This window comes from Phalacrocorax carbo, chromosome 1 (assembly GCF_963921805.1).
Source record: "Phalacrocorax carbo chromosome 1, bPhaCar2.1, whole genome shotgun sequence".
In the NCBI taxonomy this organism is placed as follows: domain Eukaryota; kingdom Metazoa; phylum Chordata; class Aves; order Suliformes; family Phalacrocoracidae; genus Phalacrocorax; species Phalacrocorax carbo.
The window spans coordinates 215,549,149-215,613,996 of NC_087513.1; the positions used below are offsets into that span (position 1 = coordinate 215,549,149).

A 64,848-nucleotide genomic window follows, 5' to 3' on the forward strand; every position below is an offset into this window, starting at 1 on the left:
TTGATTTCTATATGAGGAACCACCTACTGCAGCATTTGCTGGTTTGCTCAGCCACCTCGAGAAAGCAGCACCTGCAAGTGTGTTTTCCTTCCCTTCTCTTCATTACTTTACTCCACAAGCACCACAATAACTGGCTAAAACACAAACCAAGCTACTGGCCTCTAAACAAGCCAGGAGGCGTGTTTACATATTTCCTTTTCTGTTTAGGGATCAGCCTGTTATTAGAAGGGATGCGATGCTGCTAAGCAGCTATTGTATTGAATGGGTTCAACCCTTGCTGTTGCTGACGAGGCGTGACTCTGCTAGTGGCGATACCTTAGCAAACGCTCACACAGAGTTAAATGAAAGTCTGGTGGAGAAGAGCCTTTTCTCTAGATACGGGCAGGCACTAGAGTTTTGGTAGTTTCCACAAAGCAGGTTTCACTAATGCATCCTTTAAATATGCAAAGCATTTCTGCAATCTCTGCTACCCATTGCCCTTGCTGATAGTCTAGGCAATAGGATTAAGGCACAGTAGCTGCACCTGAAGAACTGTTTACTAGTTTCGCAGCTTCTTTGCTGCCGCTCTTAAATGCCACTTAATGTTAAGCCTGCACATGGGCCCTAGGATTGACAGCTACGTGCCTTGCTGAGCATTTCTGCTAGTAAAGGACAACAGCCAAGAGCCACGCCAGACCCTGCCACCTAAACCTAGAGCCCACTCACCCAGCCTAGGCCCTTGGCTCTGCTTGGTCTATGTTGAATGAACAATCCTTGAACTGGCTGGTCTTTAACTACTCCAAGCAAACCAAGTTTTGGTCAAGGATAGATCATGTCACTGCAACTGCCAGTAAACCGAAACCTACAGCACTAACCCAGGCTGAGGCAGCAGGTCAAGCTGAAGACAAGTCTTTGCGAGGTAACGTGGTACTTGCCGTATTCACTCTTAATACTGTCAGTGTCTCTCCAGTTTCTGAGGTGAAACAGGGCAACTTGCTGATGAGTTAAACCACCACTGATTTGCAACGCTAGAGTGCCTGTGCAGGAAGACTCAGAAATCCTGTGCTGCAGCTCTTCACATTTGACAGTAAATACCCAGATGTAGGGTGATAAACTCTACGCCGTTTTTTAAAGACTCTGAGTCACCTGCCCAAGGGTAAGGGAAATCTGCTGTTCCTGCTGAGGGACCGCAGCCTGGGGGCAGCCTCCACTGCAGCTCTAGCAACTTGCTGTCCCAAAAACCTGGTTTACAAAATTGCACGTGGACAGACCTCACATGGCCTGAGGACTGCTAGACACTAGTTGAAGGAAGCTTTTAGCAATACTGGTGTCACTGGCCATATCTCTATGCCCTCAAAATAAGCCAAAAGTCTTAAGAGTTTATTTGTGATCCACAATAAAAGCCCAGCCCCATGTAATTTATCCTTCCAGCACCTGTAGTTACGCTACCAAAACGTCTTTGGATTGATGAACCCAACACTCCAGCCTTGGATCAGCCAAATTCCTACCCTCTCCACCAAAGAACAACTGTTTATCCCTCTAGATGAGAATTTGTTCTTCAGCATTTTCTAGATGCTTTAACAAATTGTAGGCATTGCTAGCCCTGTAAATAGAGCAGTATTGGATAGCATAAGTCAACCTGTCAATTTGCTTCCTGAACTGCATTAAGCTTTTTGTAGCAACGTTCAACTATTGCAGACAGAGGGAAGGCACAGGTTTGGCAGACAGCTCCGAGCACCTGCCCTTGGACAAGTGGTGTCCTGGGTCAGTTATTTGCTGAAAGCAAGAACATCCTTCACAGATCAAGATTCCCAACACCAGAAGAGCCAGTAGTTACCATGGGCTGAATAATATTAACATTTCATTCCCAGTTAAGGACATAAAAGTAGTCCAGTGGCAATGGGAAGGGCTGTGGGAATGGGCGGAGGTGTCACCTGGCAAACACAGCTGCCTGTGCATGGCCTACCTTTGCACCAACCACCTGCATGCTCCAGATAGCACTAAAATCTGATTGCTGAGCCTGCAGTTGATGCACTGGGTCTGAGACAGCCATTTCCAGCCAGTCCTGAGCTTGCTGTTCAACATGTCAGGCTTAACTGTTTGTGTATTCAACCCTCCATGCAAGCCTTGCCTCCGTTCTCCTTCAGCAGCAGAGCTTCAGCAGCCAGGAGGCATTTTAGGGAAGACCCTCTATGCTCTGGAGGGCAAGGCTGGTTACTGGTGACAGAGCAGAAGGAGCTTTGACAAGTCAACAGATGTGTGTTTTTCTAGGACACAGCCACAGCAGAATAACCGGACACTGATACCTGGGTTCTGTTCTTTAAAGAAAACCCTGCCTTTTAAGGGATCACCTGTGGGCCCACACCAAGCACTGTTCACATATTAAAGATCCCAAAGGAGAATTAAGCATAGGAAAGGCAATTTCTAACTTTCAGGGAATACATTAACCTAATAACCAAGTTTAATAAGGCCCATTCGACATACCTATGATTAACTTTGAGGCAAAAGATGCTGTATAACCCAAGCCTTTGGTATCCATTTGTATAAGTCTTTTCTCAAGGGAACATTTTAAATCCCGGAGAAACACAGACCTCCAACTTCTCCTGCAGAAGACAGTTGCTTGTCATGTGCTGGGTGGCCAGCACAGCCCCTGGAGTGTTTTCTAGTTGCTCTGTTTTCCAGGGTACCTTTTCCAGAACTGGACAGCCTGGCTGTTTGGAGTCACAGCCTTAGCAACCCATGTCTACACAGCAGAGATCTTAGCAGCAGCTTTCCCGGGCTCAGATGAGATCCTGAGCCCCTCAACTCACACTGCAGCTCGTGCCCCGTCGTACTGATGTGATACTGCCCGCACTAAGCCAGGCACAGCTCTCAAGGATGCAACTTGCCAAAATAAAGAACCACAGAATGCCCTGGGCTGGGAGGGACCCACAAGGACCATCGAGCCCAACTCCTGTCCCGGCACAGGACACCCCAAATTCACACCGTGTCTCTGAGGGCCTTGGCCAAGCGCTTCTGGAACATCGCCAGGCTGGTGCCGTGATGCCTCCCTGGGGAGCCTGTGCCAGGGCTCCACCACCCTCTGGGGGAAGGACCTTCTCCTAATGCCCAGCCTCACCCTCCCCTGGCACATCTCCCTGCCGTTCCCTCGGGCCCTGACGTTGGCCATGAGAGAGAGGGACTTCTCCAGGAGACCTCACTGCTGCTCGGTGACAGCAACCATCTGAGCCTTCCAAGGAAGCTCAGTGACATTAGTGAGTTGTCCCCCAACTGCTGATGGGCTTAGTACACTCATTTAATTCCAGCAGCCATGAGAGTCAAGCACAAGAGATGCTACCAAGGAAATCCTGGAGTCAACGAGGGGTTTTTGACCAAGCTTCTGACTCACACCTGCAACAGAGACTCAGCTAGGGACAGCGCCCGGTGTGCTTCCAGCACAGCTTATTTCAGATAAAGTAGTCAAACACCATGATTTACCTACACAGGGAGGCAGACCCAAAGGTCCCAGGAGAGGAAGTAAACAGGACTTTACATCTAGACACCAGAAAACCCAGTCCACAGCACTTAATTAAAAAGCAGTCAAATAAATCAACCGAGAGGAAGTACAAGTGTTACAGATAGTTAAAAATACACTGAAAGCTTGTTAAAGCCAAGCTTCACCTGCCACCTTTTCAAGACAATTAGCATATTAATGTTTAACCAGGAATTCTACTGCATCACACATCTTGTTTAGACGAAAAACCAAAAGAGGTGTAGTATAGGTGAGCCCTTCCAAAGGGTAAGGTGCAAGGGGACATTTCAAGGTACACATTCGGCAAAGCAGCTGATATTGGAGGCGTAACAAAACTAGACTAAACAGACTGATACTGGGATACCTGTGGGGACCCAGCCTCCCACCCTAGGCATGAGCCTAGCCAGCAAGCTGCTACATTAAACGTAGCGTCTGCAAAGCCCCTCGAGCAACGCAAGTTTTTCTGTGTCTAGTTTGACTCAGTTGCCCCAGCTGCAGTGCACAAGCTCTCTCCACTTCCAGCTTTGTTGTTAGTGGTACTAGATAGTGAATAATTTGTTAGAGAATAACAAATTACCAGCATGGGGTGTAGCTATCCTGCCCTGTACACAGCTGTATAGCAGTTTGCTTATGCCCCAGGAGGCTACTTAATAATCCCATATGAGCTGCAGTTAAGAATGCCTACTACTGGAGGTCAACAACATAGTTAACAGGGACATATGACAACATTTATTTCAGGCCCATTAGAAAGGAGCTGGGATTCTGCATAGCAAACAAATTTATTATGATATTTATCTCATGGTAGATCTGCATTTACTTGCAGCACTGAATTTGGCCTTCTGTCCTGACAGTCACAGCTGTATGCGGGTTGAAGTGAGGTAACCACGAGGGTAGTCCGTGCCGCCCTAGACCAGTCAACAATTTTGGATTTAAGTCAGCAGGACTTAATAGCTCTGGACAAGAGAAAGGGAACCATCCTACTACATCTCAGTGTGCCCAGAGGAGGGGTGTAGGAGCTTTAGAAGGGCTCAGTCTTAAGCAAGTCCAGGCCTATACCTCCCAGGCAGTCCTGTCAAGAGGAGACACAGCTAGCAACGATGCTGTGCTCCCAGCACAGGACCCCCCGGGTCCTTCCCAAAGCACAAATGGGGTCTGTCAAACCTCAGGTGCAGCACAATATTAGCTCCAAGGTAAAGCTGAGTGAAATCATCTTCCTCACCCCAAACTAGTCCACAATTTTGTTCCACATTGCAGAAGTTCAATACTGCCTAAAGCTTTTAGCCACAGTCCAGCCAAAACAAAGCAGAAAAGGAGCTTCTGTAAGATTAAATGAGATAAGATACTTCAGCAAATGACAGCCCTTAAATGCTCTGGCCACACTAGCATCCTTCCTCAGGAGAGTGGGGCACCTTCTTGCTGCTCTACCAAACACGAGGAGAGTGCCTGGACAGCCTGTGGCCAAAGTGAGACAGGTCAAGATGAGGAGATGACAACCCCTCCCACCCAACATGTCTCAAAGCATCATCCAACACTAGGCACTGGTCCAAGTTCTGCTCTGATCTTTGCAATACTGGGTTGGTGCCCAAGGAAGCTCCCCTGCATACACACAGGGATGGATAGAGAGGTAGATGTCCACACCTGTTTTTTTGGCTTGTTTTTAAATAGGATCAGACTTTCAGCCAAATTCACAAGCACTGGGACAAAGCCAGATGCCAGGGAAACAAGACAACTGGAGACTGAAGGACAGTCTGAGCCATTCAGACTCTCACCCCACAAGAGTCAGCCCATTGCACAGACAAGATACTTCGAAAAGACGCTCAGGAAGGTAGAAAAAAGTCTAGAGCGTTTGCTTTAAATCCCCTCTGTAGCTGGGGAAGTTATCTAACATGATCAAGCAGCACATGAGGTCCTGTGCATGAACCACTGCACCACGTCGCCTCCTCTGATCTTTGATCTGCAGGGTCCCACGTCATCGTCCCCACAGCCCAGCCTGAATCTGAGCTCCTCTGGCAGGCACCTGGCTTTTGCTTTGAACAGGCAGGCTTTGAAGCTGGTCCTGCATTTTGTTGCCCATGGCAGGCTACAGAACTGGCAAGGGGTTGCGTTGGTGGATGCTGCAGTCGCCAAGGCAACATCTCCTGTCTTCCCAGGGAGAAGCACATAAAGAAATGAGTAAGGAAACACAAATATCACTGCAGGACCCCCACGAGGTGCCTCAGAGGGAAAACTGACCTGAGGAGAGTTAAGACAGCTTTCCATCACTAAGCAGGATTATCTAGAGATGAGGCCAATCACTGTCCCTAAACCACACTCCATTTTGAATTATGCACGTGTCCTAGATTCGTCACTAACTTGCCAGCGCCAACAAGGTGGCCACTGAGGTCTTGGGTCAGCTCTACATATTTTATAGGTCTCCTGAATGATTTATTCTCTGTACTTGGTTTGCAGTTAACTCTCGATGTAACAGTTCACATGCTGTTAAGTCAAATGACCAATCTCAACTCAAAACATCACTTGGCACCTTGCTAGTTGTATAAGCAAGCTAAGTTACATTAAGGACCAGAGCTGAGCATGGGAAATGCATGCAGACCTTCCCCCCATCTGGCTCACAACTGGTCCTACAGACCCATCTGATATCAGTGGGTGCCACATCTCCGATGTAGATGAGCACCAGCAGCTCTACATGCAGGTCTGGGCAGGCCACGGTGCAAAAGCAAGAGCTTAGGGGTTAATGCACAAGGTTCAGGTCTCTCTTAGCTCTGCTAAAAATTTACTTAATCAACAAGCCATTTCACAGGTCTCTTCATCCCAGGAGGAATTATCAGTTTGCTTTTTCAGGGCAGAAGCCTTTTGCAACCCAGAGCAATCACTTAAGGGACCTTCACAAAGGGTAAATTGCTGTCCAAGCGCATTTTCCTGCAAAACCCCTGCTATTTGCAAGTCCTGACACTTCTCTAGATGAGCCCCCCTTGCAGGAAGGGTACAAGGCTCTACCAAGCAAATATTTATACTTGTTGAATGTATTCCTCTGAGATCCCTAGAGCTGCTTTAGAAGCACGCAAGGGAGCTCACAGTTCAGGATTCCCCGTATTGTCTTTCCAACATCTTTAGCCTACGTGTTTCAGCCTGCAGCAGGAAGCGTTCTGTGTCTGTAGCAGCTCTGCCCATGATGGGAGTCAGCCACTGACACCCAACCTGCTCCTCTCACCGAGGAAGTGACTGAGCAGCACGGAAGGTTGCAAAAGCAAACTCTCCACTGTACTTCCTAACATAAAGCCTTGCTTTCATATTGAGTCTTCGACACCCCGTTACAAAGCGACGATAAATAGCAATGCTTTCCCCCCACCCCTGTTGATGTAGGTGTGGGGAACACAGTATTACAACACAGGGCTGCAAACAGGGAATCGTACCAGCCATGCAGCGTTGATGAAACTACTACGCTTTCCTTCCTACTATCGCAAGGGGAAAATAAAACGTCGCAAGTGGCTCATTTTTAAGCAAAAGCCACACGCCCACATTTTGCCAGGGGGCAAACTTGCTTAGATAAACCACAGCCCTTTGCAACAGCTTCAGGAAAGCAGCTCGACCCTCTCAGCTCGCTAAAAAGCAAAAGCCTTGCACAGAGAGCTGTAATCCTCACCCCTAAGAGAAGCTGCAGCCAGCCTCCCCGCCATTGCATACTGCTTCCCCCCGGTCCTCCCCCCTCTTAATCAACCACTCCTGCAAGCAGGAAGAAGAAAGGCAATATAATAAATAAAGCTGAGCGTTTCGGTGCGGCTTCCACCCCGCTCTGCACCTTGTACCGCCGGGATGCTGCTCCCCCAGCGGAGCATCCTCCCGCTGCCGGGACCCGCCTCCACCCACCCCCCGGTACCTCGCAGCACCCCGGAGTAGGCAGCGATGATGGTCTTCATTGCGGAGGGGCTGTCAGGTCCCAGCCAGGGCCATGGGATGGAGAAGGGACCCCGGCTCCGCAGCCCCAGTGCAGCTGGCGAGTGGGAGAGTCACCCGGCGAGCATCCCTATATAGCCCCGGGAGGAGGAGGAGGAGGAGGAGGAGGAGGGCGGGGAGGGGCGGGCCCCGGCAGGACGCCTGGGTCCCTCAGCCCCGGGTGGAGGGGAAGCTCTTAGCGCCGGTGATGCCGCTTGCTGCACGGGATGGGGATTTGGGGAGGGGGGACGAGGCAGGGGGGCACCCACACACCCTCTGCAAGGTGTTTCCCTCCCTGTTTTCCTTCCCTCCGTCACAGGGTGGGCGCGAATCCCCCCAAGCCCCCACCACTGATGGGCGTTTTAAGGCATGGTGGTCCCCTTGCTCTGATGCTTTCCCATCCCACCCTTGGCTGATTTTAGCTTCCCATGGGGTACTTGGGAGATCTGGGTTCCTAAAAGCATCATGAAAAGATGACAAAAGGTAGAAAAGAGAAAACTTTAGAAATTTTATTAACAGAAGGTTTAATGGCTTCATTAAGTTTCACTTTCATTAAGATAAGCCTGCAGGTATGCCCAAAGCACCGACCAAGCCTCATTTTCCTCTAACAAGCTCTTTAAGGGTCTACTAGTGAGTTTCATAAGAAATGAGGTGTTATTTAGGTTTTTATCAAGGTTTTAACGTAGCTGCGCTGGCCAAGAGATTTCTATAAAGTTTTACCAATCGGGACAGCTGGGTCTGTCCCAGCTCCCCTGACATTAGACCAGATCCTTTATAATGGGGTGGTGTCTGGCCCTGTGGTTAAAGGGGGGGATTTTGCTACATCCCTGAGCAAAGGATGAGGCCTCCACGCCTTTCCTAATCTCAGTTTCATCTTCTGTAATTTGGAAAAAAAATTAAAAAGAACCCGCATTTGAAAAGCACTTTGAGATCCCTCAAGGAAAACCCCACTGAAAGCAATAAGCGCGCAGAGGCCCCCATACGCGGAGGAGAGGTTGCAATCACCACCAAAACACCCCCAAAATCCCTTCAACTTTTGCCTGGCTTTGAGGGTGGGAGCGGGATCGTGCCTTGCTGAGCCAGCAGTTTGTTCCTGTTGCTCCTGGGGATGCTGCCGCAACATCCACTTTTTGGCCCAGAGAGACGTGTCTACAAGTGTTTCGCAAAAGAAGAAGTCATATTTTCAGCCGCGGAGAGTTTGAATCAGAGATTCAGAGGTGAAGGAGTGATTTTATTTTTTTTATATGTCCCCTGAGGCATTCTCATACCCATCTTTTTGAGTCAAACCGGCACCAGGACTCGTCCGCTCCCCATTTTGGCCAAATGGCTGTCTTCCAACAGTTGTAGAGTCCTGTTGAAATATGTATAAAAATGGAAAATTGCGAGAGCCTGTCTGAAGAAAGGATCTTGCCCAACACCTTTTGGATAAGACCTCCAAAAGGGATCCCAGAACAAAAATAAATCACCACTAAAATACTGCTGAGTGAAAGGGGAATGGTCTCCTGCCTGTCTGTGTCCTCTGTTGACTTAAAGAGAGTAACCTGCAAGCAAAGTAAGGACTGAGGTAGCTCTTCTTATCATAATCGGAATAAAAACCTACAAAAAATTATACCGCCAGGTTGTGACAGCATGAGATAGGTGGATAGAAAAATGTTGGCGTGCTGGGACCATCCTCCATCCAGATCCACCATCTTTTTATTCACCTACACCCACTTTTTCATACATTTTGGGTGCAAATTCTGAATCCTGATCATCTTCTCGCTCCTTTTGCTGCAGTGGTGTTCCAGCCTGGAAGGATTCATTAATAAAATAAATTTTAAAAATTAATAACAAAAAACCCCTCGTTGCTTAATGGAGTGTTACAGCTTGCAGGAGTAAAACCACTACCGCTGTAGCCCGAGGGTGAGCAGCAGCTTGAACGCGTGACTCGCAGGTGCAAATTGCGACACCACATTTCTTGGGAGGAAGGAAAAGTGGAGCCCAGATCCGTGACGACGCGGCTGAGCCCTGGGCAGCCGCTGCCTTCACGCGACGGGAGCGGCGGCAGGGAGCTGGCGGCCACCCAGCTCCCGTCTCACTTGTTTTACCAGTACTTGTCCTGCGACTTTTTTATTTCCTCTCCTGTTCAGCTCATCGAAAATCTGAAAAAAGTCCCAAATAATAGATTTGGGGTAATAAACTATCCCCGCAAGGGTATTTTTTCCCACTGAAAAGCCACACACCGCGGTGCTAGTTCGATAGAAATGCCTAGGGTTTGTTTTGCTCCGTGCTTACGCTGGCGCAGGAGATATATGACCCTGTCTATTATTAACCCACGTGTCTGGCACCATTATTCTTGAACAATAACATCCTTTCACATACCCTACTATTACTTCACCTGAGCCTGAAAAACATGGGTTATGAACAGAATAACACAGGCAGGAGCCACTCTTCCAGCTCTCTGCAGCCAAGAACGATTCACAACAGTTTTAGGCTCCTTTACTTCTTGTTTTTTAGCAGCAACTGAATCTCACAGCAAAGCAGCAACGCACCCTTACAGTCACATTTTCTTTTTTAATGCATGTACTGAATTTTTAAGGTGATGCCTATCGAATAAAGCTTTTGAGGACACATTTATTTTTCTCTTCCCGCTTCTATTCAGGGACTTGAGAACCGTTTGTAAGGCGTGGGGTGGGTTTGCAGTATCTTGAGTCAGCCTTTGGTGTAACTTTGCTTCTATAAGGTTATTTAGCAACAGAAAATGCTCTATTTTCAAAGCACCAGTGCTCCCGGGAGCCAGGTGTTTGAATGCGTGTATGAAACTGTCTGTATTTGGCATGTGGGCATGCATGTTTGGCACGCACTCAAGCTGGGCTTATCTGTCTTTCTAATTCTCCTTCTCTCACTTAAAAACATAGAGTCATTTCCCTGCCTGTGGTTAACCCTTTGTTTACGGATTGTTAAGTTTTCTCTTTCCGGGGGTATTATTTTTAGTAGATTTTTGTTTCCAGGAGTGATACAAGCCTTAAACACAGAGGGTTTACAGCTGCCACAGTTGTCCATTATTCCAGCCATCTCTTTGTGCACAGGCTGCAACCACAGCATCTGAAAAGAGCCTTTTTTTCCCCAGTTTCTCCTCCTGAGCCCACTAAGAATCATTGTGTTCAGTTTTGGGCCCCTCGGGACAAGAAGGGCCTGGAGGGGCTGGAGCGTGTCCAGAGAAGGGCAGCGGGGCTGGGGCAGGGTCTGGAGCACAAGTGTGCTGGGGGGCGGCTGAGGGGGCTGGGGGGGTTTAGCCTGGAGAAGAGGGGGCTGAGGGGAGCCCTTCTTGCTCTCTGCAGCTGCCTGAGAGGGGCTGGAGTGAGGGGGGGGCTGGTCTCTGCTCCCAGGTCACCAGTGACAGGGCGAGAGGGAACGGCCTCAGGCTGCGTCAGGGGAGATTTAGGTTGGATGTGAGGGAAAATGCCTTCCCTGCCAGAGGGGTCAGGCCCTGGCACAGGCTGCCCAGAGAGGTGGGGGAGTCCCCGTCCCTGGGGGGGTTCAACCACTGTGTAGCCGTGGGACTTGGGGCCATGGTTTAGGAGGCCTGGGGGTGTTGGGCTGATGGTTGGACTTGATCTTACAGGCCTTCTCCAACCTTAATGAATCTGTGATTCTATTCTAAGAACATGATGGGACCAACTCTGTGGCAGGGACCATATTTTGGGTACCACAACCAGGTACAGCTCACTGTGTAGTTCTTTTGATGCCTGCAGCATCATGAATTCTGGTTGGAAATAAGGTCTGCTCACATTGGAGGCCACCTGTGGTGCGTGAGGAGCAGCCTCAAGGAACGTGAAAGCCTTGCGTTGAGCAGGAGGGTTTTGCAAGCACACAAAGTTTGTGCTGCCAAATTGTGCCCCACTGAAGACCTCTCTCCAGAAAACTGGGACCTCCAGATCCCTTCTGCTTTCCTCCCTGTGTCTTCCTCTGAGCCGTAACCATCCCCTCACCGGGAGCGATGGAAGTCTTATCATCAGTGATGTAAATGACAAACCAGATGATAAGAGCTGGGATTTAAGGAGGAGTTTGAACCCAAGTCAGCCAGCCAGCAAGATTTGCTTTGTCAAATTGCCAAGCAGGAAAAACAGCAACAAGACCCTTTCTCACACCTTGCAGCGGTTATTTTCCTACCTGCCCTCAGTGTGACTTTGGCCAAGCTTACTTTGCGTGTGTATTGCCTACAGTGCTCACTTCTGGGGCTCCCCACTCCCCCTCCAAGGCCTTGTGTTCTCTTCCTTTGCCAGTTAATTCAGCCGTGGGAACCCAGGAACTGCTCACATGAGCCCAAAATGTAACCTGAGGCTCAAGGTGCCACTTGAGAGGCATTCACAAGCCGCGATGCTGGCGAAACATTGCTCGGTCATCTGCACCCGCCTTGACGAAGGCCCATCCATCACTTCCCCGAGGGTAATTTTAGCACTTTGTACAGAGGTAGCGGAAAGTCACGGGAGGCTTCGCCTGTCTCTCCAACCTTTTTCCTGCCTCAATGGGAACAGTTCGCAGTCTGGGTAGTATTTGTGGAAGTGTGCTGTTGGCTCGTACATCGCCTGAATGATGGGCCTGAATTTTAAGCTAACGGAGAAGAGTTCCCACATCTAAGGTTCCCACATCCCCACACATCACCTGCTTCCCTACAGAGCTTCAAATAAACCCCAAAGCGGTGTAAGCCCTGGATATGGAGAGGGAAGCTGAGGCTTGCTGGGGAACTGAGCTGCTGTATCCTTCTGGAGAAGCATTGTAAATTTAGGTGGGTGTAGGAATTTCACACTTGGCCCTTCATCTCTTTCCTTAGTCCTGAGTTCATCGGCTTCAAAGCTCCCCTTGGTCTCCCCTGCTTCCTGGCTGTGGCTTCTGGTGGGATTCCGCAGGTCCCGTTCATTAATGTGGGGAGGGAAAGGTTTTGTCACCCCCGGTGCACAGCAGTGCCTGGACTCTATTTTCTGTCCAGGCTTTTGAATCAGGTGTTACGTTTTTAGGAGCCCAGACTGGTCCTTTCCAATGCTCCATCCCCACAGAAGTCTTTTCTGTATGGGCAGGAACCAGCCTCATTTCAGACATGCGGAATAATTATCGACTGGGGTATCTCTGAACCCATCAACAAACTCTTCATGGCCCGTCCCTCATTGCACAGAAAACAACCACGGATCATACGCTCCCTAACTGAGGCGTAACAGGACAATGTGTTACAGATGCATAAAGTCACTCTGGGCAAGGCCATCTGCACGGTCCAGTGATGCCAGCTTGTATTTTGCCAGGGTGCAAAGGCACCCACCACCACGTCCGGAGCCAGAAAGAGCTGAGTGAGCAGGGAGTGAGCCTCCCTCCCCTGCAGAGCTCGGCAGAGCCCGTACTGAGATACCTGCAGACATCTGAGCACCGCCATGGTCACTGCACTGCTTGGCCCTTACCCCTGGAGCTGGATCCACCTCATGTGGCCAAAGACTTGTCCAAGCCCCCACCCCACAGCTTGAATTTCAACCAAGTCATGCTTTACCCCGAGCCGTAATTTCGCAGGTATTTATCAGGTTTGTCCTTCAGTGAATTTGCTTAAGGGGGATGTTTGCAAGGGAGAGCCTTGCAAAGCCTTAACTCCAGAGGGATTTCTGCATGTAGCATGGGCACCTCGGGCAGGCATCAACACATCCCTGGGAGTTTTTCATCTGGACATCCCCGGAAAAAAAACAACAAACAAAGAAAGAACAAGCATTCAGCCAGCGTGGCAAAGCTCACATTCATCCAGACCGTGTTAAAAGCAAATTTGACTGAAGAGCATGCCATCGGTGCGGGGAAGGGGAGAGCAGAGGGTCAAACCCCAATACACGTCCCACAGTTCACCTATAGGACGCTGGTCCTTTATCCTTTCCGATGGCTCACCGTATATTGGGTGCAGTCTGGGGTAGGAGCATCAACGCTGCAAAACCCCATCTCATGTTCAGTGTAGACACAGCCACTATTTTTGGTAGTATTGGGGCAAAGAGTATGTCCTTTGCAACTCATTGGTTAATGGTACAACCACTTTGGAGGCCAAAGCTGGAATCAGCTATTTTCATAGCACTTGCTTTTTTGTTCATGGAGTTAAAAGTTATTTGACATTACAGAGGTTTTGAAATGTAGCCATTTCTTGTCCTTTTGAGCTGCACTTACACCTCTTCTTTCACAAGTGGAAGTAAAGTTCAGGCCAAAACTGCAAAAGAGACTTCATAGCGGGCTTTGTGCTGGAGGGCATTAAAACCAAAATAAAACACGTAAATAAATTTTTTTTAAAAAAGCCCCACCCTCACTTTTCCCCACCAGACAGATAGGAAGATTTATGCAAGTCATCGAGCAAAGCCAGATTTTGGCTGTTGGCAGCAAGTCAGGGTAGAGCTGCCTAGCTACAGTCTAAAATTAGAGCACCTAAAAATTAACTGTACGGCTAAAGAACTTTGGTCCCTGTGCTGAATGAGCACTGGAGAATTAGTAATAGACAGTTAACGGGCTCCAGTTTTTATCCAATTGCAAGGTTTTGGCAAAACAAGAATTGGCAGCAAAAAAAAAAAGGTGACTTTAGTGTTTTTCTCAATTATGTTTGCTTCCTTCGTTAAGAAGAGTGTGGGGGAATGAGGCTTGGGAAACTGGTTAGATAGAGTAGGGAAAAAATAGTTTCCTTTTGTTGAAAGGTGGGAGGCTTCCATGTTCATTTAGGAAGCATAACATTAATATTATACTTCTCAAAAATGAGCATTTTCAGCTGTTCCCTGTGAAGAAGACTGCGTTTTCCTAAAGGCTTCCCTGTGAACCCCTCAAACCTCTGTGTTTGCAACCAGGCAGCCCTGGGACAGCACCAGCCTCCAACCACAGGTGGGGAAACCGAGGCACAAGCCCTGGAGGGGTGACCATTAAAATCCAGACCATGCATTTCTGATGACGCCAAGGCAAGTGCTCCTCCTTGCCTCCCTGCCTCGAACCCAGCTCTCACGCCAGGTGAATCCCTGTGGAAAGCCTCTTACACCCTCCGTCCCCTGGGCTCGTCCAGGGCCAGCGAGAAAGGCTGTAATGCTATTAGCTGAGGCCGTCTGTCCGTCCCTGACCTTCCAGCCAGCCTGACCTCTTGAGGGCTCTCCACCAGCCTGGGCAGGACAGCTCCAGCCCCAAAACCTGTGCAGGATGCATCAGTCCCAAAGCGATAAGGAAAAATGGATTAAAAAAGGAGAAATTGTCCCTACAAACCACCTTCAATTTGCATGGAGATAACCAAGAGTTGCCCCATGGGAGTTGCCCTTTTCTGGTTCTTTCCATCTTCAAAGGATTTTACCAACTGTAGCAAACCTTCCAGAGCCCTCTGGGCACATTTGGGCAGCAACACCCATGTGCTTCATGCAGAGAAAAGCAGAGGCTGGAGAAATCCTCCCTTTGCTCCAGACTCCTGCAAGCTCCCTTAGGGTTTCAGCCCCGCACAGAGCAAGGGGTGACTTCTACTAGGGGGGCAGGGAAGAAGGAAAGATGGGCCCCGTCCTTGCAGAGTAGCCTGGTGAGAAGGGACCACCTCTCTACAGGGCAGAGAGGTGAGCTAACCACTGCTGCATGGGTATTTCATTTCTCAAGGCTTATCCATAATATACTCTGGGTACTTCTGCTCTACAAGAAGAGGTTTTGGGTTGTTTCCTTAGAGACAGTTTCCCTCCAACTGATGGGTCTCTGCTCCGTATTATCTGCTGCTTGTCTCTTCTCTTGGCTGGAGAAAAACTGGTGTTCCTTAGAAACTGGGAGGATACTTGTGACCTTTCTAAAACGTAAAAAGGGCTCATTAGGGTTGCAAACTGGGACATGTCAGTTTGGACACAACAGGCGTTGCCTTGGTGTTAAGACCGTGTACGTATCTACGTCCAGAGATTTGTCTCAGCGGGAGGAGGGGAGATGAAGACCACACATGGAATGCCCTAAGCATGTGGCTCTCAAATCAGAAGAGCAAGTGGGTGGACACGAGAACACAGGGATCCCAGCCCTGAAACATCGCAACAGGGGTTTTCTCGGGCTCCAGCTGCCCATCCTCAGTCTGCAGAGGTGGAGCTCGTGCGAGCTGCTGTGCAATGGGGAAAGGTGCAAGAGGAGAAGGACATGGCATGTGCTGCACCACTCTCCCCATTGCATGAGGTATGGGTCTGCCCACAGGCTTAGGGACACGCTGTCAATCACTTACCTGTGCTTTATGCGTAGCTCAGAGGCCCACGTTACTCCGTCGGAGCTGCCCCCTGAGGTCTTGAACCAAATGGTTCCTGCTGATGAGGGTTTGGGCACCAACCAAAGGCACTCAGGAGGGTCTCAGAGCAAGCGAGTCTCCTTTGCAGGGATGCTTTTGCGCACAGCACCGGCATGTTGGAGGTCTGCCTGGATGTGAGCATCATCATGTGAACATCAGGGTGCTGGTCTCCTTTGCTATGGCAAATTCCACCATTTCTACTAGAGATTTTACCTTTTTTTCTGCATTTTCACAGGTTTTGTCTTGGCTAAGTCTGGCTGCAACTTCTATCACCAGCTACAAGGCAGGATTGCGATACTGACTGAAGACTCGTTGCGATACTCCTTGGACCATGGCTGAGAAGCTCCTGCAATACAAGTCAGTAATAATCAACTTAAATTTACCAGGACATCCAAAAGAGGCCACAGAACTGCCGCAGATACTAACTTAGAAGCACTCACCTCTGAGAAAAGCCACAGTCAGACCCATGCTTGCTAATTATGCCTTGTAAACATAGTTTTACCTCCTTTTGCCCTGTCCCAGAGCTCTCCCCGTGAGTGCAGGAGAGCATTACTGTTGGCAGTCTGGGAGGAGGCACAAATGCTCATGCCCTAAGTGCCTCTGTCTATGAAAAGCTGAAGTTTTTGCTTCTCTGTGCTACAGAAATAACTAAAGGGAAATTTTAGGGTTATTTTGCAGAGTTTCAATTTGCTGTGTTAGAGCAAGCGTGCTCACGAGGCACCAGCTTTATGTGAGTTCACAGTAAACACCAATTCAAACAGGGTTATTTTAGCAAGGACAAGGGTTGAGTACTTGAGTACAAAATTGGAAACAGATGCAAAGAGAAAAGCATAAAACCACTAGAGCAAAGACCTGGGAGCTACCTGACATTTCTCCTCATGCTCTTCCTGCTACTGGCGTTTCTTCTTTGGCACTTGCTACTGAGAAAGCAGGAGACCCTGCTTGGCAGGGCTCCGCTACTCAAATACATTCGTCTCTGGGACTTTGGCTCTCATGCATGCTTGGATATTTTATATTTGCTCTTGAATTTTCAAAGCACATCTCCGGAATCCATGCAGGGTTGAAAATGCCTCCCCCTGATGCATGAAGAAGGATCTTGGAATAGAAATTCATCTCTTTCCCTCGGGAAGTCAGTTAACAAACCGTCCCCACAGCACTCTGCACGTTGTACAGCAGAAAGGGGCTGCGGACATCCTGCAAGAGGTTTTCTTTTGGTTACTCCCGGCTCAGCTAATCTGAGCAATAACCTGAGCCTTCCCACGGTGTTAGAACAGCTTGCAATTCATCTGCTATGAAAAGCACACCATTTCTGCAATATTTTTTACAGTCCTGCAATTGCAGGGCTGTAAGCAGAGCTCATGTGTGATGGATCAATGAACCAGAGGTGCCTCAGTCCCCCTTGGTGTTAGATTTAGGGGGTTGCATCAGAGCCAAATATAAAACAACTCAGAGTTAACAAAGCCTGCAGGGAAAAGGTACCAGCCTCGTTTCACAACTCCTGCAGGTCCCAGCAGAGTCGTTCCATAGATGCGTGTGGGCAACAGGCACCAGACAGACCCAGTCTTGCAACCCTTTACTCACCCAGGGCGTCACGTTGACTGCAGCAAGACTGTGTGTGCAAATGCTCTCTGTGCACCCCGCAGCTGCAGGATCGGGCCAGGAAATGCATCGTAAGGGTGTTACTCATTGGTAGCATCTATAAGCTGAAGGACAAAACCTGATCTGGTCACGTTAGATTGTTTTTACTGTCTACAGAGGCTCTAAATGGCTCTTCATCTCATCCCACGATGCTGGAGTGTTTAAGATGGGTTCCTATGAATACTTATAGATATAGAGAGAGAGATTGAAAGAGGGAGGAGGAATAATATCAATCTAAGGATCTAGGCCAAACAAGTTGAAATTACAATTACTTTAAAGCAAGCAAGTTGAAATTACTGATTATTTTAAAGCAAGCGAGCAGAATTGCTAAATTCTTACTTAAAAATGAGAAGTAAAGAGGTGATGACCAGATTTGACAGATATTTATTATGAAGCTTGTTCCCTTCCTCAGAAAGTGCAAATAACACAGATAAAACAAGAGTCCTCTCCACATTAGCCCTGTGACTCAGCAGTCCCAGCAGCCTCATCTCCTCTTTCGGTGGCCATCTCTGTTAGTCTTGATTTCCCTTCTCGTTCCTTCTTAACCTGCCAGTCTAGTTGGCATCAGCTCCCCTGCAAACCCTTGCAATCCTGTTGTATCAGACCTCCTTGTGTCCGGGATGTCCACATCCTTTGGCCGAGGACTGAGACAGGATGGATTTCACGTCTAGCTGAGAATAAGTGTGCAGCACAGAGGTCACTGCTGCCCGGGTACACGACACTAATGATGCCAGGAGGTGCTGCTGGTTCTCCCTTGTCAAACTTTAGGGCTGGACACAGCTGGAGCAGCAGCGGGAGAGGTGGCACAGCAGTAAAACAGGGAAGAGTGTGGCCAGCTGTATTTCTCAGCCCAGACCTTGTCCCTCCTGGGGTCAGTAAAAAGGACTTTGCTGAAAATGTTGTCTTCTCCACTACCAGATCCTTTTCACCCTGACCATGGCTTCCTTCTCCCTCACAATCAGAAAATGCTCTCCAGTTGCTCCAGCTCCTGCAGGGAATAGCTGTCTCCTGGGATTCCCAAACCTTTCTGGAAGGTCTTCAGGGACAAATACACTTTTCAAGTTTAAATACAGGGGCAACTGAATGAAATGTAAAGGCCTGTGAGATGTGGACGATCACAAAGCCTGTGGTTTTCATGATATTTCCCAGATGATTTCTTTCCCCTTTGCTCTGCTATGGGGATTTAAAATTTTACTTGGCTACTTCTCTTCCACTTCTCATTATTTGGGTAGGATTTCAGGCTACCCATTTGAGGTCATGTATATATGAAGAAGCTGTTTGCCATTACATGGATAAAATAGACGAGAGATGACTAGAAACTGAGAATTTAAATTGATACAGTTGTACAGTATTGGCATGCACCTGAACATGCATGCTTTTGGCCTCTCCAGGTTCTGCCACCAGCGTGCTCTGGAAAAAGGGAAAACAAAGCAAAACTTCTTTTGGTTTCCTCCAGAACTGTCTGCCCAAAGATTTCTGTTGATGTTCCCCATTTCCTGAGCTCCAGGAAACAATTGGTTCACCACCTTCTGCTCTCCATTCGGAGTTTCACAGACTGCTGCTGCCACCCCCTTCCATCATCTCTTTCCCAAGTTGAGGACTTTTACTGTGTGCCTCTGTCTGTGGAAGAGGTTTGTAGCTCTGATTATCCATTTTTGTCCTCCTCAGATCTAAGCTTCACTCATTGCTTGAATATTAACTCTCATCACAAGTTTATTCAGCTGTACAGAGATGCTTTCTTTTTCGTTCTTTATTCCTTTCCTAATAATTCTTATCACCCTATTTAATTTTTTAGCCAGTGCTAAGAAAGAGCCAACCTTTTCAGAGGACTACCCACAAGAACTCCAAGATGTCTTTCCCATGTTGTTGCAAATACAGATGTGTGGTTACGGCCAACTGCACCAAATTGTCACAAATACAACCTTGTGTATCCCGCCGACTACACCAAATTGTCAGGAATATGCTCTGTTACACAGCTTTGGTTAGCAGTTTAAGATTTATTAATATTTTGAGAGACATCACAGTATCGGGTTGAATAATTCTTAACAGCGTGTGCCAATTTAAACCAGCAACTTGATGGAATTTTTTACAGTCAATATAGTGACTTAGTTAAAGATTCGAGAATGGTGAGGATGACTCTGTTACTTACACAGAAGAAGTGCACAAAGAAAAATTGAGATATACTTGAGTGAGAATGATTCAGAGGGATTGTGGATGCAGGGGATAAGGAGGACCCTCCTGTTGAGTCACGCGGTTCAGAATAGACCCCCTTGTGTTCTAAACTTTGTTCAGAGAGAAGTCTAGATGCGGCTAGGTCCAATCTCAGTCTCAGACTTGGTCAACGGTTTATGTGAATAGGGATAATATATATATGTATATGTAGTCAAATTACAAACACACACACACACACACGAACGCACCAAGGTTAATCCGTGAATAAAATTTCCCTTTTCGCAAGTTTCATAAATTACTCACTTTCATGTGTCGACATTCATCAGCGCACGGCCAGCGAACCTCAATAAACCAGGCCTTGACCCCTCATGAAATCATCAGCAGATGATCCTTCAATCCTCGCAAAGCCTTCCCTGAGAGGCATCCCAGCCCAGGGGCAGATACAGGGTCACACAGTCCGCTGCGGTCCCAAGAGCTCCAAGCGTCTCCTCTTGGGTCGCTGGTTATAGGATCGAGATGATCGGCTTTGGTCAGTATTTTACATTCTGGCCACAGTTCTGGCACCCAAATCAGGGAGCAGATGGCCGGGGGGGACAGAGATTGCCTGGCCCCCAAGTCGTTATGACCAAGACAACACAATAGGGCTTATGCTGGGATTCAGAGTGGCCTGGGGGGCTGCACCACCACATATGTGGTGAAACAAATTTAAAGTCCAGATATGTAAAAGTTTCTAACTTTGGAAATAATATGAAGATGAAAGGACTGGGAAAAAACCTTCTAAGGGAACTGGGCAAAGATATTAATGTGATTTAGTGTTAAATACAAAGATATCCCATGGTCAGGAAAACCCAGACTGCAAACTGCTGGGAGCTGGGAAAGCGTTATGAAGAACCACTGCATTGTGCTCGTCCCGTTCTTCCCAGGCATCTGCTGTTGGTCGCCAATGGAGGAATGCTACTGAAGTAGCTGGACCTTTGCTCTGAACCAATAAAACTATTCTATCTTCTTAATCTGAGGTTGGGAGGAGATTTGTGAGGACAGAGCTGAAGATGGAAACGCGCTGCATGTGCTGGAAAAGTAGCATTTGAGTCCATGGCCGACCTGTAGCTCATCCGTGTGGGGAGAAAAGAGATATGAACTCCAAACACTTTCTCTGTGGTCTTTGGAGAGCTGGAGCCCAGGACACAACTTTGAAAGCCCTAAGAGAGAGCCAAATCCTTGGGCCAAGAGCTGGAGAAATGAAGACAGCTGTAAGTCCTTGAAGCCCACTGCCTTCACCTCCCACACTGAGGGCCTGGATTCTGGACCTCAGTCCAGAAACTATCTTTTAATTGTCACTGAAAGCTTTATTTTGGTAAGGAGCCCTCCTACCACCTCACTTTCTTTTCTATTGACTGGAACAGAGCAGTAGAAGCAATGAAACCCAGTAACGGGCAAAAACATTGGACACTACTGTCAGTAAGAAGGAAGAGAATCGATCACTTCCTAGCAGGTCACACTAAAGCTGGCCTCACGAAAGATCTGCTGAAGCCTGTGAGCTAAGGCACATCCTGGGGGAAATCCTCTTAGAGCAGTGGAGGTGAGAATGCAGATGATATTTCTGTTCCCAGCACTGCAATCATAGAGAAATAGGGCTGGGAAGGGATATTAAGAGGTTGGTGGGGCCGTGTCCTTTATCTCACTGGAAGATCCAGTCCATCCATGTCACCAGGCAGGCACGGTGTTAACGCGCTTTTAAAGACCCTCCGTGATAAAGATGCCATAACATTTCCAGCCAATCTGGTCCTAACCCAAATCTCCCTGACTATAATTAGGCCCATTGCTCTTTTTTCCATACACTGTGGACACGAAGACAAGATTACTCCCTTCTTTGTAGCTGTTTCTATTACGCCTTTTCTCAGTCCACACCTCTGCAGACAATATGATATTAATTTGTTGATTTGGATCCAGAAAAACCTCCATAATCACCTATACTAGTATCAGTGCTGTCTAGATACATATAAATGTGTGTGCATGTACCTATATTTTGATGATCTTCCCAGTTTCTGGAGTTGGAGAACATGGGGTAATCAGGACTGACATGATTCTTAAAGTGAGTCCAACAGAAAAGAGCTATTGGGAGTTCTCTTGTGAGAGGAGCATTTCCCTCTTCCCATTTATACCCCAAAGCTGTTGGTCTGTTCTTGGCCATCCCCTAAACACCGGTCCATTTTTGGACAAGAAATTTCTCATGTGGCAGATCACTGAAAAGACCTGCACTGTGAAAATGCAGATGGCAGATTTGGGAAGTGATCAGGAAAGGATCATCAGGGCGCACAAGGTTCTTTTCTCCTTCTTTCCTCCATATGTGTTTGGGAGCCAAACCCATCTCCATCCTCACTGGGAGCAGCCCTGAGGTTGCCCTGATTTCTATTCCATTCTCCCAAGGTCTCCTTCAGGGCTGGGGACTCAGGGAGCGGCTGAAGCACAGGCTGCTCCAGCTGTGAGCATTTTTCATCTTGAGAGACAACCGACTAAAAGTAGAAGAGCCTCATTATTCAGAAAATTACCACTGCTGTTAGTGTTTTCAGAATTCTAAAGAATTTAGAAAGAATTCTTAGAAATTCTTAAATCTTTTTAGAAAGAACATTCTTTTCCAGATAGTTAGGCATTACATCCAACCTGGCTACCTTGGAATGACTGCGACTCACATTTAGTCAACAATATATAATGTGCAGCCCCTTGGTTTTCTAGTGGACAGCCTCTGTCTTTGGAGGATTTGTGGTGCAACAGCTGATTGCCTCAAGGATGCCAGGAGCATCCTCTGGACTTGTCTGTAGATGCGAGGTGATGAGTAACACAAACTTTCCAGGGCTGAACAAGCCCTGCATGCAGACACTACTTTATTGTGCTTTTATGGAAGAAGCTCGTTTTACTCTGGAGGAGTGATTTCTTAACATCTTGGGGCTGGATGATCATCTGGATCCATGGTTAGAGCCCTATAGCCAAGACATGAAGCAAGGCTCAAGCGGAGACTGGAAATGGGAATCTAAACCAGGAACAAACCAACATCAGTGACAAAATGAGGCAGAAAAAAGAGCCAGGAGAAGACACCAAGCCCTGAAGCACCAAAGTCAACCAGGGAGAACATCAGACCATACTTGTTCCCCACCAGGCTGCGATGAAGCACCCTACAGGTTCCCTGCCTCCAACCCTGCCTCTGCGGGCATGTCCTCGGAGCGGTCAAGTGCGGCTTGGCCAGAATAGCTGTCCGGATGTGAGGAGCAAAGACGTCCTCAGAGAACAGCGCTGCTCCCATGGGAGAAGGGGGTTTGCTGATCCTGCTCTAACCAGCTTTACACCCAGGAACTTGCCTTTTTATAGGACTGACATAAACGCCTCTAGGATACATTCTCCACAGGATTATTTGGTAAAGAATCTTCTCTCCACGCAAAATAATTATACAAAACACAATTTCAAGATACGGTCTAGATTTCCATCCCACCATTAACCACAATGCGTGACCTGTAGAGCCACAGGATGTGTCATAATGACTTAAGAAGACCCAAGGCATTTTCTGGGTTCGCGTATAAAATAATCCATGTTTGCCTGTGTTGATACAGAGGCCCCTTCTTGCTAATACAGCGACGATGATTTGAAGATCGAGTGTGCTGTGCACTTCAATCCTAAAGGCAAGTACAGATGATGGGATGATGGCTCCTCTGATTCGATCCGCTCGTGCTGTCATTAGGGGTTGCTCATCACTTCTACAGACAAACACCCAGGATGTCCCTGGCACTGGCCATGGGTAATTAATAGCTGGAGGAGCTGGTGGTGCTGGTGTGACAGGTGCTGGGACACACCGCCGTTTGCTTGAGTGCTTGGAAGAGAAAACCTTTCTCCATCTCCTTCAGGGCTCCTTCCTGTAAGGAGGTAAGATCCAGAGACTCAGAGGACCTGGAAAAGTGTTCATCCCACCTCTCTGATTTATTTGTCAGGGCTTTGCAGTTTGGATACACCTGAATCCTGGAAACCCTTTGGCGATGATGGCAGCCAGTCCGGCTGCTGCCAGGATGAGACCTTAAAAAGGCAGTTGGACAGGAGCAGCATCAAGCAGAGGACATTTAAAAGGATGCATTGGTGGTTGAAATGGGTCAGATACCTGCCCCCAATCTTGCCTTCAGGGCTTAATTATAAGAGGGCAGGCAGTGCCACGGTTAAGACCCCGGGGTGCGGGACGGGGGATTCAGGCCTCAGCTTTGCTGCAGGCTTCCTGCGGCCTGGAGCAGATCAGTTGGGTCTAGATGTACCAGGGATTTGGGCCACAGGGTCATGCTTATTCTTGCTCTCTGGCCCTGTGCTGCTCATGGGCTCAGGTTGACAGGAGCCCAGCATCAACTGAGGGGTTAAAGGAGCTCCCGCTCCACCTCTCCGGGGATTATGGATTGTATTTACTTGTAAAGTGCTTGGCAGTTCTTGGAAGCAAGGCACACCCTGGGATTTGTAGGTAATGTCATGGGACTGATATAAAATACAGCAAGGAAAAACCCGGCTCACTCCCTCACCTGAGGGACACACTGTGACGCCAGGGAGTGAGCACGTAGTGATACGGAGTCTCTCGAGTCAAGATTTTGGGTTGCTGATGGGTAGAATGAGGTGCTTAGTCTTGCTAGGAGACCCCACCATGCAGCAGCTTAAAGGATCGCCTCTAAGCTAAGCACTTGGTAAACACTTCTGAAAATCCTGACCTTACGGTATCCCCTCGGTGGAAGAATCTTACAGCGGTGTTTACGTGCTCTTGGCAATGCAACATTGTTCTCCCAGTTCAAAGTACTCTGTGATAGGGAGGTGAATTCCTCCAGCATCCGCACCTACCCTTGGCCGTGAGTCATTTATTTGCAATAAACAAAGTACTTGCTTGCTTGCATTTGTTCCCCTTGAATTTTAGGTGATCAGAACAGATCGGTAACCCAGAAAACCGTCTTCCCCAAGCATTAGGCATGCATTTGTCCTGTGCTTTCTTTTTTTTGTTCTGTGCATATGTATTTTTCTGCGCATGCATGATTTTCTGTGCATGCATAATTTTCTGCACATGCATTTTCTACAAACATTTAATAAATCCAGGTGATTTCAAATTATTTCCATAGTGTTTTCCGTATGTAATTTTCAGTGCATCTTGAGTTGCTCATTGAAAACCTATTTGGGCTGCTTTTTGTTGGCCTCATATGATCTAATAAAACATGAATCCATTCAGCTCACAGGCATTATTTTGTACCCTGACATCCAAAATGCTGGCTCACGACTACCTGATTTTACAGAAGTTTTCCCTCCCAATAAGTGCGTGCTGCATTTTCAAAGAATGTCCTGAGTTGGAAGGGACCCACAAGGATCACCAAGTCCAAAACATTTTGAAGGTCTTACGCTGCCTGAAGCATGTGAGACCCCCTGTGCCCCAGAGATGTGCTGGCTTAGCAGGTTGCTAGCACAGAGTTAATGGCTTAGCACCTCTGAGCGGGCTGGCGACGGGCCACGGGCAGGAGTAAGAGAAGGCACAAGCTTAAAAACTGGATCAACCATAGTCAGTATTTCCTTAAATCCCTCCTGCCTCGTGCAGCACATTGGTCATTGTTGGTTATTTCTCCACTGGTGGGTTGTTATATCCTGAACAAGGCGGTCTGCCCAAATCCTGTATCAGACGGTTCCTCGCAGAAAAGCTGTGTCAAGAGGTGAGTTCAGGTGATGGGAGATGCAGAAAAGCCGCTCATTGGGTTCAAATCAGACAGAACTAAAAGATGACCCCGAAAAAGTGTTCATATTCCTAGGGAGACACATGTTTTTTAAATGTTTTAAATAGTTTTGAAAGCAAAGTGATGGGTTTCAGATGCAATCACAATTTTATTTCCTTTCTTGAAAAGGAAAAGGCTCTGCAGCATGAGGGAGGGATGTTTAACATACCACATTTTGGGGTTTTATTGAATTAAAACCAACAAATCTTTCCCTGAGCAGAAAACCACACATTTTTCTAGTCGTTTGATGCAACAGCAAGCAACCTTTTAACCCCATTCCCAGGGCAGTAAAATAATTTTGTGGAACTAGAGCTACAAAAGGGCAAAAAAAGCATTTTACTTGGCTTCCCTCTTCTTGGGGAATTAGTCCATATTTTGTATTCATCAGTCATCAGAGGTTTTCTTCTGAGCCTCATGATCTGAACTCACTAAGTAAGGCAAATCCAGATTAGAGCCTCTTGCAACAGGAATACTGGAGAGATCATGAGGGAAGCAATCAGGGGACGCGGCAGGTAGGAGGGGGATACTGGATCACTACACTTTTTGATTTTTTACCATATTTTCCAATTTGGAATTTCCATAGAAGTCCCCAAAAGGCTGAAATTTTGAAATTTCTGCAAGACAAGCAAGGAATTTATCACTTCTCTTTGGGCTTGTTTCTCAAATCAAAGCCAGTCGCAGAAGTAGGGAGTGGACATGCCATAAGGAAGCACACCGTGTTGTTTTAGCTTTTAATGGTCCTTATTTTGAGGCGACAGCTTGGAAATCCCCCAGTCCTAGCGTCTGTGTGTCCAGCTGAGCCAGTTCCAAGATGCAGAGTTCAAACCCAAACGTAGTTTGGTTTGGCTGATCCCTGCACTCCTCTTTTCTTAAGGTTTCTCCCACCTTGTGTCGTATCGGAGGAGTTTTAATCCTCCAGACAGCTCTGTGTGAGCTGAAATAGCACAAAAGCTTCTCATCTTACAGTGTTTTGCTTGGAGACAGCTCTGGCATCTCTAGAGGATGAGACCTCTCATCACACTGAGCCCCCTGAATAGACCCAGCTGCAAGGACGCCTATGAATTATTATTCTTAATGTTATATTTAACACAGGCCCAGGCACTGACCTCTCCTGGGTTATATAGGTCCCTGAGGGATCGAGGACACGTTCCAGCCTGTGGGATAAAACTGACCTCGTAGGAAGCCAATTATATATAGTCAACGCCCTCCTCTGACCTCTCTTCTCCAGCACTGAGGTCTTCCTTTGCCTTCGGGTCTTGCATGCCCCTGACCACCCCATCAGCCCTCAGACAGCTCCAGCATCCTCCTTCCCATTCCGCCCTGGGAGATTTTCCTGACCACCCATTTTCTGCCTTTTCTGTCCTCCAGGATGGCATCACCAGTCAGGATGTTGATGGACCATCCGACCTCCCAAGTAGGTGTGTTTCTGGCATCGGAGGCATCACCACACCAGGTCCCCAAAGGGGAAGACTGAAGCCTCCATGGGCAACTGGGGACAACACCTTCTAATACAGCTGCTCTATCAGGTTGGGGCAGAGTCATGTGAGGTGGGTGTCGGTCTCTGCTCCCAAGTCACCAGTGACAGGGCGAGAGGGAACGGCCTCAAGCTGCGTCAGGGGAGGTTTAGGTTGGAGATGAGGGAAAATGCCTTCCCTGCCAGAGGGGTCAGGCCCTGGCACAGGCTGCCCAGAGAGGTGGGGGAGTCACCGTCCCTGGGGGGGTTCAACCACCATGTAGCCGTGGGACTTGGGGCCATGGTTTAGGAGGCCTGGGGGTGTTGGGTTGGGGGTTGGACTTGATGATCCGAGAGGTCTTTTCCAACCTTAATAATTCTATGAGTCTATGTCACTCCTACAGACCCAAACCCTCTTGTCTGGACCAACACTTGCCCTCCTTGTCCATGTCTTGCATCCTGCTCCCTCCCTATTTCCTACATCACCACATCCAATCACCCATCCAATGTCTCTCCAAATCCTCTCCCATGTGCATTACTGATTTCCACCCCAACAGCAGCACCTTTGCTCCTTTTTCCGTTGCATCAATATCTCATGTCCTTGTCCTCACCTCTGGAGACCTCCCCCATCCCCACAGCACCTCGTGCTGTGGCCGGGGGACATCTCCGCCAGCACTGATTCCCATCAGGATGTTTGCAGAAGGCTGTGGTGACATTCCTGGGATCTGCAGGTGGCCTGGCCAGTAGCAGGGAAGGCAGAGGAAAGGCCAGAAATAAACAACTGGAGTTAGGGTAAAGATTGGATGGTGATGAACACCAAAAGAAAAGAGAGGGAAAGAATTATTTTTATTTTCCTGGTGCGTAAAGCTTCCTCCTGCTTAGGCACCTCTGTTCTTAATTAAGGACAAAAGAAAAAAGGTTTATTAATAGCAAGCAAGCAAGAAATCATAGCAGGTGACCTACTTTATTTGACTGGATTATGTATGGGATTACAGGAGCGTTTAGAAATGTCGATAAGGGCTCCATCAAATTCTTCCCTGTTGCTGCTTGTTTTCTGGGAATATGAGGGATTTGCAGTGGGGTCATTTGGATTAAGAATCCAGTGGAGTAATTTGATCAGGGCAAAAGGAAAGGGAAAAGAAAGCAAAACACAGTGATGGCTCTGGTGTCGTCAGGTTAGAAACAGTTCTGCGTGTTTTCCTTGTTAAAGGCAATTCTTGCAGCTGCAGTGACAAAAATCCCGGGTGCAATGAAGTGCATGTGCTCTGCAGGATTTCTGGTGGCTCCGTGCAGGCGGGGAATGGGATGTGGGGAAGAGAAAGAGAAATGTAGATGATGGTATTAGGGCTCTATAGGGGCAATGTAAAGCTGATCTGAGCAGATGGCGTCCTGCCACCTTAAACTTCCAAGTTGTGAAATCCCATTAAGTGCAGAGTTTAATAAAGTTCTGGATATCTAGAAGAAGCAGCTATTTAAAGCCTTGATCACCTGCCAAACATGGCTTTATGAGCCATATTTCCTGTCCCAAATCACTTCTCTCTTCTCCCACCTCCTGGGTGTGCCTCTTCTCTGGCCTTGTTTGTAAAATGAAACGCACAGTGACAGTGCTGCCATAGCTGGTGACTAATCCAAGGTGTTCCCATGCAGGGGTGTCCAGGGTTAAATTAATAAAATTATAAGCAGGACTCCTGGAGCCCAGGTAGGGAGGACCCTCTGGATGAGCCCTTGCCCTCTATAAAGGCTTTATTTCTTTTGCCCCAGTGGTGTACGGCATCGTATTGTTACCGAGGGTACCCAGCATCATGCTGGGAGTATGAGCTTTCTGATAAACTGTGTTTCAGGTGGGGAGAAAAGAGCCCAGATAAATTAGATATGAAAAGTACCAAGCAAACAATGATCATTTGTTGATCTAGACAAATTATATTTTAAAAAACATATGCGTTTAGCAGAAATTATGGCTTATCATCCCATTTCTCAATGAAAATAATGCAACGGAAACTTTCAATAATTCATCTTTGCCTGGAAATGTCTTGAAAAACCAGCCTCCAAATCTAACTGGATGTACGAGTTTTCTGTTGGGGAGTTTCAACAGTGTTGGGTTGGTCAGATAGGGTCTTTTTTCATTCTTCTTTATATCTTTTATGTGTTCTTCAGGGAGAAAAATTTAAAACTCTGGCCCTAAACCCATGCAAAAGCTGGGAAAATCAAGTCCTTCTCCCTATACCGTACAGCCCATATGTTAACTGTGACTAAGGTGAGGTCGTGAAATAGTTCCAATGATGGGGAAAACACGAAGCTTGGTCTCCATGGTTTCACCTTGCTTGAGGAGCTCTATATAAATTCCAGGTGTCTGTCTTCTGGGATGTTATATTTAGCCTTGTGCTCCTCAAAGAGCTTGCACAATTCATTTAGGTATTTCTGATGGACTTGATCAACCTCTTCCTCGGAGGGTCTGTGCTTCCTCTGCACTGGAATTGGCTTCCCAACTGGAAGACAAGAGCAGGTGTTAGGAGGAGCCAGTGTCAGGTCCCTCTGGACACTTTGCACATCTTAGCCCAGAGCTGGGATCCACCTCTCCAAGAATGCGGTGAATGGATTGATATGACGAGTCATGTCCCAAAGTTTGGGAGGTAGCACAGCTAAGGAGGTAGGGAGATGGAGGCTCAGATCCTGGCCTCCTAGGTCACATCTCTCCTTGCCTCATTTTCCTCATCTGCAAACCTAATTAATACCAAAGACCCTCTGAATGCACCTCAGTGAAGTAAATGTACTGCATCCCAATGCAGGACCTACAGCTGCTCCTAATGTCTCAGCTGTGCTGCAGAGAAAGACAACATCAACAACATCATCCTAATATTTGGGTTCGGCTTTCCAAGCTATTCCCACATGGCCCTGGGAATCTGCATGCAAGTGGGGATACTAAGGCAGACACTAGAGACTGGTGTGCTTCCACTTTGCTCAGGTTAAAGCCTCAGTGAAACATCTGATTTTTATTAGGAATCAAGTACACACTTATCTTTAGAACATCATGGTTTTTTCAAAGGCAAATCTAAATAATTTGATTCACAGCAATTGAAGAGGTCCCTTCCTGTCCCCCAGGCCCACCAGCAGCAGTAGCAGGTGACAGGGGAGTCCATGGGACACTTCTCTTTCTCTGGTCTCTTACTCAAATTGTGTTTGTCAAGTGACGGAGGGTTTCATCGTTGTGTAATGCTGCTCCTCATTGGACTAATGAAGAGCCCTTGTGATACTGCACAGCTCATAAAACCATTGAGACAATCCAAATAGGTTGTAAAACAATTAGAAGTAATTGCTGGCTGTCAAACCTAATCAGTGGGGTGAGCTCTGACCTTTCCAAACAGCCTCTTTAATTAGACTAATTCACAGAGCATCAGTCACGCCAGTGGGCCAAGCATGGAGTGGTTGAAACCACGACAAAATTCTTCAAAACCAAAGACTTCCTTGAAATTTAGTCTCCTGTGGGCATGGTCTCAAGTTGAAACGGCATGACTCGTTCACGTGCAAATAGGTTGATTTTTGTGGCTGTCTGCATGGGACACTGAGCAAACCTGCAAACCGTGTAGGTGTTGTCCTACTTGTGTTTGTGAAACTGGCTTTAACCCAACGCTGCTGCAGTGGTTCGTAGCAGTGGGTTGCACTGGGGCTGGGGTTGGCTACATCCCACAGGGGTGATGGGGTGGCTATGTTTGCTCTGGGGCTCTCTCAGCACAGCCCAGATGACCTGGGCTCTGCCATAATCCCAAGGCAGAGTCCCAAACCAGCACGACACGTGAGCAGCTGGGGATGCTCCTTTGCCAGCATGTTTCTAACCCACTGCAGCTCGTGCTCCCTGGCATGATGCTCTAGGCCAGCAGGAGGATAACACAACACAGGGGCTGCCCCTGGTCCCCCCTTTGCCAGGCATCATGCCAGCAAAGTGCCAACCAAGGACTTACCCACGGTGAAGATGGGCCGCCGGTAGGGTACCAGCCCAAAGCTGTACTGGAAGATGCCTCGTGCATGGAAGAGGGGAAGGGAGATGCCCATGATCTGCTGGAGCCGGTGCTGGAGCCACCGCAGCCAGGAGCCCTTGGGGTTTCTCACCTGCTCGAAGAGGTCGTTCTCCCCAAAGGAAAAGATGGGGACCAGCGGGGTGCTGCGAGGAGCCGAACCAAATGTAGGGACACAAATAGCAAAGTCCACCCCAAAACACTTTCCCCGCCTCTCCAAAATCATCAGGAACACCCTGTTAACCAGCCACAGACCGGAGCATCCCTCCCCAAGTGCCCCTTGGCCCCATCCCCTGCATCACCCATGCTGGATGGCCAGACGGACAAATCCCTTCCTATTCTTCAGCAGCAAGGTGCAGGATCCCGGCCGGGCGTCCAGCGCCTCCTGCGCCCCACCGACGATGATGGCCAGCATGTTCCCACCCTCTGGCTTCTGCAGCACGTAGGATGCGCTCTCCTTGTCTGAGGAGACAAGGCCTGGGGGGCAGAGAGGAAGAAAAAATTATAATCTGTGAAACCCACACAACTGTAGTTTGCTCTGTGCTTGCTTTCCCCGTTATCCAGCTCCAGAGCAGTGTTAGGCACTTTATTTTCAGAGTTTTCCTACACTTTGGAAATCTCAGCCCAGCTCCCCTGAAAGGCGCTGGATTCCTGCATGGCTCTGCTGTGTAAATATACAATTCCCCCTTTGCTGTCTGGCCCAGAAGTGAGAAATGACTAAAAATTCAGGAAAAATTAAACTGAGAACTAGCTGCACTTAAGCCCCAGAGAAAATGGTTCAGTTTTTGTCAAATGAAACCGTGTCCAACCCTGAATCATTCCAGAGGCAGTGAAATATTTGCTTTAGGTCAAAATGCACCAAATTTCAGTGGATGCTGGTAATTTAAAGTGGAGTTTAATGCAGAATTTGGTCCCTTGTTGTAATTTACTTTGAAAAGCTAGAAACCTTTAATTCAGAAATGACAAAGCAACATTGTTTTGATTTTTTAAAAATACTCTTGTTTCAGGGGCTGAAATAATTTGCAAATCAAAACCTTTTTGTCAAATGGATTCAATTGACCTGAAAATGAGCTGTGCCCCAAACTCCCACATTACAGTGATTAAACCTTTTTTCGCCTGGGTCATAACTCTCTCATATCTCACTGTTATGATTCCTCACTCTCCGTGTAAATATTTTTTCAGCAGCAGGAGCCAGGGTTTACATGGAAAACAGGGTGATGAATTCCCTGGGCTATCTCAGACAGAGCCGGATGCCTGTGTTTTGTCTCCTGAATCTTGCCTACAACATGAGCCCATTCAGGTGGAGAAGCGGCCATTCCCCAATGGTGAGAGGTTGTCATCTGCAGGTCTCCAAAAATCTCTCCAAACTCCCTTTTCCCTCTCTCCATTTAATTTTTACCTATTCCTTTTCATCTTCCTCTGCTGCCACGTGGTTTTGCAACAGCATGAGCTGCTATTTGCATCCCCTCTCCCTGGCTGCCTCCCTGCAAGAGGCAGCAGCTTCAGAAAATTGCCTTCTTTCAGTGGCAACCACAATTTCAAGCCTGAATGTTATTTGCATGGAAAAAAAGAAATACGGGATATCCCTATCCTGCTGGTCTCTACAGGCTCCACATTTCTGGTCACGATCTGCTCAGCAGTGCTCTGTGAAGTCAAACATCATAGATAAGAGCTAGGAGGGCAATTTTTAACTTCAGCGAGTTTTAGGGTGACATCTCCAGGAGCTGTGTCCATGCATGGGATCAGACTGGCCACAGGTGGGGACAAACACACCCTTGACCCCTCCTCCCAAGCCTCACTGGTGTTTTCACTCACTGCTCCCCTGAAAAGTATCCGACTCACCCACCCATCCCACCTCTTACCCATGCTGCTGCCCTGCTTACCTCCGCTCATCAGGTAGTCCCTGAGGAAGGGGATGCGAAACCACAGGGAGAGCATCATCAGGTGCGGGGTGATGCCTGGAAAGAGCTTGGAAAAGCCTGATGCCTCTGTGCAGAAATTGAGAAAGGCTCCTGCTGCCAGGATCCCGTGGGGATGAAATCCCATTAGGTAGTTCTGCCTAGGGTCCAGGTCCGCTGTCTTCACCAGCTGGGCACAGGAATGGAAGCAAAAATGGACCATGAGTTAGTGCTGTCACCCTGGGAGGATGGAGCATTGGCTATAGAGAGCAGATAGGGGATTTCTGGAGTGGGGTCCCTAGCATCCACTGTGCCTTCTGTTGGAAAAGGTCAACTGGAGCAACTCAATTGGTTCAGGTTTGGGCCCCTCGGGACAAGAAGGGCCTGGAGGGGCTGGAGCGTGTCCAGAGAAGGGCAGCGGGGCTGGGGCAGGGTCTGGAGCACAAGTGTGCTGGGGGGCGGCTGGGGGAGCTGGGGGGGTTTAGCCTGGAGAAGAGGGGGCTGAGGGGAGCCCTTCTCGCTCTCTGCAGCTACCTGAGAGGGGCTGGAGTGAGGGGGGGGCTGGTCTCTGCTCCCAAGTCCCCAGTGACAGGGCGAGAGGGAACGGCCTCAGGCTGCGTCAGGGGAGGTTTAGGTTGGATGTGAGGGAAAATGCCTTCCCTGCCAGAGGGGTCAGGCCCTGGCACAGGCTGCCCAGAGAGGTGGGGGAGTCACCGTCCCTGGGGGGGGGTTTTCAAAAAACCTCTACACATGCGCATGGGGCCATGGTTTAAGAGACATAATATTATTGGGCTGATGGTTGGACTTGATGATCCTAGAGGTCTTTTCCAACCTTGATGATTCTATAATTCTATAATTTTATTCTTTTATTTTTCACTGAGATGCATTTCATTGCCTGTATTTCCATCTCCTCCCACCCATTGGCCCAAAATGACATTTCCAACAGCAGAGCTCCTCATGTTGCTCTGAGCGGGCCTAGATGCTGTCAAGAAGTTACATTATTTAAAATGTCCTCCAATATATCTTCTAACATGGGAAAAGAAAAACTAAAATGTGAGAAAAGGGTAATAATTTCCATCCTCCTCTAGCCCACAACCAGAACAGCAAAGGGAGTGCAGAATCACTCTGGTAATGATCCATGTAAAGCTACCCAGGGCAGGGACATGTATCTGCTCAACAACATGGTGTGGACCCAAGGCTTGTCCTGTCCTTGAGTAGTTATCAGATGATTCAAGGATGCTTTCATACATGGTAAGGTGAGATCCATCTCCCAGATATCTAACAGAGAACAAGCTGATGGTTTCTTTTCTGTTGGAGAAAACCTGTAAGAACCCAGCTGCTTGTGTCTATGTTAGGTGCCCAGGTAATCCATGAGTCCATCAAAGAGCAAGATATCTGCTCAGGCTTCACAGAATCCCAGACTCCCAGACTGGTGGGGGTTAGGAGGGACCTCTGGAGCTCATCCCGTCCCACCCCTGCTGGAGCAGGCACCCCCAGAGCAGGGGCACAGGGCCGCGTCCAGGCGGGGGGTGAATGTCTCCAGGGAAGGGACCCCACAGCCTCTCTGGGCAGCCTGTGCCCCTGCTCTGGCACCCCCACAGCAAAGGGGTTTGTCCTCATGTTCAGGTGGAACTTCCCGTGTTCCAGCTTGTGCCCGTGGCCCCTTGGCCTGGCGTTGGGCACCGCTGAAAAGAGCCCGGCCCCATCCTCCTGACACCCACCCTTCAGATATTTATAGGCATTGATGAGACCCCCCTCAGCCTTCTCTTCTCCAGGCTGAACAAGCCCAGGTCTCTCAGCCTTTCCTCCCAAGGGAGATGCTCCAGCCCCTGATCCCCTTGGCAGCTCTGCGCTGGCCTTGCTCCAGCAGTTCCCTGCCCTTCTTGAACTGGGGGGCCCAGAACTGGCCGCAGCCCTGCAGTGTGGCCTCACTGGGGCAGAGCAGAGGGGGAGGAGAACCTCCCTTGCCCTGCTGGCCACACGCCTTTCCATGCCCCCCAGGGCACCGCTGGCCCCCTTGTCCCCAAGGGCCCGGTGCTGGCTCAGGGTCACCTCGCTGCCCCCCAGCACCCCCAGGGCCTCTCAGCAGAGCCGCTCTCCAGCAGGTCCCCCCCAGCCTGTGCTGGTGCGGGGGGTTGTTCCTCCCCAGGGCAGGACCTTGCACTGGCTCTTGCTGAATTCCCCGAGGTTCCCCTGGGCCCAGCTCTCCAGCCTGGCCGGGTCTCATTAAGGTTGCTGCAGTTTTACCAGGAGGAGGGAACGAGGAGTGCCCCTGTCTAGCCTTTAGAGAGGGACAGCATAGATTGCAGATACAGTGCGGCTCATGGCAGCCCTTGAGGGCTCGCTAAGCCAATATGAAAGTGGGTTTGGAGCCTGGGAGATGCTGTATTGGAGAATGGGCATCACAGCAGAAGAGGGGATGGTTAAAGGGAGATAAGGGACAACCAGTGTTTGGACTCTGTGGGTTACACTTGCTATCGACTGCCCAAAGGAGAGGTGCTGGTGTGACAAACCCACCCTCCAGCTATGCCACTGAGAAGACCCTGCCATGCCAACATCAGCCAGCACGCGCATAACCCAGGCAGAAGCAGCCAAAACTGAGCGCTGATGCCTCTGCACCCTTTCTGTGGGTGCCAAGGATGCTCACAGGATGAATGGAAGGAATGGAATCTCACAGGAAGGATGGACCTTTCCAAGGTTAGCCATCACAGAGACACCATGAATTTCCAAACAACCCAAAGGCACTTGTGCTCAAGAAGAACCAAAGCCCTGTGCATGTTACCGCTCCGAGTACCCCGGTCCCATCCACACTCGGGAAGCAGCTAATGGTGCATGTGTTTTCCTAGAAGCAGCCAGAACCACAGGTTAATCACAAGGGTGTATTTCACTTTGTGACGTTGTGGATAATTTCCCATCTGTCCTAAAGCACTGTTGACTGTACACATGTGCCCATTCAAGCGCCTGCTCCTAATGAGGGGAATGGAGAAACGAGTCCCACCGCTGCCTGGGTGCAGAGGTGCCTAGGCAGGAAGAGGGGCAGATGGCTGAGTTACTAAGTGTCCAGGGCCCCTGCCACCATTTGCTCATTTTTGAGTAATCTCAGTTTGCATCAATATTTCCTGCATTCATCTTCAGCTTCCAAACAGCCTTTCATCTCTGCATGATTTATAAGCAGGGAGGTGAGATGCTTGGGTGTGTTGGAAACCATTAAATCTCTGGCTGTGTGTGCACAGGGTGGCAAGAAGGTGGGGTGACAGCAGGCTCAACCTCTGCACCCCAAGCTCACACCAGCCTCCTTGCTAATGAAGAGTCCAACACGGGGTGTCCATTGAGCTGTGCAAACTGCTTCAATGGGAGAGTTTGCCTGTGCTAAGACACTTCAAATCCTTAAAAACCCTCCCTAGGAGGCATCCAGCTGCTGCCTTGGTGCTCACCCTAATGAAAGGGGAGGGAGGACAGGAGAGGAAAGAATGAAGAACAGGGCCTGCTGTGATAGGCCAAGGGGCGATGGTTTTAAACTAAAAGAGGGGAGATTCAGACTAGATACAAGGAAGACATTTTTTATGCTGAGGGTGGTGAGACACTGGCCCAGGTTGCCGTGAGAGGTGGTCGATGCCCCGTCCCTGGAAACATTCCAGGTGAGGTTGGACGGGGCTCTGAGTGACCTGATCTGGTTGAAGATGTCCCTGCTCACTGCAGGGGGTTGGACTAGATGAGCTTTAAAGGTCTGTTCCAACCAAAACCCTTTGTGATTCTATTAATCTCTGATAAGAAGTGAGGGAAGAGAAGAGAAGAGAAGAGGTAGGTTATGTCCCTTTACAAAGGGGTGGACATCTACCAGCCAGCAATCTTTCCAGCTCTATTTATGGCTGATCACGTTTTCTCTCGATACTATTCATTGAGATCACCTTGTGATTTATTTTATTTGTTGTAGTGCACACCTATTTTCAGACACTGTTTTTTTTCATCTTGCTCTGCATTATCATATTATTTCCTGGGCTTTGTTTTGTTTTGTTTTTTAAGGCTAATCATGGACACAGACAAAGCAACCCCTGGTGTCTTAAGGTGCCCCTGGAGAGCACATCTGTCACTGATAAATGGTTCCTCATCTCCCTCACGGTCTCAATGCAACTAAAGTCTCAAGTCCTACCAACCATTGTCAGTTCTGGACTCGGCCTTTCAAACCACACATGTGTTTTGGAGCTTGATCATAATCTATGTATCCAACTCTATGTGTCCTATGTATCCATCTGAAAGGAACCTCATAAAGTTCAGCAAGAAGAAGTACAAAGTGCTGCACCTGAGGAGAATGAACCCCAAGCACCAGTACATGCTGGGGGCCGCCCAGCTTGGCAGACTGGTGGACACCAAGGTGAATATGAGCCTGTGATGGGACATACAGCAAAGAAGACAAATGGTATCCAGGGCTACGTTAGATATATTGTCAGCATGTGGAGGGAGGTCATCAATCCCCTCTACTGAGCACTAGGGAGGCCACACCTGGAGTACTGTGTCCAGTTTTGGGCTTTTCAGTACAAGACAGACACGGAGGTACTGGAGAGAGTCCAGCAGAGGGCCACAAAGTTAATAAAGGGACTGGAGCATCTCTGCTATGAGGAGAGGCTGAAAGAGCTGGGACACTTCAGCCTGGAGAAGGCTCAGGGGGATCTCATCAATGTATATAAGTACCTGAAGGGAGGGTGCAAAGAGTACGGAGCCAGGCTCTTGTCAGTGGTGTCCAGTGCCAGGACCAGAGGCCATGGATACAAACATGCAGAGGGACCTGGACAGGCTGGATCCATGGGCCGAGGCCAGTTGTGTGAGGTTTAACAAGGCCAAGGGCCGGGTCCTGCCCTTGGGCCACACCAACCCCAGGCAGCGCCCCAGGCCTGGGGCAGAGGGGCTGGGAAGTGCCCGGCGGAGAAGGCCCTGGGGGTGCTGGCTGACAGCCGGCTGGGCATGAGCCAGCAGTGCCCGGGTGGCCAAGGAGGCCACCAGCCCCCGGGCTTGTGTCAGCCCTGGTGTGGCCAGCAGGGGCCGGGCAGGGATGGGGCCCCTGTGCTCGGCCCTGGGGAGGCCCCACCTCGAGTGCTGGGCTCAGGTTTGGGCCCCTCGGGACAAGAAGGGCCTGGAGGGGCTGGAGCGTGTCCAGAGAAGGGCAGCGGGGCTGGGGCAGGGTCTGGAGCACAAGTGTGCTGGGGGGCGGCTGGGGGGGCTGGGGGGGTTTAGCCTGGAGAAGAGGGGGCTGAGGGGAGCCCTTCTCGCTCTCTGCAGCTGCCTGAGAGGGGCTGGAGTGAGGGGGGGGCTGGTCTCTGCTCCCAAGTCACCAGTGACAGGGCGAGAGGGAACGGCCTCCAGCTGCGTCAGGGGAGGTTTAGGTTGGGTGTGAGGGAAAATGCCTTCCCTGCCAGAGGGGTCAGGCCCTGGCACAGGCTGCCCAGAGAGGTGGGGGAGTCCCCGTCCCTGGGGGGGTTCAACCACCGTGTAGCCGTGGGACTTGGGGCCATGGTTTAGGAGGCCTGGGGTTGATGGTTGGACTTGCTGATCTGAGGTCTTTTCCAACCTTAATGACTCTATGATTTTATGAAACTGAAACACAAGAGGTTGCCACTGAACATCAGGAAACACATTTTCACTGTGCGGGTGACCGAGCACTGGCACAGGTTGCCCAGAGAGGTTCTGGGGTCACCATCCTTCGAGATATTAAAAAAAACATCTAGGTACAGTCCTGGGCAACCAGCTCTGGGTGGCCCTGCTTGAGTACAGCGGGCTGGTCCAGCTGACCTCCAGAGGACACTTCCAACCTCAGCCAGTCTGTGATTCTGTGATTTTTGAATCCCTGCTCTAAGCCATGGACAGCTAGATGGTAGGCGTCTGGTCACTCAGGAGTTGGTGGGTCTACTTAATATTTCTGCAAGAGCCGGCCCCTGCAGTAGTGTTGACCACATCTTAGTGACTTAGTTGAATTATTTGCCTCTTTCAGCTTTTTAAACTGAGCTCCTTCCAGAGCATAAGCAAAGGAGGGGAGAGAAGGTCCCCATTTTTCACAGTGTCTGCTCACTTTTGGATTGACACTGTGAAAAGCAGAAATCAGGACTCTATCAGGATGATTTGGCCAGAACTTACAGAGAAACCAAAGAGCTTGTACAAGACTGAGAAGGTCAGGCCCCTGGACTCTAAACCACCCTTCTCCTTCTGGAAACTCTAACACAAAAACTTGATCCTCCTATCTGGATTGTTCCCACTGCTCAGTTGCTTCTTTCCTCTCCTCCTGCCAGAGGTCAATCTCTGTTCCCAAACTGCCAGGAAAGTTAATAACTGACACAGCACACCCTGGATCTCTCCTGCACTCCAGCCTCAAAGTGCTTAATGGGGTGGGGGTTGAGGTGCAGGGGGGTGTAAGTCTCCTCCCTGCTGGCTTGGCCAGGTTCTCATTTCCACACCCACCCGATGGCATCTGCTGCTCTGGTCTTTCTGGGTGAATTGAACCTTTAAAAATTGTCAAAGGACTTAAGGATCCAGCCCAGCCGGTCTGTGCATAAACATTTAAGTGAGGCAAATGCTTGACTTGAAGTTTTCTTGGTAAGACAAGAGCAGCTTTTCAATCGGAGGTGTCTGAGGGATGCCAAATTAATGTGTATGGCCCATGGGCCAAAGGCAAAGTACTGGGTTATGCTTTCCAAACTGAACTATGGGTTTGCTCGCTTCCCTGAGCTTCTCCTTGGCCTGGCTGCAATGCTGGCTTCTTTCTTGGCTGCTGACAGCGGGAATGACCCTTTGTCAATGCTGTTATGAGTCCTTCCAGGTCTTAGATGTAGGGTGATCATGGCCTTCCCAACAAATGATCTTAAATTTGTGTTTTGAAGGATGAGGTCTACTTTATGCTTCTCCTCCTTGGAGAAATATTTTGATAGCTACCGTTGTTCGGTGCTGACGGTGATTACTCTGTAGCAAAAACCTCCCTTTACTCTGTCTACTCAAATGTGGGTCCAAGACATGGGTGAAACCCTGCCCCAGTTCCCCCAGCTCCTGCAAAGTAGCGGTGAGACCTGGTCCACGCACTGCCAGCCATGTTAGGGAAATGCAAATGCAGACTTTCAGGAGCTCTGATAAGAGCCCATGTACCAGCAAGGATCTCAAGCAAATTAATCCAAATTAATTTTAAACTGGATTAGTTAAACAGTATTAACATCCCAAGTAGATGCTCTTAGCTGGAATTAAACTGGCCTTTGTTTGGTATTTGTTTTGGTTTGTTTGTTTTGTTTTTTTTTTAAATTCATTTTGGAGTGGAATTAAGCTAATTGGAATTATGGCTTCTGGGTGACTGTACCAGCACAGGAGTTCAGCACCGGTTTAACAAGGCTGCTTTAATCCACCCCTCAATATATGGCTGGGGGTTCCTGGTTGCCCCCTACGGACCAGACTGTCTTGCCTCAAAACACAGGAAGAGAGAGGACAGGCAGTTTCCCATGTGAGGCTGGTGCACTAATGCTTGAGGAAAGTATTCTCCATTCTGGGAGAATAAAATTCTCCCAGAGTCGAACGGGTTGAAGGGCTGGGTGCTCCAACATGCCCTGGAGATGATACCCAGGCCCTGAGCCAGCATTGTTTGCAGGGCTGGAGGGATTAAAAAGTCATTAAGTGAGGAATTAGATCAAGTGAAGCTGAAATTAGTATGAGCACTGCACGGTGCTTGGCATGCCAGGGGACATGTAGTCAGGGAGAGCACTGGCATGCCATGACATCGCATCCTTAGGGATAGATGAGCACGCGGTGGGAGGCAGGGAGTAGTATGGCATCACCCCTGTAGCCATTCACAGAGCAGAGCACAAGCTTGTGCCTTCTTCATTTAAAGTGTCCCAAATTGAATTCCTATTGTATTTCTATCCTCCTCTGGCCCCAAACTCTTTTTCCAAAGATGTTATGTTCATTAATCTGCTCTTAAGAAGGATCAACCTCCTTTCAACTTTGTCCTAAGCAAATCCTCAGGTCTCTTACTGTCTACCCGGGCACCTCCAAAGAGCATCTCTTGCAAGACAAAATGTGCAGCCAGATTCTCTGCGGGATGAAATCCAGCAGAGAAATCCAGAAATGCAGCCAGATCCAAAGAAGAAATTGGGCCAAGGCAAAGAGGAGTGGGTAGCCCACCCAAAGGTGCCTAGATGAGAGACCAAAGGAAGGGGAAATATCTGAGTACTGCCAGCAGCTGCCAAGGAAGGTGGGTTTTATTTCCCAGCAATGACAAGGGTCTGAGAGGGACAGTTGGAGAAAGAGGTCTTTGGGCACTGGGGTTTTCTCCAGGTGCCACAACGCCAGGTCAGAGCTGTGTTTGCAGCAAAAATCAGGGAGTCTGACCAGCCAGGTGGGTTTAAATTGAGCTAGGATGGGACTTCATCACCCTCATTCCCCAAGGATGGCAACTGCAAAATGCCCGAGTCTTCCCTTGTTCTTGTGTGATGCTGCTTTTGAGTTGTTGTAGGACCTCCCTTATCCAGTGGCTTAGCATGTTGCTTGACAGTGCGGGTGGTGGGACACAGTCGTCAGGTGCACCTGACCTTGGCAGTGGCCACTCTCTTACTTAACCCGAGGGCAGAGAAAAGAGGGCCACGACATGGGACAGAGAAGCTTCTCAGAAAAAGAGAGGTGGCTTTGGGCCATTTGGCAATGTCTTGCTTTTGCCCTAACAATCCCTCTTCTCTCCTCCAGCCGCCAGAAGGAAGCAAAGTGAGCGGCCAAGACTGCTGGAAATCAGAAATTATACTTAATGTCACAGGCCACGACAAAATCCCCAGTTACAAATAATACCACTCCTCTATGAAAAGAAATAAAATATTCCTGGCAGGGCTTGGTTCATGCAAACAGGCTGTCCCCTCTCTGCAACGCCTTTCACTTCCCTAGAACCGTGACATACGCAAATAACCCCCGTCATGGTTTATGCAATTATGAGAATGAATGAGGTATGGGATGGAGCCATCCCAAATCACAGGTCCTAGGGGTCAACTAATTCTCCAATAACTCATTTTAGTTACGCTAACAAAGTGCCAGCAAGTCTCCGAGCACAACGACAGAGGTTGGGACTCTGCCAGTTGTTATAGATAATAAGGTCCTACTGCACTTGGATAACCCCAAGGCTAGTAAGAAATGTCTTATGGCTCTTCGTGAGGGGAAAACAGTGCAGTGAAGCCCACAAGGACGTTCTCCACACAGCAGGCACTTTTCAAGCTGCCCTGAATAAAGCTGTTGAGATGGCACCTGCTGGGGTTGCTCTAAATCATGACAGCACCTGAAGACAAAATTAAGTTCGAAGACCTTCATTTTAGCTTCCTGGTGCTAGGTTTAACTCGTAACCCAGGTTGTGTGATTTGAAGGTGAAATGTCTTGCTTAAGCCAAGCATCCAGCCTCAATTTATAGTCAGCAAGAGAGAAAGTGACTTCTGTTTGTCTGCTCTAGAGATGGCTCTTGTCAAGCTTATATTTTCCCCATTTCACCTCAGTCCTCCCCTTCTGCATGTCCATGCTGCTCTTCAGCTGAGGTTGGTTGATAAAGCACCTTGTCTTTAAAGGAGGCTGGTAGACATCAGCCTAGCAGTGGCAGGAGGGGATGGGGATGGCGAAAAGAAGCAGTGAAGGTGTACATTCACTTGGCTGTGTGATGGAGAAACTTGCTTTTACTGTAATGCTGGGTGTATCCTTCACAATAAAGATGCTAAATGATGGGGAAGGGTATCCAAAACCTCCCTGGAAGCAACATCAACCCACAGCAGCCATCACTGGATATCTGCTCACAAAAACACAGAATCCCAGACTGGTGGGGGTTGGAAGGGCCCTCTGGAGCTCACCCCGTCCCACCCCCTGCTGGAGCAGGCACCCCCAGAGCAGGGGCACAGGGCCGCGTCCAGGCGGGGGGTGAATGTCTCCAGGGAAGGGACCCCACAGCCTCTCTGGGCAGCCTGTGCCCCTGCTCTGGCACCCGCACAGCAAAGGGGTTTCTCCTCATGTTCAGGGGGAACTTCCCGTGTTCCAGCTTGTGCCCGTGGCCCCTTGGCCTGGCCTTGGGCACCACTGAAAAGAGCCCGCCCCCATCCTCCTGACACCCACCCTTCAGATATTGATAAGCACTGATGAGACCCCCCTCAGGCTTCTCTTCTCCAGGCTGAACAAGCCCAGGTCTCTCAGCCTTTCCTCCCAAGGGAGATGCTCCAGCCCCTGATCCCCCTGGCAGCTCTGCGCTGGCCTTGCTCCAGCAGCTCCCTGCCCTTCTTGAACTGGGGGGCCCAGAACTGGCTGCAGCCCTGCAGGTGTGGCCTCACTGGGGCAGAGCAGAGTGGGAGGAGAACCCCCCTCGCCCTGCTGGCCACACGCCTTTCCATGCCCGCCAGGGCACCGCTGGCCCCCTTGGCCCCAAGGGCCCGGTGCTGGCTCAGGGTCACCTCGCTGCCCCCCAGCACCCCCAGGGCCTCTCAGCAGAGCCGCTCTCCAATAGGTCCCCCCCAGCCTGTGCTGGTGCGGGGGGCTGTTCCTCCCCAGGGGCAGGACCCTGCACTGGCTCTTGCTGAATTCCCTGAGGTTCCCCTGGGCCCAGCTCTCCAGCTTATCCAGGACTCGCTGGATGCCAGCACAGCCTTCGGGTGCATCAGCCGCTCCTCCCAGCTTGGGACCATCAGCGAACTTGCTGAGGTTACGCTCTGTCCCATCATCCAGGTCACTGATGAATATGTTGACCAGGACAGGACCCAGCACAGACCCCTGGGGAACACCACCAGTGACAGGCCTCCAGCCAGGCTCTGCCCCGTTGATCACAACCCTCTGAGTTCTGTTGTTGAGCCAGTTCTGTGTCCGCCTCACTGTCCACTCACCCAACCCACACTGCCTTAGCTTGCCTGTGAGGAGGCTATGGGAGACAGTGTCGAATGCCTTACTGAAGTCAAGATAGACAACATCCACTGCTCTCCCTTCATCGACCCAGGCAGTCACGCCATTGTAGAAGGCTGTCAGGTTGGTCAGGCATGATCTTCCCTTGGCGAATCCATGTTGACTGTTTCCCATAACCTCCTTGTCCTCTACATGCCTGGAGATGACCTCCAGGATGAACTGCTCCATCACAGATTTGTTTTGCACCTTTTGATATATTTTCCTCAATTTTAAGACCCAGCTGAGCTCAGCCATGTATTGCAGGCCTATCATGAAGGCATATAAAAAAGATGGGCGAGAACAGGGTTTAAATACAGGGGGATGAAGCAGAAATATCTTTTGTGGACAATGCACTGGACTCCCCCTTGGATTCTCTGTGCTTTTTTCTCATCCCCCTTTTGAAATCACCCAAACTCCCTCAGGTCCTGCCTGACCCTTTAAGTCCCAAACCCCTAATTTAAATACAGTTAGCTCTGAGGGGAATAAACTGAGCAGCAAAGCAGTGCTTGTGCAAGGGTGGTATCGGCAGAGGGTGCTCCTTGCACGCGCTGCGGAGGCACGGCTCGGAGCCTGCACGCTCCCTCACGCCAAACACTCCCTGCAGCAAAGTGCAGACTCATGCTGCCCAGATCCCTGGAAAAAAGATGCTCTTCCCAACCTTTCTTTGCTTCCACGACAGCAAATGTGTCCAGGGATCCTTCAAAGGCAGCATTTAATGCCACTTCTGAAAATAAAATAGCTCTTCTTGCCTCCAGACACTGATGCTTGGCCACACTAACTTTGCTGCCAGAATCTGTGAGGATTAGGAGCCACATTTAATCTTCCCAGAATGACTAATCCTCCAGGCCTGAATGAACTCAATCTACACATAAATACGGCCCAGGGTGCTGGGTGCCCACCCTGTCTGTCGCCCCAAATCCCACTCCCCTTGTGCCCCTGTTCTGGCTGGGGCTTTGGGCGAGTGCGAGGTCCTCGGGAGCATCCCGCTGTGCGTGCTCAGACCAACAGCTCAGCTCAGCTCCTTGTGAGAGCAGCATACAGGATGACAAAAGCAATATTTACGATGCTTAACTGCCACGCTGCTTGGAACAAATCGACCTGTGCTCGGAGGTATGAAATGAAATACCTTTCATACAATGAAGCAAACACATTTGGGCTTTTTAGATGGGAAAAAAGCTGGCAGACGGGGGATATAACAGAGTATAAAACCAGTAGGTGAGACAGGATTTGCCTGGGCTAAGCATGGAGTCTCCAGTGAAACAAGCAGGGAGCAGGGAAGTCTTCACACTGTGTGGTTCACCTGGGGAGCTCCTTGCCGTGGGATTTTGGGGATGCCAAGTGGTTTTTCCGTGCTCTTGTAGTGACAAAAGGTGGCAGATGCATTCAGCAAGGGCTGTTAAATCCTGTATTTTGGCTTAGAAAGTCCTTGAGCAAACAAACTGGAAGTGGAAGACTGAGAAAATGTTTTAAGGAAATAATATTATATGTGATTGCTCGGTTATAATACACTTTTAATTACATTTTTGTTTTCTGCTGTCCTTTTGCAGAGCCCCCTCTGACTTCTCCCAGACCAGCAGGGAGATAGCTCCACTAAACCCTCCCTGCCTTCGCCCGGTGAGCTGCAGCCAAATCCAGCAGCCGTGCTCCCTCTACTGGTCTTACTGGTCCTCCTGCCAGGCCCTCCCTGCCTGGCAGTGGCGCCCAGGGAGGGAAGGACAGACGGACAATGCGGTGTGGTGTTCAGGAGGGGGTTCGCATGGCCTTACAAAGGAAGAGGAGGCGTTTCTGGGCTGAGCTGGCAGCTAAATTTTAGCAGAGAGGTTGGTACAACACGGTCCAAGTGGCAGCTTATGACCACAAATGATTTACAGACTATATATTGCATATAATCATTACAGCCACATAAATAGCTTATGGCAATTCTATCATTTTCTAAGACAACCTTGAGAATAATTTATTGGGAGCCCCTTGGGTGTTTTTTATTAAATGTCATAAAATATTTCCTCTTCCTTATGGTAAAGCTCACCACGGGCTTTCTGGGATGTGTCCCATTCCTCCCCAGAAGAATACGATAACCCTCTTTGGGGCCTTGCTTTGAAGCTCACCCAGAAGCCCTTAAAATCACAATTTAAGCTCTGTGATTACCCATAAAATAACTCACTGCAAGTCCTCAGCATCACTTTCTGCCATGCCCTTGAGCAAAGAAATTCAGTGGCAGTAGGTCACTGGCAGGGACATGGGAGAGTCAGTCTGCTCTCACGGATGGTCCGGGAGAGGCTGAGGGAGATGCAGTTCACCCAGCTGAGACACGGGAAGTTTGGCTAGCTTATGCCAGCTTCCAGCACAAAATTAAGTGGTTTTATTTGAATTTTCCACAGCAGTGGAAGGGAGGGTGACGGCCTGGTTCAACCCAGCACATCCATCTCTACCAGTTGCACCCAGGTCTGGTGAGAGGCACTCCCAGGTTGCACAGTGCTGTGTGCCACTAACCAGACATGGTGATGGACAACACTGCCCTTTGCTCCTTCACCTCCACCGACCCAAGAAGCATATTGGGATGAGATGAAAATGAAAATGAGGGGAATGGAAGTCAGGGAAATTAAAAACATTTGCAACATTTGCTTTTGGAGTATCCTGGGGGTGATGCCTTTACAGGCAGATCTAAGTATATCCATGGTGTTGCAGTCAAGGCAGGTTGTTTTAATATCAAGTGATGTTTCCACTCTGATGCAAAGGAGCAACATTTGCTGGGACACACTGTCTGTGTAACCAGGTTGTGACTTGGCACAGCCTCTGTTTTACCTGCAGCACTAGGGTCAATATTGTACTGACCTGTGGCCTGCAAAAGGAGGTGATGTGACAGCAGAAGATAGGTTTTAGCACCATCATTTAGGGGCAGGTGTGCCCATCTGAGTTGTTATAACACAGGTGTGCACAAGATCCACTCAGAAATGGTAGGAGAGATGTAGGCAGACCTCATCTTCTCATCTTTTGCCCAACCCTGACTTCTGCCCTAAATTAATCTCCTCCCACACCAATCTTTCAGTCTACAATCCAAGACCTTGACAATTTTGGGTGTGTTTTACTGGGGATGTGTGGGGTTTTATCCCTGACAAACTGAAGAGAGAAACCTCATACTTTACTGTTGAAATGCAGGGCTGGGATTTGAAAGAGCTGGCTCTCATTTCTGGTTGAGCTGCAAACCTGATGGGCGACCTTGGAGATATCATCTCTGGTCCTCTCTTTGCTCCAGCTCCCCCTAATCCTTATCCCAGGCCCTACTCTATGCAGGACAGGCTCTCAACCTGGGCTTTTGTTTTTTCTTTGGCTGTTTGGGCTCCCCACTTCATGTTACCTGGACTGCAGCACCCAGCTCCTGACTTCAGGCTGCCTCTAACCATGAGGCACACCTGTCTGCATCCCTTCTGAGTCCCCTCAACAGGAATGTTTCAATAAAAGAATTATAGATCATAGAATCATAGAATCATTATGGTTGGAAAAGACCTCTCGGATCACCAAGTCCAAACCCAACCCAACACCCCCAGGCCTCCTAAACCATGCCCCAAGTCCCACGGCTACACAGTGGTTGAACCCCTCCCAGGGACGGTGACTCCCCCACCTCTCTGGGCAGCCTGTGCCAGGGCCTGACCGCTCTGGCAGGGAAGGCATTTTCCCTCACATCCAACCTAAACCTCCCCTGACGCAGCTTGAGGCCGTTCCCTCTCGCCCTGTCACTGGTGACTTGGGAGGAGAGACCGACTCCCCCCTCACTACAGCCTTCTTTCAGGTAGTTGTAGAGAGCAAATTATTTTACAAATTCCCATAGCCTGGTTTACCCTAGAAACTCCCTTGCATGGCCCATGAACTCTTCTGCTGCCTTGCTCACATTTGTACTGACTTGTGGCGGCTCTGAGGCAGGATTTCATGCTGGTCCATGCATTCATGCCATGCCAAGGGGATACCAGATCAAGAGTAAGGGCAAGGGCCTGCCACATGCATTAAAGTAAACCTGGAAATGTCACAGAAGTCCCCCTCAGGGGACCAGCAACTCTGTGAGACTGCCCAGTGCATACCCAGCTTTACCCATCCGGCCTCTTCCCCAGAAGAAGGGGGTTCTGACCTTGCGGGGCACCAGGGACTCTTGGAATTTGGTCAAAACTTGGCCCTGTGTCCACTGGGTAAATGGTGAGCAATGTGAAGAGCAGGAGTGTTGCAATATAGACATGGAAGACAGGAAAGGGGCGATTTCCCTAACTCCTGAAATGCAGCGAGGTTAAATGCATGTGTAAAAGGCAGATGATTGAAGGATGGGGTTGTGAAAACAGTGGTCTACATTTTTTCTGGGTCCTGCAGTACTCTGGGAGCTGGGAAGGCAATCCTTCAACTCTGACCTCCAATCACCCCATGCCAAAACTGTTGGCCCCAGACCTGCCTCCGAACAGCAAAGTTGGTCCCTAAATCTCCTAAGACCCGATGGGATCGGTGGCACTTACCGTGATGGGGAAATAGTCCCTCATGTACCTCCAGATGACGCTGTTCCGGAGGGCGTGGATCCGCCTCCCACCCTTGCTGGGTTTTTCCCTGTCTATGATCCACCATACGGTGTAGAGGGCACTGACCAGCCAAAAACGCGTGAAGAAGAGGGCGATGTAGGCAATTGTGCAGCACTGTGCTGAGAGAAAAGCCACACAGTGAGTTGGCAGTTGGGTTAGGTGGGCCTTGGGAAAGGACCTGTTTGGACCTGGGATGGAGCCCAAGCCTTCTCTGGGCTTTCTGCTGAATTATTTTATCAGTGCAAAGGCACCTTTGATGCAAAACGGTGGTTTCTTTCCTATCTGCCTCAGGAACCTGGAGAGCAACATAGCACCATCCCTGCAGCAACCACCTATTTCTCCAAAGGCCACCATGTCTTCCCAGAAGACTGATGGACCTCACTGCATCCAGAGGGTCCTCATGGATCAGCTCTCTATCCCTTTGCTGTCTGGCTTTTCTCTGGAGTCAGTCTGACCTCTGCAATGAAAATGGCCATGTTTTACCCCAAAACTCCTGTTAATACCCACTGATGACACCTGGCATTTTGCAACAGCAGCAAAGCGGGGCACTATGCTCTGTCTGTACAGTCCCCAATAGCTTTGTCCTGAGCTATTGGTTCCCCATTTTAATTGTGCCTTGAATTTTTAATTTTCTATCTTCCCATGTATAAAGGCTTATTCTTTATTGAGAATTTTTCTTATTGATTTTGAACCACTTCTCGGGTTCACTCTCAGTTCTAATCTTGGCCTCTAGAGGATTTTCAGTCCTTTCAACTCTTTGCCATCACAGATTTTATAAGAATGCTATTTCATTCCCCAAGACATAAATGACTTGGGACTTTCCCAAGTCGTTAAAGGCTTTTCTGAGCTGCTTCCAGTCAAGTGCTCAGCTTGGCCGTCTACCTCCCACCTCCCTCATGCCCTGTGTTTTGGCACAGGAGCAAGAGAAGACAAGTCTGTGTGCAAACAAGCATCACTTGGTACATCAAATCCCACCCAAGCCCAACGCTGTCTGCAGAGACTGGGAAGCGCTGGTGGCCACCAAGCTGCCACAGGGTAAAGCCCTAAAGAGTACCTGGGAAGAGCTGAGTCTTCTCCCTCTGTCCCCCTGGAAGCCTTGGTGTTGTCTAGGAAGTGTGGACTGAACTTAAAAAAACCCTCAGCTCATGGATTACATCATCTGTGGTGGGTTATGTATTGTGTTCTTCTCTGGGACTTCATCACAAATCTGGCACCCGAGGCTGAAGAACATGAGGATGGAGATGTCATCTTCAGCTTCAGCTGTGAGATAGATGCATCCATGCCCTCATTCTCTGGGACCTGGATTTTCATCTTTGGGAGTGACCTGGCACCTGCTCTTTCCATCTCATCTCAGCTAAGGCCTATCAGGGAAGAGGTATACGATGCTCTCATTTAAGACCTTCTTGTACCTCCTGTTTGTATACTTAAGCATAAATAAGTAGGTCTCATTTGTAGTCTTTTTTTTGGTGATAAGTCACCCTGATCCCAGAGATTTGTGTGTAAAAACAAATCCCTGCCCCTTTTTAAAACACTGCCATGACGGTACTGATAAATCCTGGGGTGGGGCGGGGGGGAAGCAATAATCTAGCAGGATCCTAAATCTTCTTAAAGCTGAAATGGGATCTTATGTCCTCATATAGGTAGAGTCACTGTGGCAGGCGCCTGGGTAGGCACTAATACGGCGCATGGGGAAACACTGCAGCTCTCTGCAGAGCAACAGGTCTAACCTGCAATGCATCCTCCAGCGCAGAGCAAACACTGCTTGTACCTGGCGCCACTCCTTTCAAATGCCACAGACGCAGTCTTTATAACTCTTGAGAAAAATAGCATACAGCACGAAACGAAGCTCCAGGGTCCACCTGACACATAAAAACTGCTCGAGGAACAAAGCAGAGGTTGCAATTTTACTGCACCTGGGAGCCAGGTCACCAGGTCTGCTGCAAAACCATGCGATGCGTAGTTCTCTTTTTATCATACCGTGCAAAGCTCAAAGTACATTCTGCAACATGAAGGAGTTGTTCTGGTCCAAATCCATGCAATTATCATCCAAGTGAGGCTTTATCTTGCAATTATATAATTATTAATTTCTCCCTCGGCTCATTTGCGATTCAACATGGGGGTTTTTTGCAGGGCAGAATTTGCACAGAGTGACCTTCACTTAATCTTAAGATTTTTTTTTTTTTTCTTGGTGCTTGTAAAATCTTACAGTGTCCTGGTTGCTGTGGGAAAGGAGCCCATCCCTGTCCCAGAATGGACCCTCAGTCTGAAAGTTGCTGTGGAAGGGACCAAAGAGACAGGAAAGTCCCAGAAAATGTACAGTTAAATCCTACTGTGTGCATCCAAACCAAGCCCAGCCTTAGGCAGACACGTGATTATTTATGGGTGCATTTTGGTGAGAAGGAGGCACTCTGGTGTGCAAGGGGGAGTCACCGTAGCTGCTTGGATCAAGGGACATCACTGTACCCCTTCCAAATTTCTTGCAGATGTCTGTGTGTCAAGTCCTCAGACTTTTCAATGAAAACATAGCAGAGGCATTGCAATCCCATCGGTTAAACACTGAGATATTCTGGACCACCAGTGGCAAGGTATTTGTCACAGAGACGTATTGCTGCTTCCTGAAAGCCATGTCAGGTCCTCAGGCTGGGTCCACCACCAGCCCCACTGCCCAGGACTTCATGCTCTTCAGCCTAGCTCCATGGTCCCTTCGTGGGCCTCTTTTAGGTGACACAGGTGACTCTTCACATCTCAGAGTCTCCTTGTTCTCTAAGCCACTGAAAAATAACACCCCACCCAAGAAAGGGCCAAATTCTGCCTCCATTTGAGCGAAGGGCTAGAGGGAAGGACTGTGCGCCAGGAGCCAAGATCTATTACTATTCCTGCAAATCCCAAGTCTTTCCTGAATCCATGCTGGAGGGCAACACACACTCCCATTCCTCCACGGCTCATCTTCCAGAGGCAGGGCAGCAAGGACAGCCTAAAGCCACCTCCTTGCCCCTTCTGCTTCTTTTCTGCAGGACAGGGCAGAAGGGGTGGGTGGCAAACAGGGATATTTTCCTATTGTGAGGCTGTTCCCCATAATCATTGTTTTCTTCCCTCGAGGGGAATCATCCCAAGAGGAAAATGAGGAATGATGAGGGCTTCTTGCCTGTCCCTCCATGGACTGGGGACCACTTCAGAGCTTCCCGGACCAGACAAGACCTGTATTTCCCTCAGTATCTGCTTTCCTACAAACAAGTGTCATTTTCTGGGCTACTGGCCAGCAAGCACGTTAAAGGCTATCACGAACATAGCATTAGGCTCTTGGCCAGGGAACTTCAGCAGATATCTCCCTCCTGGGGCCAAACTCCAGCCTATGTACAACCCACTGTGCCCACAAAGCAACCTACAGAGGGCTGTGAGGTCTCAGCAATGCCACTGGAAGAGATGGCAGTCTGTGTCATGATGGGGAGGGGGGGAAACCTGCAAGTCCCCATTTCACTAGAAACCCATCTTTGAACCCCATCAGCTGCCAGGGCTCTGCAGAGCCAGACAAGCTCCCCAGTTTAGAATCAGAGAACGGTTTGGGTTGGAAGGGACCTTAAAGACCACCTAAGTCCAACCCCCAACTTGGTCAAGCTCTCCATGAGAGCAAGCTCTCTGGTGAGGACGGGGGCTGCAGGTGCATCAGGCACACAAGTGGCAATGAGGTGTGGTTATAACATGGCTCTGCCTCGCTGCCTTTACAGTATTCTTTAAGGGAAAGAGGAGAAAATTACCTTTAGTATTCAGCCATAGCATCACTACAATATTTACCTTCCACCTTTCTGCCCCCGTAACTCCCTTGATTCCCAGCCTCAGGCTGCAATCTCTCAAGCCATGGTTGTACACTCAGGAGGAACAGGAAGGTTTAGGGGTATAGTTGCAAACAGACATGATCCTCATCTCCTCCCTCTGCAGGTCTGGACTCTTGTGAGGTAGCCCAGCTGCACATGCTAAATCACTATAGAACAGCTTAAGCCCTTAAACGGAGGTCTTTCAAGGCAGATGTCACCATGGGCTGCAAGAGGAGGTCTGAGGGCATCAGGCATGCCTTTGCAACCGCATCAGTTCAGTTATGTGAAAATGGCCAGAGAATCCTGGGCTGGGCTGCGATTAGGTGCTGCACTGTGTACTCTGCTGTGGAAAGTGAAGAGAGACCCCTTCAAACTAAACCCAAAACCAAAGCTCCCCTGACAAGAAGGAAAGCTCCCTACAGACCCTAAACCTCCTAAACCTGACCCTAAAACCTCCAGGTGCCAGGAGGTTTGTCCGCGGTTGTCCATGGTGAGGGGTAGCTCTGGGTGAAGCAGTTGTGGGACGTTCCTGGACTGCAGGGCCATGAAGGTCTGCATCCAGCCTGTCGACCAGGGGTGCTCCTGAGCAGCTTTGCATGATCCAGGAGCCAGTACCTCACATCTCCATGGCCATACAGGAGTCAGCAAAGAGAAGATACATCCATGTGGATGTGATGGCCTTCTTGGATCCCCTCACGGGCCAAGTGGTTTCCTCGACTGGGCTCCCTCAAAGAAGCTCAGAGCAAAAACGAAGCATTTTGTGGTGGGTATCTTGTGTTAAGTAGTTTTGTTGTGAGCTGCAAGTCCTTCCGTGGATGAAAACATGGGCATATCGCAGACAACACATATATGCCATGGGCTTAAAGTGAGCCATAGGCTACAAAGCACAGGGAGGACTTTTCTGGCCATGTCCAAACAGGGACCACATCCCATCAAAGTGCTGCTGAGCCCAACATTGCTGCTAACCCAGCATTTGCTCATTCAGCCTGAAATAGGTTAAACACCAGCCTATGGAAAGAGATGTTTTGGCGTCGCAGCAGCCCCAGAGTGAGTCAGATCCATACTGCAGTTGTCAGGAGGGTTTGCAAGATGCACATTGGTGAGGTCCCCGATGCCAGCCTGAAGTCCCTGACAGTGACAGCCTGCACAGATGCTGAACCCCTAGGCACAGGCTCTCCCAGGCTGTGGACTACGCTCAGCTGTCAAGGGGGCCTGACTCACGCTGGCACCAGATGCCCTTTGAGCCAACCCTGCTGACTGAGAGTTCAAAGGCTGGGTGCCACCCGCTGGGTCTACAAAGGCAGCGTGCATGGGTCTTATTTGCATGGGTTCAGCCCTACAGTAATGCTTCCGCATGGTGTGACTGGATGGATGCCCATGTCCAAGTCCATGGAGACTGGATATCAGAGAGGGAGCAGGAAGCGATGCAGCAGGTTTGGGCACCAGCCCGCTGATTTTGGTGGCCTGCAAAAGCCTGGCTCCACTTTAGGAAGGAGGACTGGTCAGTACTGGGATCCTGCAGTGGGAAGGCAACGGGGTACTCACTCCATTCCCTGCATCCCGTCCTTGCACTGCGCCCTCACCTTCCAGCAGCTGCCAGCATCTGAAGCAAATGGCACCTTTTTTCTCAGTGCCATTGCCAGGAGCATCCTCAAGAAAACCCACGGTGCAGGCAATGCCTGCCTGTTGTAAGAGATGCTGCAGCAGAGCTCCCTGCCAGCACCAGGGTCGAGCTGCCGCACTCATCCAGCACCCTGCAGAGAATGAATGAGCCCCTCGCCTGGCGCTTGGCTTCTCTGGGGATGCATTTGCACAACCATAGCAACAGCTGCCGGCAACCAGTGCTGCCGAGCGGCGGCTGCTGGGACCTCCAGCAGAAGGGCTGTGCAGATGTCTGGCTGCTGCTGACTGTGATTTCGGGAGCCCTTTTCTGGCAGCAGAAGCACAAGGATCTCTCAGAGATAATTCTGCCCATGGAACGTGTGATCTCTGTGCCTGAGGGTTATAACTGAGTGGGGCACAGGGTGTTTGGCAGCTCATGAGATGAAATTAAGGGCATTCCTTAGCACCCAGCTTTTGCAGTTGTTAAACTGGGAGCTTTTGGGTGTAAAGCTCCAGGCTTAAAGAAACTTTGTAAAATGAATTAAACCAGTTGGAAACGCTCCACAAGGTTTGGTCATCACCTTCCTAATGCCTTTCTTATAACATTTCTTTACTGTTTTTGGTTTCAGACTGTATCACAAAAAAAAAAAAGAAAAAAAAATCCACCAAAATCAAAGTAAACCTGTTTAAGGGAAAGATAGTAACCTCTGGAAGGCCAGCCATGGAGGAGGTGTGGGTTTGGGTCTCATTCTCATTCGGAGCAAGCTGCAGTTCCCTGCAGGAGGCAGAGCCTGTGTTTTGAGCAGCTGCACGTTGCCCTCTGACTGTGGAGGTTTCGACCCCCGTTCTGTCTTTCTGCTGGCTCCAGCAGTCTTTTCCATCACGGAGAAGTCAAGTGCCAGGTTGGACACGATAAGAAGAAGGGACAAACCTACAGTGCAAGTTGTTTTGCTGGAAAATACCATTAAAAGCGCTGCAAGTCCCAGCTGCATCCATGCTGGGAATGGGGATGTGTTGCTTCACATTGGAGCCACATCTCTGCTATGCCCCACCCCATACAGGCACCATGGAAGGGAATCTGGGTGCAGGGGCAGAGAGGGAGATACAGAGCACCCCAAAATGCCCCAGTCTGGCCAGCTGGGTCCAAGGCTTGCATGGCTTTTGCCAGATCTCCCCTCCCCTGTGCTGTTAACACCCATGTCTCCTCCTGCAAGGTGGACCCCAGTGCTCAGGGAAGGGTTGGTCACAGCTGGGATCTGTGCTAAACTAGAAGAGCCCCAGGGTTTGCAACGCAAGCACAGGATGGCACCGAGTGCCCTGTGCTCTGCCCTGCCATAACCATGCTTTGTGGCAGCTCAGCTGCCTGTGCTACCCCTTCCACACCAGAATGACCCCTCCATCTGGAGAGGGATGTCCTCTGGCTTGTCCCAGAGCAACACAAGGGGCCACACTGGTTACACGTCTCCAAAGCAACTCAGCAGAGCCCATTTGCTGACCCAGCAGGTGAACAGCATTGCCCAGCCATGTCCATGTTGCAGGTTCTCTTCTCTTCCAGTAAAGGGCAGCCCCACCAATCCTGGCTACCAGCAATGGTTCCTCGCCTCTGGCATTGCCCAAACTGTGCCAACGTGTAGTTTCGAAGGGTGTGAGTTAGCGTGGGCCAAACCTATGCCAGGAAGCATGCAAACAGCTACGCTGTCCAGACCAGTACAGCCCAGTGCTCCAGTCCATCCCATGCTGGTGCAGAGGTGGTCATTCAGCCGCAGGTCTGCAGCAGAGTTTGAATGGCACCATCTCAGAAACTTAATGAGGCTCTGAAGCACAGCCTATGCCTTCTTTGCAGGTATTGTTTTGGAGGTGCTTGTGTGCGAGGACCCATATACACACAAAGATCTGCCTCTGTGTGTTGGGACTAGCCAACAACTATGCTGCCACAATGAAGCAGAAGCTTTAGGCAGATCCCATCTGAGATTAAGAATTGACACAACAATGGGAAACTCTAGGAGTCACCTTCCAGCTTGGCTCCCGATGGGCTGTAAATCACCCCAGACCATTTGCACTCTGATAACCTGCCTCTGGGTCTCCCATCTCCTGATTGCCCAGTGCTTCCTATCCAAAACTGAATGCCTTTTATTTCCATCAGCACCCAATGCCCTCACACAGTAGCGAGTTTGCCTGCATCCCAGTTTGCTCACGTGTCTTGTACCCAACCTGCTTGGGTTTTCGTGGAAAAGTGCCCTTTTGGGGTGTGCAGGGGCATCTCTTTAAAGTGAAGCGTCTGTTCCCAGAGTTGCAAAGCAGAGTCCCTCACACCCTTCCCATCCCAGTAGCCCTCAGGCATGCAAATGCCATTTCTCATGACTAACGCTGAGCAGGGCAGCACCTTAGACCAGGAAAACAGTAAACCTAGAGAGCAGAAGCTGAAACCCCACACAGGTTTAGCTGCTGTGTAAGACCCATAGATGCTCCCATGCACAGGCATGCAGCCATGCGCTTCCCTAGTGCCACTGCGCTCAGATCGGGTGGCGAGAAGAAACTAAAAACACAAAAAAAAGGGAGAAAAAAGAACTGCTTTAGTGAGACAGGGCCTCCCACACTGCTCTTCATGCAGCCAGACATGCGAGTGCATCGTCTGCTGCAAATCACTTCTCCTAACATGGCCTGGGATTCACTGCAGGCTCCCAGAAGTTGCCTTTAATGCCACTTCCCTTTGGTCCCAGACCTTCCATCCCAGGTCTTCTTCGGGGCCAGGGAGAGAAGGTTTTGGGGCAAAAGCTGCTTTGGCTTCTCAGAGAAGGAAAAGGAAATGTCTCTTACCTAGACCTAGGAAGCTGAAGACCCATTGTACCACCGATGCCGTCTGAAGCCTTCTCTGCAGTGGCACGGAAAGAGGAGCAAACTCAACCATCCTCCTGGCCTCCGCATGCACGTCTTGAAGGGAGAAGGAAGCTCCACAAGTGGCGAATACAAAGTGCAAAGTCACCCGTCAATATTTACCCAGTCTTACAGTATAGGGGATTGTGCAATGTACAGTGGCGGTGGTGGCTGCCTGCAGCCACCCTCAAGTATGGGGAGGAGAGGGACGCTGCTGGGAGGTGTCACCGACTTTATGCCAACGTGACTCACCACGTGGTTAGATAGCGAGGATTTTGTGCTTTTACCACCCAAACCTGGGAAGTAAACCTCCTTCAGCACCCAATCCTGCCTTCAAGTGCCCGTCTCTTTCAAATTTTGCAATATTTGGATGTTCACAGAGGGGATGAGGCATTTGTGCATGTGAGCTAGGCTATATTTTCCTTGTTCCCTGCAAAACACCCTGTGCATGGCAGGAAGGGACAAGCAGAAGGGACAAGCACGGGCAGGTCACTTGTATTTGAAAGTGATATGATGTGGATGGGCTTCAGTCTCAACCAAGGAGGTGGGCAAACAGAACCACAGACTCCCAGAATGGCAGGGGTTGGAAGGGACGTCTGGAGCTCACCCCGTCCCACCCCTGCTGGAGCAGGCACCCCCAGAGCAGGGGCACAGGGCCGCGTCCAGGCGGGGGGTGAATGTCTCCAGGGAAGGGACCCCACAGCCTCTCTGGGCAGCCTGTGCCCCTGCTCTGGCACCCCCACAGCAAAGGGGTTTCTCCTCATGTTCAGGTGGAGCTTCCCATGTTCCAGCTTGTGCCCGTGGCCCCTTGGCCTGGCGTTGGGCACCACTGAAAAGAGCCCGGCCCCATCCTCCTGACACCCACCCTTCAGATATTTATAGGCATTGATGAGACCCCCCTCAGCCTTCTCTCCTCCAGGCTGGACAAACCCAACACAAGGGTATTTCACCACTGAGCAACATGAGCAACCTCACACCTCTGCCAGGACATGGATGGATGGATGGATGGATGGGGCAGACAAGTGGCCATGTACATCCTTGCACACACTTGTGTGGGTGTATAAGAAAGGAAATACTGCCTTCCTTTTGCATTTTTACCCCCAAGCAGGTGCACGGCCTGAACCTCTCCCTAGTCACATGCAAAGAGCTGCAATTTACTGGAGGGGAAAAAAAAAATCAGAAATTTGGGGAAAAAAAACCCTCAGGGAACTGACAAGCCACTCAGGTAAACAAAGAAATCATCCGTGAGAGGCCTGAGAAAACCGAGGGTCTCATTGTAACCAGGATACAGAATAATACCGCTAACAGACTGAATTAAACAATAAGCTAAAGCACTGCTAAAGCACCGGCGAGCACACAAAGGCATCGCTTGCTTGTCTAAGAGGCATTTCAAGCTCCCAAGCTCACCGCGGCCAACAATTACAGAAAAAAACCTAAAAACAACCCTTGGCAAGAGCAAATCAGAGGCGTTAGCTAAAAAATAATCCCTCCTCTTTGTCAGGCCCTAGGAAGATGCTGAGCTGTGAGGAATTTACATCTGTTAGACTCCATTTTCCAAAGTCATTAGAAACAACCTGGCTCTCGTGAAACCCCAAGGGCTCTTTTCCTAAAGACACCAGTTGCTTTAATCGAGCTGAAGCTTAGATCTCCCTTGCACCTTTCCCTGTCCTTTGTCTTCTGCTGCAAACGTCAGGACCCTGTCTGCTTTGAGAAAGCAAAGGAGGCTTTTAACTCTGTCGGCTCTGTTGCCTGGAGACAAGATGTTTCCTGGTGAGAAACCACCAGCAATTTCCAAAATGCTGTGTGGAGATGTGCAGGTCCAGGGCTCCTGGTCTTCCTGGGCTGTGCAACCCCTGCCATGGTTGGGGACCAAGGAGGGGAAAGTCCTTGCAGGGAAATCCCTGGTCCGCAGGTGGTGTTTTGGGGAGCTGGTTTCCATCCTGCAGCCTTGTCCTCGCCACGACAGCAAGCTCTTTTCACTCTTTCCTAGTGCAAAGGCTCACACCTGAGCCCTGGGGACACCCAGACACATGGGAAGTTGTTTCTGCTCCCAGAAGTTTCAAGCTGAGCCCTGAACCAGTTGTATCACTGGTTCTCCAAGCAGTTATACTGCAAAAAGCCCCAGCTCTTTGCTTGTGGCTTATTATGACAAGGAAAGCCAGGCCCATGTTCTGGGTTTATTATGAATGAGTTCACTCCCCGGAAGAGCTCACCAAGGCTCAGCTGGGTAATAAGTATTTATGTCCTGCTCTGGTGTGGATATGTCATTTGTGTTTTGTCTTTCTACTCCCTTAAATCAGGAGAGAAAAATACCTAGGAGGTATAGTTAGGAGGGCTTTGAAATCTGCTTAAATTAGAGAGGAATCAGAGATTTCCAGACAGTCAGGAGGAGCCGAGAGAGATGCATCTCCTTGCTGTATGTAGAGAAATTCTGTGGCTTGTTTTAGGGAAGAGCAGAGCTGTGTCTCTGAAGTACTAAACTAGCTAAGCAGTAGGTGACTTGCCCAAACACTGAGCCCTGATCTCTTCAGCCTACATCCTGATTCCCAGGTCAGCCTTTTGAATCATAGAATCAAGGAATAGTTTGGGTTGGAAGAGATCTTCAGAGGACATCTAGTCCAACCCCCCTGCCATGGGCAGGGACATCCCCAACTCGATCAGGTCGCTCAGAGCCCGTCCAGCCTCACCTGGGATGTGTCCAGGGATGGGGCATCGACCACCTCTCGGGGCAGCCTGGGCCAGTGTCTCACCACCCTCAGCGTAAAACATTTCTCCCTTCGATCCAGTCTGAATCTCCCCTCCTTTAGTTTCAAACCATCCCCCCTTGGCCTGTCACAGCAGGCCTTGCTAAAGAGGTCGCCCCCACCCTTCCTACAGCCCCCCTTTAAGCCCTGGGAGGCCGCAATAAGGTCTCCCCGCAGCCTTCTCTTCCCCAGGCTGAACCACCCCAGCTCTCCCAGCCCGGCCTCGCAGCAGAGGGGCTCCAGCCCTCGGAGCATTTCTGTGCCCCCTCTGGCCCCGCTCCAACAGCCCCGTGTCTGTCCCGTGCTGAGGAGCCCCGAGCTGGAGGCGGCGCTGCAGGGGGGTCTCACAGAGCGGGGCAGAGGGGTGGCCTTAGTTACCAACAGACGGTTAAATCAAGAGGTAAAACTGAGTGCTTCCGGATATCCTTAAGCCATTCAGCCTCTACAGACCCCATCCAGCCCCCAGCTGCTCCTTCCACACCCCTGGAAACATTCAGGGCCCCTATAACCCACTCAGCCTCCCTTTGATACTTTGCAAACAATGAAGAAAGCAACCATGGTCAACATATTTATTGTCCTTGAGAACTTTGTGGTCCTCACAGGCTTGGGAGAGGGATTGTTTTCACCCATGCCTTACTAATGCCCACAGAATTATCAGGGCAGTGACATCTCCCCCTCTCTGTGCACTGGATCCAGTCTGGGCTCCTCAGTATTAGGCAGAACATGACAGATGGAGTGATCCCAGTGGGGCCACCAAACTGGTCAGGGCTGGAGCCTGGGCTGTGCAAGGAGAGGCTCAGAGCTGGATGTCTGCAGTGGGGGTGATGGCAAAGAGGGTTTATACAGCTGTCTGCAGCTCCTGGATGGGATGGTGGAGAGAAGGCAGAGATGGGCCCTCCTTGGAGGGGCCCAGTGATGGGATGAGAGATGACAGCCCAAGCTAGGACAAAAGGAATTCTTATAAGATACAAGGAAATATGTTTTACCCTGTGAGGCTGGTCAAACCCTGGAACAGGAGCCTGAGGGAAGGGGGTATTCTCCATCCTTGGAGACAGTCAACCTCACTGGACATGACTATGAGCAATGTGACAACCTTGTTGGCCTTGCTTTGACCAGGGGGTTGAAGCAGACACCCCGAGACCCTTTCCATCCAAACTCGCTGTGATCTCACCTGGCTTTCAGCATCCAAATGTTGGATGCTGAAGTCCAAGCCATGCAGCCCAGGAACCCTGCAGAGCCACAGCAGTGAACACAAACCTTCACAGTGAATTTATCTAACTCAGAAAGAGACAAAATGCTCTCTGCAAGTATTGGGATCTCTCCAAGTAAGACTTTAACCTATCAGGAGGGACTGAGGAGCAGGAATCTGAAAGGCCTATATTGGCCCAGCTTAGGACCTCAGACCACTTTACAGGTAGATTCTGGTCTCATTGTGGTCAATCCCATCCTTACTAAAGGGTCTTGCTACTGGTGGAACATCTTCAAAACTCTTAAAAGCCATGGGACCATTTTTGAGGACTGGAAGGAACTATAACCAAACCCAGAAAACAACCTTGTGATGGAGCTAGGCTGGTATAAAACCCATCAGGTCAAAATAGGAAGGACTTTAGCTTCAGAGTGACTTCACATGGGTCTGGGCTGGAAATAGAGAGGTGGAAAGTCATCTTGTTGCATCTGTGGGGGGCCACCACACCTTGCAGTGTCCTTCTAGAAAGGAGCCATGCTATGGGTATAACCTTACACCAAGTCTCTCCTTGTAGTATCACAATCCCCGTCTTCCCTGCTTTGGGGGGAGTGATTAGATGAAGTGGGATGGGAAGGATTTCTACTGGGAAATGAGAAGATACAGATTGATTCCCTGGGTTTCAGTGTCACTTCCAGCCAGCCATTCAACCTCTCCTTGACTGTACACAGGTGATGATCTGCTAGTTAAAAGCAATGATAAAGGTGGAAAAAACTTCACTGGCCCTTAGATCAACCTCTCCATAACAGCACCTACCCACCAAAATGCCCTTCGAATTTCTCCTGCAGCCACATGTTTCTCTGGTCACTGTTACCTTTTCCTTCTCTTGTTGTCTTTGCTGAGAGCTGTGGGAAGGCCAGGGTGAATGCTCTCCTTGGGAGCTTCAGAAAGGGATCAGCACTAAGCTCCAGCTGCAGTTATAGCGGGAACCTCTGGGACCACTGAGCACTGATCACTACTAATCCCTACAAGTCCCACGTTAGCACCTCCTGGGAAATTTTGCCACTGTTTAATTTACCCTTATTGCCTAATTCTCACCTCTGTGGCTTTTAAACATCATTTTTCTCCATTTTTTGAAGTTCCTCACCAATTCTCCTTATTTTCTAACATACTCAGGCACTCACACACATGTAGCCCATGATATACCTCCAACTACATTCTCCTTGGCTTTTTTATTCTCAAGTATTTATAATAATTTATCGAATGTCCTGCGGGTTTCATTTAGTCTGGGAACATTAAATTCCTTTAATCCCTCAACAGGTCGTCCTCTGTAATCCCTTTATCAGCTGCCCTTGCGACTCGGTTGATCAATGTCCAACTCTGAGTATGAGGAAGAACCCATAAAGCCCTGACTCACCAAGCTGTAGGCCTTGCGAGCGGGGCGCACCCACGAGGTGACACGAGTGGGGCAGGTTGCACGTGGAGACCTGGCCATGCTCCAGGATCAGGGCTGAGAACACGGGGGAACTGAAAGGATGCGTGCAAGGGGCAACGCAGTGGCAAGGAGGGGATGCCAGGACACTGCGTAGCTCTCCTGCTTTGCCCTGCTAGGAGAAGATGGTCATGGCAACTTGTTGAGTCCCTTGTTGAAGCCCCACTACATGTAGACCCTGTGGGACTTAGTGCCCCAGTGGATGAGCTAGAAGCTTTCTCCAGATCACTGCTCCTCTCTTCTAATCACAGATAACTTTTTCTCTCTCTCTCTAAAGCCTCTCAGTCATTCTTATGTACTCCTAGGGCTTCCCACCAACCTAATTTCCCCTCCAGTGGGCAGAATTATCAGAAGGAAGTGGAAAGCATCTTTTTGGTAGTTTTTCAGTGGCTTCTCTGAGTCCCATTTCTCCCTGGCTCATCACTCCACCAGCAGCAAGTGTATCTCCCCTGTGAGGTCCTCCTTGCTGGGAATCTTCCCATCACACCAAACCCATGTGATACCATTGCATCAAGCTCGGTCTTTGTCTGTCCCCAGCTCTGGGTAAGAGCATGGGGGTGAAAGAAGTCCACTCCTGCCTGCTGCTGGTTTTTTAATGCAAATTCTCTCAAAATACAGCCTTTCAGATTTTACCCCCTCTTCTATCCGCTACAAAATCACTTCCTCTGAGATCTGCCTGGGTTACGCCAGTGATTTTCGTTACAGAATTTCATGTCCTTTGGAGTACTTGAATTATTAGTCAGATTCTTCTTTTAATGCATTTGAATTATTCTCTTTATGGAGCACTCAGATATGGATTTTCTTTGGCTCCCATCCCATTTGGCCTTGAAGCACCCTCCCCACGTACATGAATCATGAACAAAGTTGACAAGGAAAACAAGAACACCCCAGGCAGCTCCTCGCTCCCAGCCATTGTCTGTGATTATAAAATGATTTAAGATGTGAGAAGCCACTAAAAATCCCCTGCAAGCCGCCACCCGCAGTGTTGTCGTGTTCCCTTGTCTGTGGTGATGCACGTTGGGGACAGGAGCGATTCAGACAAGCAGCATTACAGAATCCCAGAGTGGTGGGGGTTGGAAGGGCCCTCTGGAGCTCACCCCGTCCCACCCCTGCTGGAGCAGGCACCCCCAGAGCAGGGGCACAGGGCCGCGTCCAGGCGGGGGGTGAATGTCTCCAGGGAAGGGACCCCACAGCCTCTCTGGGCAGCCTGTGCCCCTGCTCTGGCACCCGCACAGCAAAGGGGTTTCTCCTCATGTTCAGGGGGAACTTCCCGTGTTCCAGCTTGTGCCCGTGGCCCCTTGGCCTGGCGTTGGGCACCGCTGAAAAGAGCCCGGCCCCATCCTCCTGACACCCACCCTTCAGATATTGATAAGCACTGATGAGATCCCCCCTCAGCCTTCTCTTCTCCAGGCTGAACAAGCCCAGGTCTCTCAGCCTTTCCTCCCAAGGGAGATGCTCCAGCCCCTGATCCCCTTGGCAGCTCTGCGCTGGCCTTGCTCCAGCAGCTCCCTGTCCTTCTTGAACTGGGGGGCCCAGAACTGGCCGCAGCCCTGCAGGTGTGGCCTCACTGGGGCAGAGCAGAGGGGGAGGAGAACCTCCCTCGCCCTGCTGGCCACACGCCTTTCCATGCCCCCCAGGGCACCGCAGGCCCCCTTGGCCCCAAGGGCCCGGTGCTGGCTCAGGGTCACCTCGCTGCCCCCCAGCACCCCCAGGGCCTCTCAGCAGAGCCGCTCTCCAGCAGGTCACCCCCAGCCTGTGCTGGTGCGGGGGGCTGTTCCTCCCCAGGGGCAGGACCCTGCACTGGCTCTTGCTGAATTCCCCGAGGTTCCCCTGGGCCCAGCTCTCCAGCCTGGCCAGGACTCGCTGGATGCCAGCACAACCTTCGGGTGCATCAGCCGCTCCTCCCAGCTTGGGACCATCAGCAAACTTGCTGAGGTTACGCTCTGTCCCATCATCCAGGTCACTGATGAATATGTTGAACAGAAATTGGTGCAGAGACGGTGCCTGCAAAGCTGCGTGAGTGCCTGGGTCGACCCAGACATGGCAGGGACACAGAGGCAGCCGTGCCACCGAAGATAAATATAGGTAAATAGAACCTTCCTACCTCTAACTGGGGTAGTGTGGAGTTGAACACGCTTTACTGGGGGGTCTCCAGGTGTGGTCCACATTTGGCTTTGGAGCTGGAGTCTCACCTACCTTTAGCCCATGAAGTTGATGTCCAGGGTCCCTCTATAGTGGAAGAAAAAGGCTCCTAAGGAGATCTAGGGCTTATACCAACCCCATCAGGGTAGGATTTTTGGTTTTTCATTTTCACTTCATTACAGCTCTTATCGGTGATCTCCTGTGAGCAGTGGGATGCGCTGCCGTCCCCTCATCTGACACCCGAGGGGAGGTCAGTGATTAGCCAGGAGCCAGGTGCCTCCCTTTGAGATGGCTACCGCTGTATAGGCCTTTTTTAAATGAAAACCACCTTCCACTCCTACAATGTCTTGCACTGAGCTTTGCCATGCTGTTCCTCCAGTTCCATAGCATTATTTCCCACAGTAATTGATGGCTACGTGTGTGTGGAGGGGGGAAATGTGTACAAACAGCACGCGCTGGGATGTCAGCTTGTGGTCCGAGAAAACAAGCCGGTCTCTCTTTGTCATCAGGTCCAGCAGAGAAAACCATAAATCTGGGCGAGCTCTTACAGCAGCAGCATCCACTCGCATCGGCTGGCCGGTGAGCGCGCTCCTCACGCCATCACGAAATGCAGGAGAGACTGTCGAGGGCAGGAGAGACTATTGGGGGCAGGAGAGACTATCGAGGGCAGGAGGGACTATCGGGGGCAGGAGAGACTATCGAGGGCAGGAGAGACTATCGGGGGCAGGAGAGGCTCTCAGACCTGCCCCAGGATGAACTCCAGTAGCTTAAGCGTGGCTGCAAGGCATCCCAGCTTCACGTGATGATGCCAGAAGATTCACCAGGCGCCCTATTAATCAGCTCCCAGAACATCCCTGTTATCGTTGCATGGGGGATGCTTGGAGCTATTCCCTGCCTCCACGCCAGCGGCTCCCAGCTT

At 49.8% G+C, this 64,848-nt stretch overlaps 2 protein-coding genes across 2 annotated transcripts in view; both read right to left on the reverse strand.

The window, feature by feature from the left end:
* DGAT2 (diacylglycerol O-acyltransferase 2) overlaps positions 1-7,500 on the reverse strand; it is a 23,991-nt gene extending 16,491 nt beyond the window's left edge. Inside the window, exon 1 of the mRNA XM_064441538.1 lies at positions 7,365-7,500. Coding sequence (XP_064297608.1) covers positions 7,365-7,404 — 40 coding nt within the window. The 5' untranslated portion in view covers positions 7,405-7,500. The remainder of the gene's footprint in view (positions 1-7,364) is intronic.
* A 21,126-nt stretch (positions 7,501-28,626) lies between these two features.
* Positions 28,627-56,478, reverse strand: MOGAT2 (monoacylglycerol O-acyltransferase 2). Its single transcript, XM_064440679.1, has 6 exons — positions 56,312-56,478; positions 48,021-48,199; positions 32,602-32,806; positions 31,021-31,195; positions 30,665-30,864; positions 28,627-29,194 (listed from the first exon to the last, which is right to left on the reverse strand). The coding sequence occupies exons 1-6, from the start codon at positions 56,400-56,402 to the stop codon at positions 29,040-29,042; spliced, it is 1,005 nt and encodes a 334-aa protein (XP_064296749.1). The 5' UTR covers positions 56,403-56,478; the 3' UTR covers positions 28,627-29,039.
* Positions 56,479-64,848: the final 8,370 nt, after the last annotated feature.

What these genes read in the sequence shown, in the direction of transcription:
- MOGAT2 (XM_064440679.1), bottom strand. Translation starts at nt 56,402, where the DNA reads ATGGTTGAGTTTGCTCCTCTTTCCGTGCCACTGCAGAGAAGGCTTCAG. An exon ending in CTTCAGCTTCCTAGGTCTAG is followed by an intron (nt 48,200 to 56,311) that starts GTAAGAGACATT and finishes CTTTTCTCTCAG; the next exon opens with CACAGTGCTGCACAATTGCC. An exon ending in GGGACTATTTCCCCATCACG is followed by an intron (nt 32,807 to 48,020) that starts GTAAGTGCCACC and finishes TCCTGTGCCCAG; the next exon opens with CTGGTGAAGACAGCGGACCT.